This window comes from Carassius carassius, unplaced genomic scaffold, assembly GCF_963082965.1.
Source record: "Carassius carassius unplaced genomic scaffold, fCarCar2.1 SCAFFOLD_57, whole genome shotgun sequence".
Lineage (NCBI taxonomy): Eukaryota > Metazoa > Chordata > Actinopteri > Cypriniformes > Cyprinidae > Carassius > Carassius carassius.
The window spans coordinates 1,402,355-1,464,572 of NW_026775196.1; the positions used below are offsets into that span (position 1 = coordinate 1,402,355).

At 37.9% G+C, this 62,218-nt stretch overlaps 2 long non-coding RNA genes across 2 annotated transcripts; both read right to left on the reverse strand.

The window, feature by feature from the left end:
• Positions 1-410: 410 nt before the first annotated feature.
• On the reverse strand, positions 411-735 carry LOC132137556 (uncharacterized). Its single transcript, XR_009431884.1, has 2 exons — positions 605-735; positions 411-456 (listed from the first exon to the last, which is right to left on the reverse strand). It is a non-coding gene; the product is annotated as an uncharacterized LOC132137556 (long non-coding RNA).
• A 47,225-nt stretch (positions 736-47,960) lies between these two features.
• Positions 47,961-48,974, reverse strand: LOC132137555 (uncharacterized). Its single transcript, XR_009431883.1, has 3 exons — positions 48,799-48,974; positions 48,120-48,177; positions 47,961-48,034 (listed from the first exon to the last, which is right to left on the reverse strand). It is a non-coding gene; the product is annotated as an uncharacterized LOC132137555 (long non-coding RNA).
• Between the last annotated feature and the right edge of the window lie 13,244 nt (positions 48,975-62,218).

A 62,218-nucleotide genomic window follows, 5' to 3' on the forward strand; every position in this document is an offset into this window, starting at 1 on the left:
AATTTCTCAAACATAGGCTATGATCAACTCACAGTCTGCCGCTGGCTGCTTGGTCGTCAATTTAAAAACAAAAATGTACAAAAAATAAAATAAAAAATGCTCCAAACATTTTTCTAAATGAAATTGATAAAATAAAAAAAAACTAAACAAAATATAATCAGTTTACCATTACATAAAAAACTGAACTATTTTAATAGCTGAAACAATAGTTAGCTGCTTTGGAAGAAGGGTAAAGTCTCTGGTCAGACTAGGGTCAAGAATTATGAAGAATTCAGGGCCGGACTAGGGCCTATTGTTCAGGCCAGGGCAGGGCTTAACTCCTTGCACACCGGCCTAGTGCACTGGGAATGCCAGCTGCTGATTTGTGCCCTTGGCCAGGTGAGATCTTTGATAAAATATCTTTGGTAGTGTTTCTTTTCTTTTCTTTTTTTTTTGCTCTCTAATATGGTTTTGAAGCTGGAGCCTGTCCTCCAAGCACTCTTCATATGTGGCATGACAAGCTCTTTGACCAGCTGCTTGATGAATAGCCATCATGCATTGTTCACACCACCCATGTAATCAGGGTATTGTACAATGAAGTTGATGTAGGCTAGAGGTGGCCAACGTCTGTCCTGGAGAGCCACAGTCCTGCAAGGTTTTTGTTCGAGCAGGTGTGTGTCAGAACAGGCAAAAAGTGCTTGTTTTGGCCATGGTTTCCTGTTCTGTTAGCCACTTTTCATTATTTACATATCGGTCTTCTTCATGTTACCATCTACAGTCGTGGCCAAAAGTTTTGAGAATTACATAAATATTGGACATTGGAAAAGTTGCTGCTTAAGTTTTTATAATAGCAATTTGCATATACTCCAGAATGTTATGAAGAGTGATCAGATGAATTGCATAGTCCTTCTTTGCCATGAAAATTAACTTAGTCCCAAAAAAACATTTCCACTGCATTTCATTGCTGTCATTAAAGGACTTGCTGAGATCATTTCAGTAATCGTCTTGTTAACTCAGGTGAGGATGTTGACGAGCACAAGGCTGGAGATCATTATGTCAGGCTGATTGGGTTAGAATGGCAGACTTGACATGTTAAAAGGAGGGTGATGCTTGAAATCATTGTTCTTCCATTGTTAACCATGGTGACCTGCAAAGAAACGCGTGCAGCCATCATTGCATTGCATAAAAATGGCTTCACAGGCAAGGATATTGTGGCTACTAAGATTGCACCTAAATCAACAATTTATAGGATCATCAAGAACTTCAAGGAAAGAGGTCCAATTCTTGTAAAGAAGGCTTCAGGGCGTCCAAGAAAGTCCAGCAAGCGCCAGGATCGTCTCCTAAAGAGGATTCAGCTGCGGGATCGGCGTGCCACCAGTGCAGAGGTTGCTCAGGAATGGCAGCAGGCAGGTGTGAGCGCATCTGCACGCACAGTGAGGCCAAGACTTTTGGAAGATGGCCTGGTGTCAAGAAGGGCAGCAAAGAAGCCACTTTTCTCCCAAAAAAAAACATCAGGGACAGATTGATCTTCTGCAGAAAGTATAGTGAATGGACTGCTGAGGACTGGGGCAAAGTCATATTCTCCGATGAAGCCCCTTTCCGATTGTTTAGGGGCATCTGGAAAAAGGCTTGTCCGGAGAAGAAAAGGTGAGCGCTACCATCAGTCCTGTGTCATGCCAACAGTAAAGCAATCCTTACACCATTCATGTGTGGGGTTGCTTCTCATTCAAGGGAGTGGGCTCACTCACAATTCTGCCCAAAAACACAGCCATGAATAAAGAATGGTACCAAAACACCCTCCAACAGCAACTTCTTCCAACAATCCAACAACAGTTTGGGGAAGAACAATGCATTTTCCAGCACGATGGAGCACCGTGCCAAAAGGCAAAAGTGAGAACTAAGTGGCTCTGAAATGAAATTTTGGGTCCATGGCCTGGAAACTCCCCAGATCTTAATCCCATTGAGAACTTGTGGTCAATCCTCAAGAGGCGGGTGGACAAACAAAAACCCACTAATTCTGACAAACTCCAAGAAGTGATTATGAAAGAATGGGTTGCTATCAGTCAGGATTTGGCCCAGAAGTTGATTGAGAGCATGCCCAGTCGAATTGCAGAGGTCCTGAAAAAGAAGGGCCAACACTGCAAATACTGACTCTTTGCATAAATGTCATGTAATTGTCGATAAAAGCCTTTGAAACGTATGAAGTGCTTGTAATTATATTTCAGTACATCACAGAAACAACTGAAACAAAGATCTAAAAGCAGTTTTGCAGCAAACTTTTTGAAAACTAATATTTATGTAATTCTCAAAACTTTTGGCCACGACTGTATGGTCTTTGAAGTTCAGTTTGAGGTAGCCCAACCCAAGTTTATTTTTTGTAAACTAAGAAAAAAACATTTTCATAAACTGAAATAAATGAAAATTTCTAAATAAATGAAAAACTAAAACTAACCAACAACAGTAACTGAAAAACTTCATGGTTTAATAAGCTCTCGTTGGGCCTCTTTTGTGAAACACGAACAGAATTAATTTCTGTAAATTGTTCGTAAGGCTCTTATAACGTAAAGTTTTGAATTCATGAAAATGTTTTTATTTTCAAAATGTTACCTGGTACGAAGGAAATGTACTCCTGCTCCTTACCACGTGTAAATGGTGCGTAAAACTTTATGTTTCTTTTGGCAAACTGATTACACTGAATTTTGATGCACTGCCATAATAGTTACATGTTCATTTTGCCCTTGCCCTCCATTGGAATAAAAAAAAATTGGGTTGATAACTGTAAAACGTAGTGCTCATCACTGTCACTATTTAAATAATAGAAAATAAATAGATGTATAAGTAAAGGATGGATGGGACTAAACTAAACTAAACTAAAATGTCTCAGCTGGAAAAACGCTGTGCCACCAAAGCGTTCTCAAGCGCCGCTAGCTGGTCATTTTAAGAAGAGCACATGCCATTTTTTCAGCTTGCTAAAAACTCTTTGGTGGACACACGTTATTGAACATTTAATGTTAGGCATATGGCAACCAAAATGATAGTTAAACGCAGTTCATCATTGAATTCAGTGATGTCATCTCTGTTCAGTTTAAATAGTACCTTTGCAATCGTTTGCAATCAAATCGATATCGCTGTAGATGAAGTGTCCCCAACTAAGCAAGCCAGAGGCGACAGCGGCAAGGAACCAAAACTCTATCGGTGACAAAATGGAGAAAAAACCTTGGGAGAAACCAGGCTCAGTTGGGGGGCCAGTTCTCCTCTGACCAGACGAAACCAGTAGTTCAATTCCAGGCTGCAGCAAAGTCAGATTGTGCAGAAGAATCATCTGTTTCCTGTGGTCTTGTCCTGGTGCTCCTCTGAGACAAGGTCTTTACAGGGGATCTGTATCTGGGGCTCTAGTTGTCCTGGTTTCCGCTGTCTTTCAGGGATGTAGAGGTCCTTTCTAGGTGCTGATCCACCATCTGGTCTGGATATGTACTGGATCCGGGTGACTGCAGTGACCCTCTGATCTGGATACAGACTGGATCTGGTGGCTACGGTGACCTCGGAACAAGAGAGAAACAGACTAATATTAGCGTAGATGCCATTCTTCTAATGATGTAGCAAGTACATAGGGTGTTATGGGAAGTGTTCCCAGTTCCGGTTTACCTAATTAATGCAGCCTAAAAATCCTTTAACGGATTTGGATAATAAAAGCATATTAGTATGTTATGTGTATGCCAGGTTAAAGAGATGGGTCTTTAATCTAGATTTAAACTGCAAGAGTGTGTCTGCCTCCCGAACAATGTTAGGTAGGTTATTCCAGAGTTTGGGCGCCAAATAGGAAAAGGATCTGCCGCCCGCAGTTGATTGTGATATTCTAGGTATTATCAAATTTCCTGAGTTTTGAGAGCATAGCGGACGTAGAGGATTATAATGTAAAAGGAGCTCCATTAAATACTGAGGTGCTAAACCATTCAGGGCTTTATAAGTAATAAGCAATATTTTAAAATCTATACAATGTTTGATAGGTAGCCAGTGCAGTGTTGACAGGACCGAGCTAATATGGTCATACTTCCTGGTTCTAGCTGCTGCATTTTGGACTAACTGTAGTTTTTTCATTAAGCGTGCAGCCACCCAATGAACCACCCAATAAAGCATTACAATAATCTAACCTTGAGGTCATAAACGCATTATTTTTAACATTTCTATATTTGACATTTAGAGCATAGGTCATAGTTTTGATATATTTTTGAAATGGAAAAATGCAATTTTACAAATTCTAGAAACATGGCTTTCTAAGGAAAGATTTAATTTTGAGGAATGTTAGTATTTATATTTTCACTAAAAAGGTCTAAGACTCATTGATCTCGACTTCATTTTTCATTTCCACAACTCCTGGCATAAATTAAGAAATGACTGTCACTGTAAGATAAAAAAAAATAATAATAAGCTTGAGTCTTTTTGGTTTAAAATTCATAATATCTCTCATAAATTAATGCGTAAACAAACTCACAAGATCATATCAACCTAGGATTATCAGAAGTGTATTTATTAATATTTTATTTTGAATTGAGGAATTTTTATTACATTATTAAATAATTATATAACATTATTATAAAATTATAAAATTATTATATTAACACTAGAACCGCCACGGGGTAATTTTTAACCATAGCTGTTTTTCAAATATAGGCTACATAATTTATTTTCCATTAAAAAAATTCCAAGTCTCACAGTTATTGACTTTTACTAAAATTTTGTTATTTAGATTAAACCAGAGTAAAAGTGGTGGGTTTATACCTACAAGCGCCATCGGGTCAAATTTACGCACATACTTCCTTTAACCCTCTGGAGTCTAAGGGTATTTTTGGGGCCTGGGGAAGTTTTGTCATGCCCTGACATTTGTGCTTTTTTCAGTTTCTTATAAATATCTAAATGGCTAAAGTCTAATCTTACTGTAATCAGCACACACTGGGCTATAATAATATGTGAGCAGCATGTATGTACATGATTGTATTTTTGAGAGAAAAAAATGTTATGCGTGGTTAGTGAAAAACTAAAAATGTTAAATCACTTGAATAAGGACATAAAACACATAAAGAACAATGGTTCCCGGGATTTTTGAGAACTGGAGCTTGTAGCCTAGAATTTTTCTTTCTAAATTATGTGAAAATCATCTTGTTTACTCACTCACAGAAAACAATATATTGATTAAAATTTTCTAAGACACTTTTTGTTGGTAAAAGTCATATGCGAGTAGACGTCAACTATCATGAATATCATTGTGATTTACACCTGAGAAGACAAAGGCCTGCATAGTGAGCCTTTCAGCTGTCGAGCTGTAATTGAGCGACGTGTTAACTTACTGCAAACTAGGGCCGTGAAAATGGCTGATTAACTAAATTCAAATGTATTACTTAAATATGATCAAAATTATAATTTTATTTCTATTTAAAATAAATAATTTCAGTTAGGGTGAAGAAAAGCTTTTGGTTTCCTTCTCTAGGCCACAAGAGATAGCATCGAGCAAAATATTACTAATACACATTTATTCAAAGCATAAGAAAACATGAATATCTGTGGAAAAAAAATGTTTAATGCATAATGTTTAAAATAAAGTTTGTAAGCCAATTTAATTAAGTTGCTTGAACAACTATAAACAAACACCAGTCTCAAGTCCCATGGAGGAGATCGAAAGTATACAAAAGAGGAGCGACGACAGTGAAGGACAAGAGAAGACCAGGCCTGGATTTTATTTTGTGTTTGGTATTGCAGAACATTTATTTTAACCATTGCAAAAATAAATTTCTGCCTGAACTAAAAGGTTTTTTTTGTTTTGTTTATTTAAAACGAGACACATCTGCTCATTATTTTTTACCTATTTCACAATTATTTTTATCTCCAAACTGTTTTAGATAGCTCTGCTTTGCTTCTTATGCTTTTAAAAAAAAAAGCGTTGAATTGTGCTCCATTCTCGCCAACACACACGGAAGGATCATGAATGCATTTTCTGCAACAAAACACAGCAGCGCAGATTACAGTTCAGTGAAGTGAGCCTGTTTCACGTTTTTATGGACACTACATATTTTAACGTCTGTAAACAAAACATAAAATTAAAATATTAGTAGTGTAATTTTCAGTTGTACTCTAAAAAATTTTTTTTTCTTAATTTCTGTCATCAAACTTTTAAGTAAGATTAGGCTTCGTGTCAACTTTCTTTTTTTCTTTTTTTTCCTCAAATATTTTGATGGGTTGTGAAATAGATTACACTTGTCTAGGTGGGTCGTGGAATGGAAAAGTTTGCGAACCCCCCGGCTAACTGATCCGCGACTGTACCAGAATTATTAATTTGTTTTTCAAATCCAGAAGTTATCAGCAATTTTTATTTAAAAAAAGGTTTTGTCGATTTTTGTACACCTATACACTCTTTAATAGATGTTTTCATGTTTCAACCAAATTTAATCAACCTATTATTCAATGCATTACTTCTATATAAATAAAGAAAAAAATTAAGAAAATCTTGCAAGTAGTCTTATCATATCCTTAGTCTCAAATCTGAATGATTTATGACCCTGATTTATGGCCTGATTTATGTACGTACAGTCAGCGTAGACTGACAGGTAGTCTGAAGTGTACATGGTCAGTTTGGATTGATTTATGACTATATGGCCTGTCAGTCAAAGCGGTTGCCATGTCACCGGGTCCTGTCACCCTTGATTGACATGACAGAGGTGTGTGTAAATCAAAAGATCAAACAGATCTCAGATTTGACTTGTGTTGCGTTTATTACTGGATATATGATGGTTGTATCTGTAACCAGAGCTGTGGGGGTTTCTGTGGAGTTCCTTCCTGACCTGTTCCCCACTTCCAGTCACGAGGTGTTTGGGTTCTTCCTGGAAAATAAAAGTGAGTGTATTGACGCCTTGACAGGATCCATGTTTGTTTGATCTATATGGTATATGTTGTTACCTAGACACCCACAGACCACATGCTCCCCGTCTACATCCACATTTGAAAAGGAGGAGGATGTCTGGAGTCTTTCCAGGTGAGAATTTTATTTTTATTTTAGGAAATGCAATGTTGTCTTTTATGTAGGACACTAGGTTTTTAAGACTTCTATGACAAGTCAGAGAGAGAGAGAGAGAGAGAGAGAGAGAGAGAGAGAGAGAGAGAGAGTGAGACAATTATTTAAATCAGCAACTAACCAAGCCACTGAAGAGATAAATAATTTAATGTTATCTGAAATTAATAAAATCAAACAGGCATTCATTAATGTTAAGAAAATACTATCCATAATATGTGATGTAAAAGGAGTTGAAGTCTCACGTTCAATTTAAAACCAACTTTAAAACACACACACACACACACACACACACACATTGGGTTTCCATGTTCTATGGGATATCCCGTAGACGTAATGGTTTTTTATACTGTACAAATTGTATTTTGCATCACGTACACCAACCTTACACATAAACCTACCCCTTACAGAAAATTTCGTTCATTTTAAGATTTTCAAAAACACTTCATTCTGTATGATTTATAAACTTGTTTCCTCACGGGGACAAAAACAATCCCAAAGGATTTTGGATATTGCCATCATTCTTCCCCCACACACAGTAAAACTGAGCAAACTAAATTTTAATTATGAGCAAAATCGTATTTGTTGTTTTTACTTTGTGTTGTTTTTTAAGAAATGTTTTCATTTTAATATAGCCTGTAGATAGTATGTGTACTGTAAATGAACAAATATACATTTAGCTTAAACTCAGTAAAATAATTACCCCTACCATTTTAAACATGTTTAAAAGATTAAACACATTGTGTGTCACTAAAGCAAGGCACACTGTCTATTGTCTTATTTTTTAAATAACCTGATGACCAGCATTGTTTCTTTAGATCATTTATGCACACAAGTGCTTTTTTCACACGAGTAGAAAACTCTTTGGATGTGTTTGACAGAAACATCATTTCTACATCAGAAAACTTTTTTAAACGCATGACTGAACTTTTCTCATTCGACAGAAATACTATTTTCAAATTATTTACCCAGGCCTATAACACCTTGTGTAAATGATCTCACCTAGAACAGAAAACATACACTTTGACTATTTGACTATTTCATGTAATGAAAGGCATCATGTAATGTTAAATGGTTTACTAAAAAAATTAAAGCACCAGCAGCTGTGATTTTCAAAATGAAAGAAATGTACAAGCTAAGGATGTTTCAACTATCATCATTACCTTTTGACCCTGATAAACCGGTAATGAATTTTCTATGCAAGTGACACGACAGTTCTCATACTATTTGTGTAAATAGCTGTGCTAAAACATTTATGACTATTTTTGCATGCCAACAGATCATTCACAATTTGTTTGTTGGACTGTACGTTTTTAGGTGATCTTTGTGTGGTGTCATCATAATAGGAATAAATGAAAATTAAGAAATTAAGTTACAGTTTTTCTCTTTGAGATATTTCTTTTAGTGCAACTTTGTGTCCGTCCAAAAAGTGTGATCACATGAAGCATCAGCACAAAAATGAAGTCTAGCTGTTTTACACGTAAAACTATTACAACCTAAACAAATCAAACGGTTTCACTGAAAGCTGCACACTCGTTTATGTTTGGGCGTGTTAAAGTTTCCACACTCTTGTGTATATACATTTTACCCATAACCTTTTGAGTATTCGAGCGACCAAATCACTAAGAAAGAGATTATAGCAGGAAAACAAATGTTTACAATGCATATAAAATTCAGAATACAATTGTAAAAAAATTTAAATGTTGATTTGTAAATGATATTTTTGTTAATCCACTAGATTAAGTCATCTTGTTCAGATAGCAGATGACACAATTCACGTTTTGTTTGTTTGGCCGTTTTTATTTTAAGACTCCTGTAAGTTCATGCTAACTCCTGCATGGGAAAGAGAGCAAGGTGAGCACATCCGATTCATTTAAGAAAAATTATTAAACATTTACCCAAACTTTTTTATTATTTTGACAAAACACAACACAACAACATTAAAGAATGTTATCAGTTCCTATGGCCATCTTCTTTGATTCAAATAAAGCAACATCTCTGGTGTACGCAAGCATCTACAATGTGTGTATGTGCTAAACATCTTTGTTTCTCCACTTCTGCCAGATTTGTTAGATGGGCTACTCTTGTAATACAAACACATTTGAGAACTACGATGTTCTCGCTTTTTTAATGGTTATAGAAAAATTCAAACATAACTTTTGCATATGGATTATCTGTGAGCAAAACTGACTAAAAAATCACTGAATTATGAAATGCAAAAGTGTGTACGGCATTTGGCAAAAAATTGTCAATATATATAATTTTATTTTATTTATTTATTTAATTTTACCAGAGATAGTTGACTGATCTGTTTACATGTTGTTTTGCAGTTTTCTGATAAAGAGTTTTCTCTGACTGTGGTCAAACATGCAGTGCCTGTTCATAGGAATTTTTACAGCATAACTACAGCATAAAAATATCGCCCCTAAATCTAGAGCTCTTGTTCATATAGCTGATGACAATGTTCACGTTTTTATTTGTCGTACTCGTTTGTTTCGAAATTTCCGCTTGACATTTAAAGAGTAGGCCTATGTGTACACGGTCAGAAGCATTAGCATCTACCTTGTGCTGAGATTTTTCTGCTTTGTCCACTTTTGGTGAATTTGCTAGAGAGACTATGTCACCTTGTTGTAATGTGATTACGTTTAAGATCCATAAGATTGCACTAAACGCCCTTGAATAGGTTATAGACATACTCTTTTATACAGGAAATATGTTTCCACAACAGAAATATGTATCAGAATAACAAATACCTAATAGAGAAATCCTCACTTCTAAACTATAGTGAAAACTTTTAATGTTGATCTGGTCCACCAGCCGTGTATCTTTTTCATTGATTTTTAGATAAAGACTATTCTCAGAGTTTGGTCAAACAGGCAAAAACATGAACAAAATAGAGTACAAGATGATTAAATGATTGTCAAGAGAGTGTTTAAACTGAGATTGCGATGCACTTTAGAGCTTTTTCTGGTCTACCTGTGTCACAAAGACACATAATAGCCACTACCTCAACTTGAAAATGAGTCCTGCCCTTTTCTGTTCTGACTGTTACACTTAATATAAACCAGTCTATTACACTTAAAGTTAGACATTAAAAGTCAAGGATGCCACAGGAACTATTTCCTTTGTCTGTTTCTCTAAACATCACACTGGTAAATAAACCAGAGATGACATGTAGAAAGAATTCATTGAAAGGGGCATGTTTTAGTCCATTTTAGATGGTCTGCACCAACACATGTTTTAGATGTTTTAGGTATTCATCAGACCAAAAGGTTTGATTCGGGAAACACATACGACTGGAACTGCGTGTTGTCATGACTGTCTTTATTATTTGATCTACTTTTACTTTTAAAACAACACACTGTGAAATTACGGTCTTCGACAGCATGGGCCCCTGAAATGTTGTAGTATATCTTTATTGTTTTCACAAAATATCTAAACATTTATCTATCTTAAAATATTAGTTATTACGTGTTTACAAAGTTGTCATGTCCGACGTTTACATTTTAAGAACATTTGATATAGTTTATCGTTTTTACATTTTATAACATATATTTCACCAAACCTTGAGGCCTGAAAAAATAGGGTTAGCATCAGTCCACATTTCAGCTGTTAGTCAGAAAATGCAGGTGATTTCATTACTGAGATAATCTACATGATGTGAAACTAGCGCACAGTTACATTACAGTTTTGGGTTCTAGTCATTGTTGAATAGTGTTTGTTACTGTTCCACATGTTTAACACCGCACTACTCCATTGTGAAGACATGTACTGTATAAAACGTTTTTCACTATAGTAGTCCAACTCTGAAACCAGACCAAACAAAAATGAGCTTGAGCCTTAGTTGTAGCAGAATTAAAATGTTTTCTTTTTATCTTTCCATGATTTGTGCGTATTGTTCTGAACCACGGTTTCATTTTTAACATCACAATTCATATTGTTTTGTCCTGTGTGATTGTAAAAAGTTTTTTGTGTGAGTGTCTGTTTTTTTTTTGCAAACAGTACTGCTGTAAAGTTGGCGAGCTCTTTGTGTTCTCTGCTTTACCGTGTTTATATACGTCAGAATTCTTTACATTTGCTCGATTAAATTAAGTATTTTACACAGTTTTGGGTAATGCGTGTGTGAATATAGAATGCCCCTCAAGGATCTTTAAAAATATTTTTTCTTGAAATATCCATGTAACACTCTGAATCGAGACTGCTTCTTTTAAATATAACATTAACACATTAATAATAATAATAATAGTTCTCGGCCGATTTGTACATTATTAAATTATATTAGTGGTCGTCACAAACTTAAGGTGTAAACAAAACTACCTTGCAACAGTGTGCTTTAGATTTACTAGCAAGATCGTTTTAATGCTTTGTTCGTAAGGAAAACATACGTTGTTCAAGAGAAAATAATCTCACTGAAAGTGCTAAAGCATCCAATGTTTTATGACTACTGAAGGTGTCACATCCTTGTTTGTTTCACACCTGTGGGCTCCTAACTACATTCCAAGTGTGATATTTAAAAAAGGTTTAGGGACATATAGTTAACCACAGAAGACTTTCTGTATGCTCCTGTTACAATGGCTGCCGCTGCTCCAAACAGTCCTGAAACATCTAGAAGAATGATGTGTGTAACACCGCCAAGAAGTTCTGTTGAAATAAGAGAGGAGCTGACTTTTACACCATGGAGAAATCAAGGGAAGAGCATAAGAAAGGTTCTCAGAGAAGATGAAGATATTGTGAAACAAGATTTCACCGTGTCTTATGATCGTGTGGGGAGATTTGTGTTTGACAAAGAGTTGCAGATTGTGAAGCTCTACGTTTTGGAATCTTACGAAGAATATACATCCGAATGCACCTACCTGCTTTTGACCGCCGTAGACTGGGCATACTTCTACAATCAAATTTGGAGAAACTTTAATATGGATGAAAACATCTGGTACATTTTCCAGTGGGATGGTACAACGCCTGGTATGCGGTACCATGCGAGCAAGCCACCAGACGACATATCCATAGCATCCTGTTGGAACAAAACGCTTCATGACCAGAATTATCTCATGCAGATAAATAAACGTCGGGAGGACTTTGAAACAAACTTTGACTCTGATGAGTCTGATCGTGACTGGTCTCTTTCTGAGGTCAACCCTTATGAAGGTTTCAAAAAGAGACTATATTTTGAGCAATGTGACATACCAATGTTGAACACAATTTTTTCAATGATAAACAAGCTGTTTCAGTCCATTTAAATTTATTTTAAAACCGAATGATCAGTCAGATAATAGTGTATTCGGTATAACAAACCTGAACAATGATGTTGTAATGTTTCTTTTTCAGTGTTTACTCACCCTTCTATGTGTTCCTTGCTCTATGTTTAATAAATGGCTATTGGATTAAGTTTTCCCAAGCCACAATACATTACAGTTACTTGAAACAAATGTCTTAACAAAAATCCTAATAAACCTCGTAATCTTTAATCAAAATATCTTCCAGTGAAAATGACAGAATTCTCTTTGGTGACATAAGCTAGGTTTCGTCGGTCAAAACACATCCCTAATTAGGCCCCTTCACCCTGCTCCATTTTTGAGTGCAACACCCCCATCTCAACAACCAACCAAGCAACATTTGAAACGTAGAAACAAGACCACCCATTTTTATTTTTTGTTCGAATGTACACACCACTACTTCCTCGTGACTATGGCTAGTCTTCATCCCCTGTGAGCGGCTGACCTCATAAACTCTGCAGTTATCACAGGCTATTCTAGATCTGCGAACAAGGGTTTTACAGCACGGTCGACAGAGTTACTGCAACATCTTGTCGATCAAAAACATTATCTACGTGGACTGACAGAATCAGCTTCAACAATCAAATTTGTCTGAAACTGATGCACTCTCTAATTTTTCAAATAATAAGGCTTCGACGGATCTGAACCATAAACCAGAAATTGAAACTGAAATTGCACAAGGCCTGGATCGTCGTGGATTAATACAGACAGTCCAGATTCTGGGAAATGGTGACAACATTCTATATTGATTAGGGTACAAAGTTTATCTCTTTAATTAAATTCTGAAAAGGATGTCTGACACAGCGCAAAAGCAGATGGAGTGCAACTGGAGTTCTGGCGCCGCTACGGAGGATCAGCTGAAGTGCGACTGCACCCCGGGGGAAGCGTGTCATGAAACAGACTACATAGACACTATGTTTAAACAGCATTACCAAGAACAAATGATCAAACTGATGCATGCGGTCATAGAGAATCCAAATCATGATTGTACCGGGGATACCAAGTGTGTAAAAAATCTTAAGAATGAAATGAACGTTGTAAGAAGCCTGAAAAATAACCCATGGCCTGATTTGACTAGTATGTTTATTACCAGTAAAGAATCAGTCTGTGTAACGACTAGAAAAATTCTGGATGTGATGGATAAAATGTTGAATCACATTTTAATCTTTTGCAGTTTATGAAAAAATGGGTCTGGGCTCATGAAAAATGTGTTAATGTTATATTTAAAAGAAGCAGTCTCGATTCAGAGTGTTACATGGATATTTCAAGAAAAAATATTTTTAAAGATCCTTGAGGGGCATTCTATATTCACACACGCATTACCCAAAACTGTGTAAAATACTTAATTTAATCGAGCAAATGTAAAGAATTCTGACGTATATAAACACGGTAAAGCAGAGAACACAAAGAGCTCGCCAACTTTACAGCAGTACTGTTTGCAAAAAAAGACAGACACTCACACAAAAAACTTTTTACAATCACACAGGACAATACAATATGAATTGTGATGTTAAAAATGAAACCGTGGTTCAGAACAATACGCACAAATCATGGAAAGATAAAAAGAAAACATTTTAATTCTGCTACAACTAAGGCTCAAGCTCATTTTTGTTTGGTCTGGTTTCAGAGTTGGACTACTATAGTGAAAAACGTTTTATACAGTACATGTCTTCACAATGGAGTAGTGCGGTGTTAAACATGTGGAACAGTAACAAACACTATTCAACAATGACTAGAACCCAAAACTGTAATGTAACTGTGCGCTAGTTTCACATCATGTAGATTATCTCAGTAATGAAATCACCTGCATTTTCTGACTAACAGCTGAAATGTGGACTGATGCTAACCCTATTTTTTCAGGCCTCAAGGTTTGGTGAAATATATGTTATAAAATGTAAAAACGATAAACTATATCAAATGTTCTTAAAATGTAAACGTCGGACATGACAACTTTGTAAACACGTAATAACTAATATTTTAAGATAGATAAATGTTTAGATATTTTGTGAAAACAATAAAGATATACTACAACATTTCAGGGGCCCATGCTGTCGAAGACCGTAATTTCACACTGTGTTGTTTTAAAAGTAATAGTAGATCAAATAATAAAGACAGTCATGACAACACGCAGTTCCAGTCGTATGTGTTTCCCGAATCAAACCTTTTGGTCTGATGAATACCTAAAACATCTAAAACATGTGTTGGTGCAGACCATCTAAAATGGACTAAAACATGCCCCTTTCAATGAATTCTTTCTACATGTCATCTCTGGTTTATTTACCAGTGTGATGTTTAGAGAAACAGACAAAGGAAATAGTTCCTGTGGCATCCTTGACTTTTAATGTCTAACTTTAAGTGTAATAGACTGGTTTATATTAAGTGTAACAGTCAGAACAGAAAAGGGCAGGACTCATTTTCAAGTTGAGGTAGTGGCTATTATGTGTCTTTGTGACACAGGTAGACCAGAAAAAGCTCTAAAGTGCATCACAATCTCAGTTTAAACACTCTCTTGACAATCGTTTAATCATCTTGTACTCTATTTTGTTCATGATTTTGCCTGTTTGACCAAACTCTGAGAATAGTCTTTATCTAAAAATCAATGAAAAAGATACACGGCTGGTGGACCAGATCAACATTAAAAGTTTTCACTATAGTTTAGAAGTGAGGATTTCTCTATTAGGTATTTGTTATTCTGATACATATTTCTGTTGTGGAAACATATTTCCTGTATAAAAGAGTATGTCTATAACCTATTCAAGGGCGTTTAGTGCAATCTTATGGATCTTAAACGTAATCACATTACAACAAGGTGACATAGTCTCTTTAGCAAATTCACCAAAAGTGGACAAAGCAGAAAAATCTCAGCACAAGGTAGATGCTAATGCTTCTGACCGTGTACACATAGGCCTACTCTTTAAATGTCAAGCGGAAATGTCGAAACAAACGAGTACGACAAATCAAAACGTGAACATTGTCATCAGCTATATGAACAAGAGCTCTAGATTTAGGGGCGATATTTTTATGCTGTAGTTATGCTGTAAAAATTCCTATGAACAGGCACTGCATGTTTGACCACAGTCAGAGAAAACTCTTTATCAGAAAACTGCAAAACAACATGTAAACAGATCAGTCAACTATCTCTGCTAAAATTAAATAAATAAAATTATATATTGACAATTTTTGTCTTATGTGCTCATTACAGCTAAAATCCTGTTTTGCAAAATGCCGTACACACTTTTGCATTTCATAATTCAGTGATTTTTTAGTCAGTTTTGCTCACAGATAATCCATATGCAAAAGTTATGTTTGAATTTTTCTATAACCATTAAAAAAGTGAGAACATCGTAGTTCTCAAATGTGTTTGTATTACACGAGTAGCCCATCTAACAAATCTGGCAGAAGTGGAGAAACAAAGATGTTTAGCACATACACACATTGTAGATGCTTGCGTACACCAGAGATGTTGCTTTATTTGAATCAAAGAAGATGGCCATAGGAACTGATAACATTCTTTAATGTTGTTGTGTTGTGTTTTGTCAAAATAATAAAAAAGTTTGGGTAAATGTTTAATAATTTTTCTTAAATGAATCGGATGTGCTCACCTTGCTCTCTTTCCCATGCAGGAGTTAGCATGAACTTACAGGAGTCTTAAAATAAAAACGGCCAAACAAACAAAACGTGAATTGTGTCATCTGCTATCTGAACAAGATGACTTAATCTAGTGGATTAACAAAAATATCATTTACAAATCAACATTTAAATTTTTTTACAATTGTATTCTGAATTTTATATGCATTGTAAACATTTGTTTTCCTGCTATAATCTCTTTCTTAGTGATTTGGTCGCTCGAATACTCAAAAGGTTATGGGTAAAATTTATATACACAAGAGTGTGGAAACTTTAACACGCCCAAACATAAACGAGTGTGCAGCTTTCAGTGAAACCGTTTGATTTGTTTAGGTTGTAATAGTTTTACGTGTAAAACAGCTAGACTTCATTTTTGTGCTGATGCTTCATGTGATCACACTTTTTGGACGGACACAAAGTTGCACTAAAAGAAATATCTCAAAGAGAAAAACTGTAACTTAATTTCTTAATTTTCATTTATTCCTATTATGATGACACCACACAAAGATCACCTAAAAACGTACAGTCCAACAAACAAATTGTGAATGATCTGTTGGCATGCAAAAATAGTCATAAATGTTTTAGCACAGCTATTTACACAAATAGTATGAGAACTGTCGTGTCACTTGCATAGAAAATTCATTACCGGTTTATCAGGGTCAAAAGGTAATGATGATAGTTGAAACATCCTTAGCTTGTACAATTCTTTCATTTTGAAAATCACAGCTGCTGGTGCTTTAATTTTTTTAGTAAACCATTTAACATTACATGATGCCTTTCATTACATGAAATAGTCAAATAGTCAAAGTGTATGTTTTCTGTTCTAGGTGAGATCATTTACACAAGGTGTTATAGGCCTGGGTAAATAATTTGAAAATAGTATTTCTGTCGAATGAGAAAAGTTCAGTCATGCGTTTAAAAAAGTTTTCTGATGTAGAAATGATGTTTCTGTCAAACACATCCAAAGAGTTTTCTACTCGTGTGAAAAAAGCACTTGTGTGCATAAATGATCTAAAGCAGTGGTTCCCAAACTTTTCCATTCTACGACCCACCTAGACAAGTGTAATCTATTTCACGACCCACCAAAATATATATATATAAAAAAAATAAGAAAACGATTGACATTACTTTAAGCCTAATCTTAAAAGTTTGATGACAGAAATTAAGTATTTAATAAAAATAACAAATTTTCACTACTAATATTTCAGTTTTAATTTTTGTTTACAGACGTTAAAATATGTAGTGTCCATAAAAACGTGAAGCAGGCTCACTCTAGTGAACTGTAATCTGCGCTGCTGTGTTTTGTTGCAGAAAATACATTCATGATCTTCCGTTTGTGTCGGCGAGAACGGAGCACAATCCAACACTTATTTAGAAAAGCATGAGAAGCAAAGCAGAGCTATCTAACAGTTTTGAGATTAAAATAATTGTGAAATTGGTAAAAAATTATAATAAACAGATGTGTCTCATTTTAAATAATAATAAAAAAAATATATTTATTTTTGTGATGGTTAAATAAATGTTCAGCAATATCTTCAAAAGACTTCTGAACTTTGGCAAATTTTTCTCTAAACAGAGATGATACATCAAGGAAATATTGCAAACTTTTGTACATTTTGTTATGTGGAAATGTTTAAATCTTGTAGTGTTACAATTAATCCTGCATTTGTGCCCTGCTTATGGAATTACATTTGTTTCAATAATAATGAACGAAACTTTATAAAACTGAACGTAACTTTTTCAGAAACTATCAAAAATATGCCATTACAAAAGAAGAAAAACACTATGAAAATGAAAAAAAATTAACTCAGTCACACAAATTTAACAGGCTCTTCAAATATGCTTCATTCTTTGTTAATGTTTTTCAAAGATTCGTTTTCGCTAATCGTGGATTCTGAATTCATTGCTACAGATTTCGCTTACGTTTCGCAGTTTTTCGTTTGGTGTTTTGACACAAACATCTCATGGGGGTGGTGTTAACAGTGATCTACTCTGATTGGATAGTGAGCTTTTGATGGACAGGTGCTCTCTGACCGGGAAGTACAGACACCACCCAGTGGCCTCTCTCGTCCTTCACTGTCGTCGCTCCTCTTTTGTATACTTCCTATCTCCTCCGGGGTTCTCGAGACCGGTGAGTGTTGCAGGTGTCGCTCATTTCCCAATCACTCCACGGCTCTCGGCCCCGCCCCACTCGTCACATTCGTGCAGCCCTAGACTGAACTGTGTGAGTGTGTGTGTGTGTTTTTATTGAAACGCAAATTTAGCTGCAGCCAAGTGACTTTGTGTGACCCACCTTGTTCCATTCTGTGACCCACAAGTGGGTCGCGACCCACAGTTTGAAAACCCCTGATCTAAAGAAACAATGCTGGTCATCAGGTTATTTAAAAAATAAGACAATAGACAGTGTGCCTTGCTTTAGTGACACACAATGTGTTTAATCTTTTAAACATGTTTAAAATGGTAGGGGTAATTATTTTACTGAGTTTAAGCTAAATGTATATTTGTTCATTTACAGTACACATACTATCTACAGGCTATATTAAAATGAAAACATTTCTTAAAAAACAACACAAAGTAAAAACAACAAATACGATTTTGCTCATAATTAAAATTTAGTTTGCTCAGTTTTACTGTGTGTGGGGGAAGAATGATGGCAATATCCAAAATCCTTTGGGATTGTTTTTGTCCCCGTGAGGAAACAAGTTTATAAATCATACAGAATGAAGTGTTTTTGAAAATCTTAAAATGAACGAAATTTTCTGTAAGGGGTAGGTTTATGTGTAAGGTTGGTGTACGGTGATGCAAAATACAATTTGTACAGTATAAAAAACCATTACGTCTACGGGATATCCCATAGAACATGGAAACCCAATGTGTGTGTGTGTGTGTGTGTGTGTGTGTTTTAAAGTTGGTTTTAAATTGAACGTGAGACTTCAACTCCTTTTACATCACATATTATGGATAGTATTTTCTTAACATTAATGAATGCCTGTTTGATTTTATTAATTTCAGATAACATTAAATTATTTATCTCTTCAGTGGCTTGGTTAGTTGCTGATTTAAATAATTCTCTCTCTCTCTCTCTCTCTCTCTCTCTCTCTGACTTGTCATAGAAGTCATAAAAACCTAGTGTCCTACATAAAAGACAACATTGCATTTCCTAAAATAAAAATAAAATTCTCACCTGGAAAGACTCCAGACATCCTCCTCCTTTTCAAAGGTGGTTGTAGACGGGGAGCATGTGGTCTGTGGGTGTCTAGGTAACAACATATACCATATAGATCAAACAAACATGGATCCTGTCAAGGCGTCAATACACACTTTTATTTTCCAGGAAGAACCCAAACACCTCGTGACTGGAAGTGGGGAACAGGTCAGGAAGGAACTCCACAGAAACCCCCACAGCTCTGGTTACAGATACAACCATCATATATCCAGTAATAAACGCAACACAAGTCAAATCTGAGATCTGTTTGATCTTTTGATTTACACACACCTCTGTCATGTCAATCAAGGGTGACAGGACCCGGTGACATGGCAACCGCTTTGACTGACAGGCCATATAGTCATAAATCAATCCAAACTGACCATGTACACTTCAGACTACCTGTCAGTCTACGCTGACTGTACGTACATAAATCAGGCCATAAATCAGGGTCATAAATCATTCAGATTTGAGACTAAGGAAATGATGAGACTACTCTTGCATTTCACAAAGAACTTTTTTTCCGCCTCCACGAATGAGACTGGTCAGTGTCGGTCATTATGCGGCCTTGTTGAGGTAAATTGTAGTTTTGTTTGCACTTTTTTTTGTCATTTTAGCAGGCTATTAATTTGCTGGGTAAAATACCCTAGCTGCTTAGCTAGTTGCTAGCCACTTAAGTTGCTAGTCTCTAGTCACTGAAGTTGGCACTTAAGTCAATGAAGTAGGCTTTTGGATATAATAATTAGACCAGTTTTTATTAAACATAGAAAATGCATAAGTGGCTCATTAAAAAACAGGTACCTTGTCCTTCACCCTCCATGCAAGCTGACTCTGTTGAGCTCAGCGCACCTGCTAGCAACAGTGAACATGATTCCTCTGACAAGCCCGGGTACTCTGCTTCCAACACCAAGCAGAGCCTTGTTGCATCCACAATGGTTAATCCTCCAAACACATGTCCTCCACAAAATCCACATGCACCATCCTCCAGCTCTGCATCTGTGTCAGAGCCAGCAACATTCTGCCCTACTCAAAACAGACAATCCTCCTCCAACTCTGTGTCTGTTCCCCCTGACTTAGATTTGTATAGCCCATCCCAGCCCAAGCTAAGTAGCTATCCTAAGCACCCATTTGGACAGGCTATCAGGTGTTTCAATGCGATCTGGTATCAATCTCAACCATGGGTTTAGTGTCTCCAATTCAGAAAGAGATGACACGTTCACAGAAGTAGGCTACACCAATTGGAAAAAGCACTGATAAAAATCAGTGGTTTTCAGAAACATGCCTCTGGCACTGCACACGTCAGAGCCATGTCTGCATGGCAGGAATACCAGTGCCGGACAGAGACTGATAATACCATTGTTCACCAGCTTGGTCAAACTCAAAAAAACAGATATCATGTAAAAAGTATTGGGGAAGTTATTCAGTTTCTGGTGGTTAATGAACTTGCTCTACGTGGGCATCATCATGGGGGTGGGGATGAGGAAGGTCTTTTAATTCGGCTATTTGATTACACCCTCCAAAAAGACCTTAAACTAGCAGAGATTGCAAAAAGCATTGCAGAAAATGCGAAATACACGTCCAATTTGATTCAGAACGAGATAAGTCAAACTCTTGCCAAAATGGTACTAAAAGACATCCAGACCAAATATGAGGTGGCCGACTCTCCTGGCCTTTGTATTAAAAGTGATGGTACCAGGGATCAGTGTAACATTGAGAATTTGTCAGTCATCATTTGATTTGTCCGCAACTCGATTCCAGAGGAACACCTCATTGAATTAAATCAGCTTGATGCTGAGTATGTGTGTGACCAAATTCTGTCTAATCTGTCTGACCTGGGTTACAATGGTGACAATTTAGTGTCTCAGTGTTATGATGGTGCTTCTGTCGTGTCAGGAGTGCAGGCTTTGCTGCAAAACAAAGTGGGTAAAGATATCCCATATGTGCACTGCTACAACCACCAATCCATTTGGCAGTGGTACATGCAATGCATGCAGAACCGGTGGCAAAGAAGTTCTTTGACTGGTCCAGTTCATTGAACACATTTTGCACTGAGAGCATTTCTCTCAGTGTGGAAGTAGGCCTACAAACCCACCTAAAAGGAGACAGATAGTTAATTCACAACTTGTCAATTGAGTTATCTTGTCTACAATAGGGCAAGGTGGTGACTCTGATGACCAAACTGCCCCTAATCAGACTTTTAAAATGGCTATGTTCAACATTTTTGATAGGGCTATTGTGGAGATAGAGACAAGATTATCTCAAATAAATGTTGATTTAATGAGGGCAACATCATTTCTCCTACCAAAATCAGTGTCTTTCCTTGACCCTTCTCTCCTGAACCCACTTCAAGTGCTTGCAGGCACAGAGCAAAATATGAACTTGCAAAATGAAATTGCTGTGGCAAAAGCAATGTTGCTCAGTAAACTGTCCACTGATGCTAACCTCTCTGAAGTATGCAAGTGCATTCAGTAGTACAAAGAGCCTGTCCCCATTTTGCATAAGCTGTATGTCACAGCACTCAACATTGGTGTGTCCTCAGCTGCATGTGAAAGTTATTTTTCTACCTTGAGCCACATTCACACCTCTCTCCGAAGATCAATGCTGCATTCAAGGAACAGAGATTTGGTCATTTTGGCACATGAAAAAAAAAATCACAAAAAGTCTGGACATGAATCAATATGTTTCTGAATTTGCCAAGACTAGCCGCAGACTGGTCCTGTAGATAGGATACACTGGATGTATCAGGGACCTGATGAAATCCATGAATAAGTACAATAGTTCACAAAAAGGGTAAAATAATAATAATATTTGCCTATGGCAAACACTACTAATAATAAAAAAACTATATTGAAAAAAAGTTATGTTGCCTCTGCTAATCATATCATAATTTAAATTCTTATAGTTTCACAAAAATAACTTTTATTTCAACTCTCTAGGTCTCCTGACCCCCTGTGGCCTAATATGTTTCCTTTTATCTTGGCCTACATGTTTACATTTACATTTATTCATTTAGCAGACACTTTTATCCAAAGCCACTTACAACCAGAGAATAACATTCAAATACTGTTCTCATACTGTTCAAATGAGCATATCTTTTTTTTTTACCTGGGGGCACATTCACAAATAACCTTTTAAGACGCTACAATTAGCTCCTAACTGACGAATTTAAGAGAGACTCCTAAAAATAAGGGGCTTGTCACTCATAACTTTAGACTAATGTGTAATTCACGAAGCATTTTAGCCCTAGAAGTACCACCTACGGCTTAGAAGAAGAAACAAATGTCCAGTAATTATTCAAGGTTACATTATTGAACAAGCGGATAACATTCAAGTACCTTGACTTGGAAAGTGCACATTGATTATCTCTGCTTCAGATTCCAGCAAAGACTATATTTTTAAGTAAGACTTAGGTTGGCTGGAGTAAGTCAGAAAATCATGTGGTTTTACCAAGCAGTTTTGACAATCGCACTTCAAGGCATCCTTTTCTAGTGTGAGTACATCATTATTATTATTTATTTTTTTCAAGAGTATAATGTAAGAAAAGGTAAAACGATTTCACAGGTTATAATGACTTTCTATAGGCAATGTATATCATCATATTGCTAAGACTTACTAATGTTATTGAATTTAAATTGGAATTAAAGGTTATAATGAGCAATGAACCTTCCTTTGTTTTTGTTTTTTCTCAACATGTTAGTTGAAGTTTGATGTCATGCCAGACACTACAGCAATTGTTGTTTTGCAAAATGACTTAGTTCTTCTTTTTGCTGGATGTCTCGCAAACAAATACATTGTGATTTTCAACAAAAAAATGGTTGCTAACAAGTTGCTAAAAGGGACTACATCCTTTGGCGGGGACTTTAGACGTCATCAAGACAAACCTGCCCACATGGAAAGAAAGAACCAATATGTGGATAAATGCGCATATATGAAACCTATATGCAGTGTATATGCACATATATGATAAAATATATACTGCATATATGCTGCATATATGCCGTATATATACTGCATATATGCTGCATATATACTGCATATATGCTGCATATATGCCGAATATATGCTGCATATATGCGTATATATGCCACATATAGGCAAAATTGAGGTGCATTTTTGTGCATATACAGGAAATATAGGTCTCCTGTATTGCTTCTTCATATCCACATATACGCCCTATACATACAAGATATGTCTTCTATATAGCTAATGGCAGGATCTGGTCATTTTGTAGCTCATATCTCATTTTTGACTGTCATACATCCGAACAAACATGAGACGTCTATACGATGTGCAGATCAAGTCTAAATTGCGTCGGTCGGTCTGGACCATATCTGGACGTCTACTCGACGTGCAAATCCGGTTCATATCTGGACGTCGAACTACAAAAAAATATGGATTTGCTGATAAACCTTGCGTGTGGTACACAAACGAACATGGAACAATACATTTATTAATCCGTGTTAATGTTAGTTAATAAAAAATACTATCGTTCAGTGTTTGTTTATGTTTTTGTTGCTGTTACGTGATGTAGTGGTGTTTGACTAGGGGCGAGACGTGGGCTGATTATTTTCAGAAAATGTATGGATTCGCCGTCCAGACGAAACGCAAAGGCGGCGTTTTCAAATATATCCACTTTGGGACCCGGTTTCAAAACATCGGTTTCACTCTTCCAAAACGCCAGATCCGCGTGGACGAAAATGCCTATCCGCTAAAAAATTTGTGCGGCGAAAAAAAAAAGAGGAAAAAATAAAAATCTCGGACACCCTATCGAACGTCATTGGATAGTGCAATTAGACAATTCTCTTTAAATTCAACATATGTAATTATATACAACTATTATATTAAATGTTTGGAATTTAACTGGGTTATGCTTGTTCAGAGATTGTTTGTATAGTTATCTTAAATACATAGAACACTATTAAAACTCCTCTAACGTTATCCCTCCCTAGTTTTACTTACCGAGACTCGATAAACCTTGTCCCTCATGCTGGCCCTTACAATACCAGTAAGTAAACCAGCATCTAATGGAAATTGATACGGCCATAGCTAACGTTAGTGCTTCTGAGATGGTAAAAGCGCATTTTTTTTTCTGGTGAATTAGCAAATGGTATGCAAACATACAATCAAACATAATACAGTGACAGATAATCTTTAAAGTTTATTTGGGGCACAATGATAAGGCATAATAACAGGCCCGGCTCCACGAGCTATTAGCCGTGTTTCCAGTATCGAGCTTAAACCGGGCATGCTAGTGCGTGCCAGGGCCAGTCGCGTTTCCACTGTCACTTCCGGGGCTTGATCGTGCCTCTCCGGGGCTTGATCGTGCCCCGCCGGGGCTTCCTCGGGGCCAACGGCCAGGTTTTTTTGGCCCGACGAAAACCTTGGGCCAAAGCGGGCCAGCTGGGGCTAGAGGAGGGGTTATGAACAAAGGCCGAGTTTCTCCGCGTCTAGAGAGCTCAGCACTGCAGATCATTTCAGAGAGATAACAGCTTTAACACCGGTATTAAAGACTTTTTAAAATAAGTTGAGCTCAAAACTCACTCTTAGTTAGCAGCAAGTGTTTGAAATAACTTGATCCGATGTGGATTATAATCACTAAACAAGGTAGAAATATTTATAAGCGATGTAAAAGACTATGCACGCTAAACATGTTACCATAGTAAACATGGTAAATATGACCACTTGAAGAAATCAGACAATCAGCTTCTTATTCTCTATCACAATCGTGTATTTATTTAGTAACTCATATTATCTGTCACAAGCCTCGTCTCGAGAGTTTAGCTCACGTTGCCTATCATAAAAAAAATATAATAATGTTTATGTTCAGGAGCTTTTATAAAAATAGAGATATTATCATTCATTTTAAATGTATAGGCTACGGTGGCTACAAATAAACAGAGACAGACTCGACTGAATAAGCAGGCTATTTTCATAAGCGTTAAAAATAAATAAATAAAATAGAAATAAGTGTATTTATGTATGATTAATTTTGAGTCCTGATAAATGAAATCAATATGATCAATGTATCACTTATTCTATAGTTAAAACATCGATGCTTTTGAATTTGAATATATAACAAAGCATGCAAACAAACGGCCACTTTTATCATGTTCGTTTTGTGATCGCGCATGTTCCAGTGACTTCTTAGTTTTCAGATAACTTCTCTTTGATGAAATGATGAGGTTGCATGACGTTGTTCTGAGAGGCGTGTAAAGGGCGTGTTTTAGTGACGCGCAGCGGAGTTTCAGGCCCTGACTGTGGAAACCCTGCGCTATTCTGGCCTCGTGGCTACTGGCCCGAGGCTATTACCCCCCCCCGGCCAGCTTTAACCCTTGTGGGTTGTTGGGGACGTTTTCGTCCACTAGGGGGTAAAGTTGAGTCTTATTTTGGCCACAACTTTCTCTGTGTTTGAGCTAATGGAATGATTTTTGGTGACAAATCTTATTTTGACCCATATTTTGGGAAAATGCTTTGAAATTTTTCAAAAACTCAACGGTACACTGTGGGCAAATTCACTACCCTTTCGGGATGTTCGTGGATGAAAACATCCACTAAATTAAACTGCTGTAAAAATGTATCAGGTAAATATTTTTTTCAATTTTTTTTGCATAAATCTATTAATGAACCTCAGTCCTGATCAAAACTACCAAATTTAAAAAAAAATTCTAAGATTTTAACTTTTTAATTACCAAGTTCATAAACAATGTCACTGATTTGGGAAAAAAAACACACAAAATTACATATTTTCAATATAAAAAGTGATTGTGGACTGAATTTTTTTTATCTTTTATCACAGTCTTGGGCATGTCAAAGATTAGTAAAAAGATTGGCTTTGATGCATTGTTAGTGTTTGTGTAGCATTAGATTTAAATTTTTTCTCCCTAATTTTTTGTTGGTGGCTGTTTTTGCCCCATTGACTTCAATTATAACGACATTTTTTGATTGCAAAGCCATGACACCATATAATCATGCATTCTTGATTGTTTGTGGTTTTCACTTTTGGGAAGAGGTAAAAAAATGTATCTAGGTGGGACCATTAACCCTTTAAATAGGCCTGTGCAAAAAAGACTTGGTTTCTGGCTTGTATATGGAGTTATATGGCGTTATATGGAGTTATATGGCGTATAACAGCAAATTAACGTGTTTGTGTGTGTGTGTGAGATTCTTGATTGTTGGTGGTTTTCCCTGTTGGGAAGAGGTAACATTTGTTATTTTTTACAGTTGATCACTAGGTGGGACCATTAACCCTTTAGATAGGCCTGTGCAAAAAAAGGCTTAGTTTCTGGCTTGTATGGAGTTATATGGAGTATAATAGCAAATTATAGTGTGTGTGTGTGTGTGTGTGTGTGTGTGTGTGTGTGTGATAGAGAGAGAGAGAGAGAAAGAGAGGGTGTGAGAGAGACCTTTGTTCACTTACCTTGATGTACAGTATCTGAAAAAATCAAAATATGCACCTCATGCTCTCAGAACTACATGGACTAAACAATAAAAAAAGAAGTGTGTTTATGCACCTGCTTCCTTTTGATGGTGAAAAGTATGTGAAAAGTTTAAAACCTTAAAATCCTGTAAAAAAATCTACTTCGCATCAAATTTATGAACATAATGTATTATGAACCAAAATGCAATACCAACTTCAAATAAGCTGCAGCTCGCTGGAGGGGTCACGCTACATAATCATTTCTAAAACTTTGGTACAAGTCAAGCCCTTTCTCGTGTTGCTTGCTGCTCTTCTCACCATTAAATATCCAGCACGATGGCATGCAAGTGTTTAAATCCACGTACTTTGCTTTTGTTTAGTCTATTCGCTTGTTAAGTCTGACGTCACGTAGCAGCGCTACCGTGTCCAAACGCTCTATCAGTTACCACGAGAAAACAACAAAAGGTGCTAATATAAACTCACAATGTGATAGAATACTAGCGAAAAAGTTATAATATTAACCTTTAACTCCATACCGAAATACCAGATAGCCAGACAATGAAAATATAAATATTAAAAAAATATATAAAAATTATTTGTGTTTGGGACGCTGTGAGCACGGAGACTGTAGTGTACATCGTAAGTTTGAAAGCGTTCAACTTAAATTATCAATATGAATAAACAGTGCTCATAAACGGCTGCTGAGGTCATATTCTCAAGTGAAGCGAGTTGAGGCCTGGACCTGGAAACAGCGCTTCTTACGTCATCACTTAACAACCGAATACTTTCACCACCATTTAAAAGGCAGCAGGTGCATAAATACACTTTTGTTTATTCCATGTAGTTCTAAGAGCTGAGGTGTACATTGTGATTTTCTGAAATACATTAAGGTAAGTGCGCAAAGGTCTCTCTCACACACACTCTCTATCTCTTTCTCACACACACTCAATATAATATGCTGTTATACTCCATATAGCTTCATATACAAGTCAGAAACTAAGCTTTTTTTGCACAGGCCTATCTAAAGGGTTAATGGTCCCACCTAGTGATCAGCTGTAAAATTAACAAATTTACCTCTTCCCAAAAGGGAAAACCACAAACAATCAAGAATGCATGATTACATGGTGCCATGGCTTTGCAATCAAAAAATGTCGTTATAATGGAAGTCAATGGGGCAAAAACAGCCACCAACAACAAATTAGGGAGAAAAAAATTAAATGTAATTTTGCACAAAAACTAAAAATGCATCAAAGCCAATGTTGCTACTAATCTTTGACATGCTCAAGACTGTTATAAAAAGTAAAAAAAGAATCCAGCCACAATTACTTTTATATTGAAAATAAGTCATTTTGTGTGTTTTTCCCCCAAATCAGTGACATCATTTATGAACTTGGCAATTAAAGAGTTAAAATCTTGGATTTTTAAAAAACATTTGGTAGTTTTGATCAGGATTGAGGTTGATTAACAGATTTATGCAAAAAAAAATGAAAAAAAATATGAATCTGATACATTTTTACAGCAGTTTAATTGAGTGGATGTTTTCATCCCGAACAACTCGAAAGGGTAGTAAATTTGAACAATCCAAAAGGGTTAAGGACTGGCCCGACAGTGGATCAGAGGCTTGGCCCACCCTGGCCCCACACCACATAACCAGGGGGGCAGGGTTTCATATTTTTTTGAAGCAGCCCTGGGCGCCGCCATTGGCTAGCGGACCCCCACCTGCTGTTAGCATTCCATTGACTCCTATTCATTTTGGCGTCACTTTGACAGCGAATAACTTTACATCTGATGCGTTTAAAGACTCCATTTGTCCATTAATTATTTCTAAAGAAACACAAAAATGTATAAACGGCTCCGTTACCTTGTATCTTACGTTCTATGGTCCCATAGAAGCAGTTTTTGTAAAAAATAGGCTAACGATTGCGTCATAACCAGCGACTCTCTGTCGCACAGTAGATAAATTACCATATGGACAGGAGGAGAAGCTCGCAGGCAATATTTTACTGTCTTTGAGGCTATCGGGGGGACGTGAAGGCATAAAGTCGAGGGATATAATTAATCTGAATACTTGAAAAATTTGCTCCTGTTCACGCTCGCCTTCTCTGGAAGATTCGGTGGGTGATTCAGATTTCTCTTGGCACAGCTATTAGAAGACTTACAATTGTCAGACAGGTTGCTCACGTGACATCTACGTCATCAAGCTCAGTTTGAGTCTGCGCAGTACGCTCGACCCCAGGATTTGCGTGCTTCTAATTGACTTCACTTGTCTCCGTTGAATCCAATGGGGTCGTTGTGTCCATTTCTTTTACTGTCTATGCACATAACAGCCAATCACAAAATTAGGGCAATATTCAATTCAGCTCAAGATACGTTATTTTCTAATTTCTGCCCAACCCCATCATTTTTTCACTCCGAGACAGACAGACTTAGCTCATTCACTTCGCAACCTTTGAGGTAAACGGACGTGTTTAATTATAAAGCAATAAACGACAGTAACAGCCAATTAATTTTATTAGAACTGTTAGTGATCTCAATTAGCATATTATAGTAGCCCAATAAGATACAACATGTACAGATTTCTTGTTCCAAAAGGACAAAAGAAAACCATTTTAGCTCACCAGGATACAGCTACCACCTCCTCATCCATTTGAAGGAAAGGGATGAGACGAGTTCATCAGCAGCTTCCGATGGTGTCAAAAGCACAAATACACCCACTCAAAAATGCAGCAATTCTCTCCCAAATTATTTAAACAGGGCAAATCCTTACCAGCCGGTTCTGAAATCATACCCCCGAACTCTTTTTGGAGGGAGAGAGAGATGTTTTTCGGTCGCTTGGTATCAGTCACGGCCGTGGCTTGAATATTCTGCAGATCGCGATGCATGTTTTTGTTTTCCGTGTCGAGTGTTCGGTTTTGCTTTCTCTGAAAATGACACGTGCGTTTCGACAGGTTTTCGAATCTGGAAAGCAGCATTAGAACGTGACCGTGGTCTTCAAAAACATGTGTGCAGCCAAGCTCATTTACAAGCCTCGACCTCAGAGTTTTGCCGCCGATCGGTGTTGGGAGACCATAGCATGTTTGCTCGGCCCCCAACAGATAGAAAAGAATCGCTATTACATAAAAAGCATGTCAGGTGTTGTGAAGTTTTTAGCAGTCAATGAGCTTCCACTACGTGGGGATTGTGTAGCTGCGGGGCTTTTTGCCAAGTTGTTTAAATACACGTTGGAAAAAGATAAATACCTGGCTGAAATTACATCAGGTATCCCACAAAATGCAAAGTACACTTCCAAAACCATCCAGAATGAAGTGATTGAAATATTGGCATCCATGGTTCTGAAAAAAAAAAAACAGAAATATGACACTGCTGATTCAGCTGCATTATGTTTGAAAAGTGATGACACAAGGGATCGGTGCAACACTGAAAATTTGTCTGTTATAATTAGTTTTGTGTGCAATGGTGTGCCAGAAGAACATCTGATTGGCTTGTTAGAACTCCAGCAGCTTGATGCAGATTACATCACTACTGAAATATTACGACACTTGTCTGAATCAGGATACATTGCTGATAATATAATGAGCCAGTGTTATGATGGAGCATCAGTGATGAGTGGGGTGCGAGGTGGTGATCAGGCTTTATTACAACAAAGGTTGGGCAGGCATATCCCCTACATCCACTGCTATAACCACCAGCTTCACGTCACTGTCATACATGCGATTCAAAGTGAACCTTGTGCTAAAAGATTCTTTGACTTTTCAGGCTCCCTGCACTCCTTTTTCAGGCATCATTTTGTCTCTCAGAGATACAATTGCCCATATCTCAAAAGACTGTTGGAAATCCGCTGGACTAGTCATTATGAAGTCACAAAATGTGTGGTGGATAATGAGGAAGTCATTCTTGACATTCTTTTTAAGGTTTCCAATGATGATAATGCATCAGTTGACCTTGCAAAAGAATCATCCGGGCTTCTCTCTCAGCTGAAACGATGCCATTTTTTAAAACTTGGCAAATTTCTGATACATCTTCTTGCCATTTTAAAACCAGCTAATGCCATCCTACAGTCTCAGCATGCTGATTTGTGCAGTGCAGCTGAAGTTGTGCAGGGATGTCTTGGTGCACTGAAAAATCTCAGGGAAAATGACATTGATTTTCAGCAGTACTGCGCTGACATATCTACTGTTGAGCCCCCACCAAAACGTCTAAGGACTGTGAATCCCTCCTATGGTGACTCTGTAATTTTTTCACCTTTAGGGCAAGAAGGGCAGTCAGGTTCTGAATGTACCACTGCAGCTCTAAGACAACAGATGTTGAACATACTAGATACAGCTGTATCTGAGATAGAAAACCGGTTTTCCACAAAGAATTTACAGCTGATGCAAGCCCTCTCAGGTTTAATGCCAAAATCCAACAAATTTCTTGACATCCAGTTGCTTGAACCTCTCTGTAGTCTTGCATGGGTTGCAAAAACTGAACTCCAGAATGAAATTCTTGTTGCCAGACCAATGCTGTCCAAAAAACTTCCATCTGATGCTGAATGTTCTGCTGTTTGCAAACTCTTGCAGGAATACAAAGATGCATTTGCAGGTCTTCATAAATTGTATGTATCTGCTATGGTCATGGGAGTCTCTACTGCTTCATGTGAGAGCTCATTCTCTACTCTGGCAAGAATTTTGACACCATTCCTCATGAGAGGAAAAAAAAAAACCTTGTCTTTTAGCTCATGAAAAAGCAATAACACATGAACTGGACATGGATGAGTCTTTAACAGAATTCTCTAAAATGAGTAGAAAGCTAATGCTGTAAATATTATAGTGACAGAAGTAAATCTTTTTTAAGACCTGCCCTGTTTTCCTCAAATCTAAAGTCACAAAGTATACAAGATCTATTGTGTGATTTAAAAAATAAATAAATAAATAAAAATGTACAAAATAACAATGGCCAAAAATCTGTAATTTTATACTATATTAACAGACGTGAGAATAATTCTTAAGAAAAACAGCATTTCAGATCAAATTTACATTTTTAGTTTGTAACCAGTTTGTTTTAGTTGATCTAATTATTTTAAAAGAACTGCCCCTTTTAATAAAATCTAAAGTTACTTAATTGATACAAGATCTGTACAAAAAATGTAAAAAGAGAATGTAAAGATAAACGTGTTAACCATTGTTATCTATACATACATATATACATATATATATATGTTACTAAATAGTTCCAAAATATGTACAAAACATTAAAAATGAAGAAAACACAAACACAACAATTGAGATTAAAGCATTAAATCTCAATCTCATCTCATATCTAGAGCCGGGCCTGCATAATAATCTTAATCACAAATAATATAATATTAAGGTTTATATAAAATAACAAAATAATAAACGAATAAATAAAACATTAACAAAAGTTAAGTGTTCATATGTGTTCATACACAGCGCAGATCTTAATGAGCGAGCGTGTTTTTTAAATAAAGTTTGAGGAAGCTTGATGATGACGTTGATCCGCGACCATGGTGTTCTGTAGTCCGTTTATAGCCTACAGTTAGCATTTTATATCTGACGGCTTTATTTAGGCTTCAAAATGCATAAATTTTGGAGTAATTCATAAAGATTATCTTGATAGACAAAACGTTTAAGGGTCATAACTCTTTGTTGAACACAGATCTTATTTGTTTCGATTTTCCAAAAGTCTATGGGGAAAATGCATGGCTTTTCGATCGAGGGAACCCATGTGCCGCTAACTTCCGGGTTGTCCTACAAAGTGACGTCAGAACTTCGGCACTCTATTGAGTCTTAGTTAACTTTTTCCTACGGAGGTCAAGCACCCACTGGCAAACACATAAACCAACACCTGTGCCCACACTGTAATGTTGTCATATGCATTTGGTGACAAATTAAATTCTTATGAGTTTTCCGTTTGAATTTGTATCTTATGTATTTTTATCTTTCTGTCATTTTTGTTTGTATAAAATGTCATTCAAGTTTGCTTAACTTTTACAGGTTGGACAGTAAAGGCAAGAACACAATACATGGACACTAGAAAATATGTGCTTGCCAAAGAGCCATGCTTTTTGGAGTTTGTCACTGAAGGTAAGTCTGTAAATGAAGCTATATTATACAGTAAATGCACAAGGTACTTTGATGTCTTAATGATAAATATTTTTTGGGGGGGTAGTAATGAAGTTATTGTTTTACAGCAAAAAAAGCATTTGCCATTCGAGAACAGACACCTGTTAAGGTAACGGATGACACCTCTACAGAAGTGGATGTGGATGTATTTCCTGAACTTGTTGCTGAAAGGGGCATGTGCTTTAGTTTGCATACTAATGATGGTAATTATGTTTATACTTTTCTGGTCTTATTTTAAAATTGTGTTGATGTTTACATTTTTGCTAGTAATATTTGTATATAATGTATACAGATTCCACTTCTGCACATGAGTTGTCCCCTCTTCTGACTGATGGGAACTCTGTCAGCAAGTCTTCAACCTTTACTGAATGCAATGAAGGCAACAAAACGTCTGCATTCCCTTCCTAAAAGACCCAGGTTGGATGATTCCAAGCTTGCAAAAGAGGTTGGTAAGACAAGGGATCTAACCCAGCTTTTTCTATAAAAAAAAACAAACAAACAAAAAAAAAATGTTTTCTAAAGTGATCCAATCCATTTGGGCTGAGAAACAGACATAAATTTTGTAATATTTGTAACATTAATATTGCTTTTACGCCAAGTGTACCAAGAACAGTTTTTATAGATGCTATTGTTTTTACCCCAAGTAAACAGAGCAGAATAGACTAGGTTTTGGCTTCATGGTATATTGTTTATTATTGCAGAAGGATACCACTTAAGGCCACAAGAGAAATGTATGCCCTTGGGATTATTACCTTCTTTCCAAACCTAAAAGATCCTGAAGGGAAGACAGGCTATGTAAGTATCTCTGCTTGTTGTTCAAGATGTTTAAAACTTAAAATCTTAGCTTATTTTAATGTGTTTGTTTTACCCAAATTTGTCTCTTTAACAGGAACTAATACTACTATGATGCACAAAGAGGCACAGGTTTTATTATGAATCGCCTAAAGACGGTTCAGAGAAACAGTAGTTGTAAAATGCCCTCTCGATCAAATGAGAAAACTTGTGGCCCTAGAATGGAGGAAAATATCTGCCTTACAGATCAGCTAACAGATGATGATTGCCAAGAAGCAATCTTACTGCTTAAACACAGTACTGATCGTGATATCATCTTCTGGAAGACAAAAGAAACTTTTCAGTACCGTCAGGAGATTGTAAAGGACCCAAAGAAGTCCACATCCATCTTTCAAATTTTTCCTTGATTCTGGGACACCAAGGGTCTGGTGAGTATTCATGCTAGCTTACTTAACAATCCAAAGTATTAGATTTTAGCTTCTCTGCTGCAACCTTCACCTGTTATGGACTGCTTATAATTATGGATGTTAACGATCAATCGATGATCGATTAATTGTCAATTAATACATTTGCAAGTGACCTTGAGTTTAACAAAAACAACAAAGCATGCGCCAATGAGCAGTTATAAACTGCCGCTCACTTATAATACAACACCTTTGGCGAGACTCCATAATCCCCCAGCACCTGTATATTTGCATCCACCTAAATCATTTACTAACCACAACTTTAAGGGTTAAAATCACTGCAAACCTGTGCAATATGCACATTTATGAAAATGTCAATGTATTGTACAACTCTAATCTTCAGTATAGCCTGAATACAAGCCCATGTTGATGATTGGCTTACCTTTATCAGGACTTAATCTGTTGACTTCTTCACTGCAACTTTAAACTACCATATTTAACACCACTACAGTGAGCATTGACTCAGTGTTCAGTTATGAATGGGGCGTATCTTTAAGTGCCATATCAGTGTAGATCAGTACATGATTTATGAACATCTGATTTGTTTTTTTTTGTTTTTCTGACTCTACACATTTTTGTGCTAAAATGTTACCAGCGCTAATTTCTGATGTCATTATTTGGTACTGTAAGCACACTGTTTTTTCTTCAGATCCATCAAGACGTTGCTTTGATGTTTGGCCTGGAAACAGCAACCAGATTTTTAGAGAAGTGGAATACCTCCTTCAAGGAAAATGTGATTAAGGAGGCAAATACTCTAAATCCATCTGCATTCCTGCTACAGCTACTGAAATCTGCTGAAAAAAACAATGGAGACAACAGTAATGAAGGTAAAAGTACTTGACCGTTCTCTAGAAAATGCTACAATGTGTATTGTAATTGTATTTGTATTGTATTGTAATTTGTATGAAAGCTAACGAAATGTGCTCTCTGTGTCCTGTAAATATAGAATGGGATAGTGACATAGCCTCCCTGCTTTTGCTGTTACACCTCTTTTGACCCCAACCCTCTGGAAGGAAGAGAGCAGCCAAGATCAGTGTGAGAGATGCTGTTGGTCGCCTCCTGAAATTTGAAAAGGTTAGCTTATGTTCTGGATTTTTTCTTAAACATAGCAAATATCATAACTGTAAACCAAACCATAAGAATAGTGAACTGTTATAACTAAAGCATGTAGGGATGTCATTTTCTTTTAAGAGTCTAAATTTGTGGTAAGTATACTATGTTCTGATTTAAAATGTATGCTAGAATGTATGGCATATAAGTAATTTTTATATTGTTATTAATCAGTCCTGCAGAAGTTTGGAGGACCATCTCTAAGAGGAGGAGGACAGACAGCCCTATCTTCTGGCCACTGGACAAACCAAAGCAGATTTGCTTAAGTTCTACATTGTGGTTGACAAGAATCTCATACCCTGTCAAGCAAGTACTTCACTTGGAGCTTTTGATGAGCTTTTTAAAGCTCGTTTTGTCTTTGGTGCACAATATGACCCATCTCTCAGCAACATGTTCACCTTTATCCAGACAACAATCTATAAAATCCATCCTAGCATGTTCAGCCAATCATCACGCACTCGAGAGTTGAGAGCAAAACTGTTGAACAGTTTAATGGAAAGTACATGATGAGAAGATGTTTCATTTGCAAATCTTTGCTGGGTACAAGCATTAAATAGTTTCGACACCTGAAGTTAGCTCATGGCATGTACCCAGGAAAGAAGCTGAGACTGATTTGTGCACAAGAGGGATGCAACTTACAGTTTACCACCTATTCTGTTTTTCGGAAGCATTTACATTATATCCATTGTTAAGATGAGGATAATGCAGAAACAAATGCAGCTCCCAGCCATCAAACACAGGCTCCAGAGTTACTTTCTATTGAAGAGACAAATGTTGACCATATATATGACACACCTGATAGCCCACAGCAACCTCGTTTCAAAGCCTGGATATGTGTGCATCAATTATTTCAAAATTGATGGCAAGTAATGTACCAAATACTGTTGCTTCTTCAACAATAGAAAGCCTAGAAGACTTCATAGATGATTTAAAGTGTAACCTCAAGGAAAAGGTCCTAAACATCGTTCCATAAAATAATCCAAGTAGAGAATGTTTAGAGAATGTTTTTGAAAGTTTTGATAATCCATTCAGTGCTCTAAAAACAGACAACAAATTGAAAAGGTATTTCTATAGAAAGTGGGGTATAGTGCAGTCAGTTGAGGTGCCTTTAGGCATTAGGTATGACACCAAGAGAAATAGACAAACAGGAGCATATGAGCAACTCCCGGTTAACGATAAATTTATTTATATACCAATACTAAAAACATTAGAATTTATTTTTAAGAACTCTGATGTGTGTGATTTCATGCAGGACTGCACTCAAAGTGACATTTTTGAAGATTTCTGTGATGGAACTTACTTAAAAAATCACCCCTTCCCATAGCAAAGCAAAATTGAAGATGAGATCTCCTTTATGTCACATTTACATCTCCTAGATATAAATGAGCACTAATTGAAACCAAAGTGGTTTTCTCATTCTTCTCAAATGTCTCTCCTGAGAATTAAGTCTCACATTGAGCACAATGCAAGTTCTCTAAATTCTCTCACAGCTGTCTCTTTGCCTGATCTCAACTAAGAGAAAAATGAGACATACTGTGCCGCTTTCAAATATGTCTCAATTTGATCTCAGTTATATCTCAGTGAGAAATATGTCTCGTACTGCTCACTATTTGAGTTCTCATATTCTCTTACAGTTGTCTCTTTCTAGTGTTTCAGCAAAAAGAAGTAGTGCAAGCTCTCAAATTAGTCTCAACATGAGACATTATTTAATATTATAGCTCAATCATATCTCAATTTATCTCAGCGCAAAATTTAAGAAAAGTAATCAATTCAGGCAAATAATTTGAGATGGTTTACATAATGTTCAACTTACAAAATGTGTTGATTTCTGACACAAGCCATACAATTCATTATTTACAATTTTGAGTTCCAAAATGTAACCCATCAAAACATAAGCCATGATGTGCTCAAAAGACACCTTTGTGAACTTTCTAAATGTTGACATTGTGCTGTTTTGACAGAATTCACAGCAAAGCTCTATTGTATAGAGCAGTAAAAGAGTGTAACACATAATAGAGCACATGCTGTTTTAATTCAATTCATTCAAGCACCCTGATAATACAATAGAGGCTATTCATCTTGCCACCACACACCCCGACCATGACCCACTGTTGCATCCAGTATAAACCCAATATTAAGGGGTTAAAACTTTTCAAGTGTGTTTGGGAAATTAGCTGCAAAAACAATGCCAGGCATAGATGTCAAGTCAAAGAAAACAACTTTACCCAATATATGATCCAAGGAAACTACTGTATTAACAGAGGTTTCCAATAGGGGAACAACATGACTGCATGTACCATTTGTTACACTATCATGCAGCAAAGAAAAACCAGCAACTTTGAATTCATGAACAAGGGCCCATTTGGCATATGAATGTTCTGAGGTAAAGAAGTACTCAATCTGTCCATACTTTCTTTGTCCATCACTAGAAAAAACGACTGTAAAATTGTTTCTTCTATTGCCTTTCCCATAGTGTTTTGATGTGAGATAATTTCTCTTAACTTGTGCCCTGTGAAAGATCCTTACTGTTTTAGAACTGATGCAATGACCAGTATGTCTTTCCAATGTAGAGAGTTGAACTGTGTCCAGTTGAAGTTCACTAGATGCTCCATATAGTTTGGTCCTAGAAAAATCATTGTTTTCCTGACAGAAACTATCATCTTTAGTCATCCGTGTGTAAAATTCAGCTATGGCATTCCCTGGTTTTATGGTTTGTGAAATAACAGGAATAGACTGCACAAGTTTGACTGCATGGACCATCTGCATAGGTATATTTTGAGTGCCATGTATGAGCCTTAACAAATAACCATTCTTGTCCTCAAAATGGAAACGCGAATGAGTCCATAATGGACCAAGGGCCTTCACACTGTCTGCTAGGTGCACAAGAAGGTGTACATTTGCAGTTTCGTACCGCTCACCATATAGATTAGCCATTTGGGAACAAAAGTTCCACAGTAGTTTCTCTCCATGATCAATCTGTTCAACTGATATGGATTCCATCAACAAGATGAAAATGGTTTCACTTAGTAGAAGGAAGTGCTTGTAGTACAGTGTTGCAAGAATTCCACGGAAAACAACAAGTCCATAGAAGATCAAAATATCCCGATATTCTGATGCTTTAAAAAACATTCTGTGAGATGTCACTAATCGAGGATATCGAGTGGAGGATGGAGGAGAGATATCCTGAAATCACCTGTCAATTTCCTTTGCATTTTTTGCCATGCTGAAGGGCTGACGAGAAAACTCTGGAGAAAACCACAGAACCATCAGAAGGCGCATTACTCCAAGAAGGACTGAGTGCATGTAATCTATGGCAGTGCCTTTGATAAGGTTATAACATTTAAGTTTGCTAAGCCAACAGGGACCCTTCACCCCTTTAACGGGGGTTTTGGTCTCATTTGAGATTTTCATATCCAGAGCAAACTTTTCATTTGTGCGCAGTGGGCCTTTTGGATCTCTATGTTGGTATGGAAATGCATGAACATGTCCCCTTTCCCCTGTCTTTACAGTCTCTCCTGGCTGCTCACATTTATGACATCCAAATTTCCCATTGTATTGCACTGAATTAAGGACTAATGCTTTAGCAGGTAAGTCACATGTTCCAGCAATGGTGAGCATTTTACACATAAAAGGTTCAGATGTCAACTCTGCAGGTTGCACAAGAATTCCATCATCTGCAAGTTTACTCAGTGTGTCACCTAGTGGTCTAAGGAATGTAACCATGGATGGTTTTGAGTCCCCATACCAAAGTCCAGCAAATATCATATTCTCTCTTTTTGTGCGTTCCATGAAACTCAGTTCATTGATGATACAATAAAAAGGCCACACTGAAAACTTGGATGATTTGAAAATAGGTACCCCATCTGTGTTCCAAGTAAGTGAGATGTTTTTAGGGTCACTAAGAGGACCACCCCCATCTACAAGCTGTTTGTAAATTTCTGCATCATATATATCTTCAATGTTGTTAGGATCTGTCTTCTTCCTGCTAAATCTAAAGTTAAGTTTCTCCTGAAACCTGGCTTGAGAAACAATGACCTTATTTGAGCATCAATTGGAACCTCTATGAAGGATGAGGATCTTTCTTCTGACACACTGGTCCCACAAGATAGACATTGTAATTGTTCACCTTCTAATGACCCAAAACAAGTACTGCAATATTTATGCAATACAATAGGAGATGATGCAGCATGTGAGAAAAAAAAGTCTTTTAACTTCTGTACACTGTTTAAGCAGTCTGTATTCAGACTATCAGGACAAACCAACTTAAACATTTTAAGCAAATCACTAAGGGCCTTATCAGTTACTTTATGACAGTTTACGTAAGCCATGATGATCAGAAGGCTCTCTGCAACAGTTATTGATGCATTGTCATATAATGGTTTGTGTGCTGTGTCCTTGAAATTTGACTCTTCTGCACAGTCCTCACTCAAACCCTCTTCAAATCCCTCATTGAACAAATGTCCATCATCATATGTCCAATTCCCCACATCTGGGCGAGCTTCCTCAAATAATTGAGATGGATCATACTCAGCATTGCCATGTAGTTCAGTTGTTAGGTCATCAGGAGGATCTCTGAAGGCTGATCTGGAAGATGGTTCTTCATTGTCTTCGATAGAGTTAACAGTTGAAATACTCTCTTGTGCCACGCTACCTTGTGCTTGTAATAAAATAGAATAAAAATCATTAAGGGTCAAAAAACATCTTGTCACAACACAAAACCTATATCGTCTCAACCTGTATAACACTTTCTTACACTCAGATTATTGTGTCATATTTTAGCAGGATCTGGGGTCTCATTTATAAAACTGTGCGTAGGATCCTAACCAAAAGTGTACGTGCGCCTGAAAGCCAAAAATGGCATGTGCAAAAAAATATTCAGACTTATAAAACAGTGCGTACGCCAGAACCTGCGCAACATTCACTTTATAAATCCCAGTCAGCCAGAGTCAGCGGAAGATTGTGCTCACATGCTTCTCCTCCCCGAAATAACCATATAAGGAGCTTACAATGCCTAGATTTACTATGCATATCCTCATCTGCATATCATTTGCATATGATTATTCATCCACGTGATCATCTAACATGTTTACCGGTAGGTAGCCTACAAGACATTAGTCAATATGAAATATGGATGTGCGTCACGTCACATTGATAAAAACAATTTAGTTTGCCTTTTTTTTAAATAAATAAATGATATAGTGTAAAATACATTTATTTTTCTCAATCTTTTCCACGGGCTAAATCATATTTTTAATTGAAACCGTTTTAGACCATGTTGTGCATTATTTGCACGAAGCTATTCTCTCAGACAATTATTCATCTATTCATTTAATATTCAGCTATCATGATAAGCAATTATAGTTAAAACATTAAAGCACAGCATGCCAGAAGAAAAGTGTTCAAAAGCATTGCATCCACAACAAATATTTCTATTTATTGAATATTTAAATTTTTGGCAAGTCAAGTCATCTTCATTTATATAGCGCTTTTAACAGTGTAGGCTGTTTCAGAGCAGCTTTACAGAGACAAATGGATAATACTTGGTATTATCTAGCTATTTGTCTAGCTTTTTCTAGCTAAAGTTAGTTGTGATTAATTCACTTCCGTCGCAACATTCATTTGTTATTAAATTAGGGGCCACTAAGACGACACCGTTCTCTCTACACAGACTTTAATGCGAACCTGTGATAAACTCTGATGGCGTTCACATGTGCATTAATAATTTATTCTAAGATTATGTGCATTTCAATCTGTTCGCAGAATATTTCTCTCTCTATAGACCAAGATCAAATGAACTTGTCTGGCGATGTAATGATTTCATGTAGGCCTATTTTAAGTGTTTAACTCCAATGAGAATGGTTCAATCTAAATGCTTAATATTAGAAGTAAAACATATAGTTTAGTAAATTATTAATTAATTTATTTAAACTGTTATTGTGAACATGCACTGTAGCCTATTTATGATTACTACTCATAATGAAGATTTACGGTTTTACGTCAGGCTATATTATGCGTCAGTTTCACTAAACGGCCCAACGCGCTCGCTGACACGGACATTTAAGAATGGATGGATATTTGCTTCAAGTGATATGCTTGGTGAGTGAAATTATATTTGTATTATCTTTCTGTAGCTGTATAATTTTCTTTGATTTTCTGCCTAAAAGTGACCAAAAAGACATTTAACTCCAGCTCACCATCGGTGTCGCCAAACTGCGCCGTCTCCAAAACGTTGGTACGCATGGGTCAGAGTTTGCGTGCAGGTGCGCAAATTATCCCGTCAAGTTGATTTTTATAAATCACAACTTATGCGTCGAAAGTGGCGTATGCCTGTTTCAAGGCCTTTTTTGTGCATACGCACGCTTTATTAATGAGACCCCTGCTCAGTGACAAAATATACTGTACATCATTACAGACAGACAGACAGGGTTTGTGTACCTGGCAGGTGGTGAGAGACTTGATGTCCGAGAGTGAGTGTGGTACATCCTGCATGGACACCTGGATGTTGGGCGTGTTCCCCTTGAAGTGCAGCGTTTTGGGTTCCTCCAGGAGGCACCCCCCCCTGCTGTGTTCCGCTGCTGCTACCTCCTGACACAGACAAGAGGACACATCAGTGGTTCACACCTTTATTCTAGATCAATATTAGAGTCTCATTTTGCTTAAATTACATTTTTCAGATTTCTCACCCGAGAAAACTTCTTGTAAGAAACTCAAAAGATAAAAAAAAGAGAAGAATAAGAGAAATCTATTTTGCCATGCTTGGTTTGACCAACTGTAGACTGCATTCTATCTATTAATCTATCTATTTACAGGGCCTATGATTCTTAATCAGAACTAATTCTGTTCAGGATCTCTCTCTCCTCTGCACATGGGACTGGGTGTGGCTTTTGAACATTAAACACACACCAACACATTTCATAAGTTACCTAAATATTGCTGATCAGTCTCCACATGAACACTGGCGGCTGCAGGTAGGGATGACTGCAGGGAGGAAAATAAGGCATTAAATATCCTATCTGCTGCAAATTTACTGCAACACAACTATGCCAGGCTACTCACCAATTGTGCAGCCCGTCTTGGTCGTTTATTTGGGTCTTCTTCATTACCAGTCCTTCTCCATCGTTTTTCAGGTTTTCGTCTGGTCATTTTGACACTCCAATACTATATAAATACAGACCCAAGTTGATGGAATATACAGTGGAACTTTTTGTAAAAGTAAAACTCTATATTCTGATGAAGCGTTTATTCAGTAACAGAGGTTTACATCTAATCAGCTCTTTAGTAAACAGAAATACATTTCTTAGAAAGTGTCAATTTTCCTCTTCCAATTTTCTGTTAATTTCTTTGTACCATTTTGATTTCCCCCTACGATAGATAAAGTTTCTCTTATTTTATCACTTCTACTTTCACTTGTTTATTCTTCATCCTGCATGAATTCTCTCTCCTAATTGGATAAAATGAATATCCCGAAAATGCATTTTCTGTTTACTGAACAGCAGGGGGAAACAGGGAGACTACGGTCATTTTAACAATAATAGCATGGTATCAGAAATAATATAGAGCTGTTTTATTAATACTCGGCTATTGCACTTTTATGTACCACAATTTCAAAATCTTAAGTCAAACTACAAAATAATTATTAACATCATATTCTTTAAGTACCAAAAGTATTGATCATTGATGATCAATTGATCACCAAAATGTAAATTTAATGCAAGTTATTTGTATTACTAACTCATGTAAATTATACCTCCTGATATTTTTATAAATAATCTATTAATTATGTAGTAGCATGAAATATAAATGATCAAGAACAAATACAGCTCGGCTTATGATCACCATTGAATGAATACCAGAGTTTCAATGTCACTAAGACATGTTTTGTGCCAAATAATTCAAAAAATACACACGTGTATTTCTCGTATGTTTTGACATTTCTGAAAAGTCTGAAGTCTAGGAGATTTGTAACCATAGATATATATATATAGCGAGTTGTAATTATTTTAATAAAGAATAGAGTTCTGCTAGTCTGGGTAAACCCTGCCCTCTCAGTCGGCGATTGATTCTTGAACTTGGTCTGGTGATAGCCAGACTAGAGTTCTGTGGACAAACATTTACAGTAGGCCTATTAGCTAGGTGTAGCTAAGTAACGTTAGCATAGCTAGTGGTAGCCCCTTGAATTTGGCATTCGCAATGCGGTAGTGATGTGTCGTTCGTGAACGAATCGTTCTTTTTGAACGAATCTTTTAGGTGAACGAATCGTTCTCGTTCACGTAATCCACTGACTCGTACTTCTCGTTCAGTGAAGTTCCTCCCTTCACAGCAGCACGGCGCTATAAGCAGCGCATGCGCAGCTCAGTGAACCGGATAACAACCATTTCATCCTGTCAAAGAATTACTCAACCTCGAGCCAATAGCCTTCGAGTATGAGATGTGACAGAGTATGTGATTTGTTGAATGTAGTGAACGAATACGCCCTTAATGAACGAGATTCATATGAGTCTGAACTAGATCTGGAGATCTTATCGTTTGTGAACGAAATGACTGAACTGGTACACATGTCGTTCGTGAATGAGTTGAATGAGCTGATACATGTCGTTCATGAATGAAATGACTGAACTGGTACACATGTCGTTCGTGAATGAGTTGAATGAGCTGATACATGTCGTTCGTGAACGAAATGACTGAACTGATACACATGTCGTTCGTAAATGAGTTGAATGAGCTGATACATGTCGTTCGTGAACGAAATGACTGAACTGATACACATGTCGTTCGTAAATGAGTTGAATGAGCTGATACATGTCGTTCGTGAACGAAATGACTGAACTGATGCACATGTCGTTCGTAAATGAGTTGAATGAGCTGATACATGTCGTTCGTGAATGAAATGACATAGCTTATCTCGTTCTTGAACGAAATGAATGAGAGTAAACCGGGTTAGTCTGCCATTTAGCATGTCAATCTCGCAAAAATGCAAAGCGCAGTTAAGTACTGTACTGTGCACATACGCTTGTTTTAATATTTAGCAACTCCACGTTTAATCCCCGATTTATGAATGTGAATATATAATATACAAACTGTCTGACCAAACAATTAAAATGCTAATTAGGCAAGAAAACCTTGTGCTTTGTTCATCTGAAAAACTTAATTAGACTTTATATATTGAATGTGATTATACACACATTTTAATAAAGCCAGATCAGTTTTTGTAACAAGTGAATACGTTCGTTGACTTAAGACAACACATAATACACTCTTTTTTTGCCATCTGCTGGCTTATTTTGTGTAATACGAAGAAATGGTCACTGAACGAATCAGTGAACGATTCTGAACGAATCATTTTGGTGAACGAACTGAAAATGAACGAATCTCTAAAAAGAATCATAATTTCCACCACTACAATGCGGTGACGTTACTCCAAGAATCCTACCTCATGTGTGATAAAAGTGTCCGTTATTACTATTACCACTACTATTACTTACCGTTAGTCGTTATCCTTTACAGAGATCTTTGCTGTTTCTTCCAAACTCGAGCCATTTCTGCCCCACACTCCACAGCGGGCAGTGCAGTAACCGCCAAAAAAAGAAGAAGCTGAACGTTGCATGCGCGGGAGACGTGACCAGTAGCGCCAAGACCCGCCCTACGAAGCAGCTCATTGCATGGCTCACGATTGATTAGACTTCACCTCGAGTGGTTAAGGTTAGGATAGCGGATTGGTCAGGGGATAGGACCTGAACAAATAAAATTTTTGTTATCTTTTTTAAAGAATACAGGGCTTTTAAAAAGAATTTAATAGTATAAAGAAAATATAATCTGTGGGTATACTCCAGTCCAGCGGTGGCGGTAATACAACAACAAGTTGTCAACCGCTAGATAAAAATAGAAGAAGAAGAAGAAGATTGGAGGGCGGGTCTTGGCGCCAATTCGTAATTTCGCTTGGGTGAGAGAAGTGCGTTGGTCACTGCTGCACCACCTGTTGGATTTCCCCCCTGCGATGCCCCAAAGGTAAGAATGAATTTCTTTTGACATTATCATGATAATGGAAGGTGGGGATTAGGTAATTAGGTGTCTGTCCAACAAGTAATTGACAAAGAAACTCTGAACTGTATTCAGCCCGTCGAAAATGGGATGGTTGGCTAAGTTAGCTAATGTTAACGTTAGCTAACGGCTAATGTTAGGTTCTACGTTGCATATCAAACTGGAGGTCCTTGAAATGAAAACAGTTTGAGAACTGGCGATCGGTGGATCTTAATTGGGAAAGCTGAGCTCATATTAATGACCGGACTGGGAGAAACAGGATGGTGTCGCACGCTGAGTTGGTGGCAGCTGCTGCCGGTAGATCTTAATTTGCTAGGGCGGGTTCATGTTACTCTCGGGACTGGAGCTTATGGAACGGGCTGCAACGCACAAAACCCAGTATGTAGGGCTGGGACAACGCGTCGAGGTCATCGATGACGTCGACGCAAGATATGCGAATCGATTCGTCGACCTGTTTTTATTTCTCTAAAAAACGTTTGCAAAACGTTTACCTTATGTGCGCTGAATATACGAGATGGCCGGATCAACATTCTGTCTAACGTTATATAACCAATCCAGGGGTTTTTCTGCATTGATCTTTTTTTTTTGGCGGCGGTCAAATTTGATCGGTGAGTGATGTAGAATAGAATGATTGTGCTGCGCCTGACAGGGCACGTACGAGAGAGAGCCCCGCTGCGTGCGTGCACTCACGGTCTTCAAACAACACGAGCGCTTCTTGCTCTCTCTCTCCCTCGTGCATATTAATCAAAATCATTAAACACAATAGAAAAAGGGCAAAACACCAAAGTTTCACACGCGCTGGCGCACTCACGGTCTTCAAACTACGAGTGCTGTCTTGCGCTCTCTCTCTCTCTCTCTCTCGTGCATATTAACCAAAATCATTAGACACGATAGAAAAAGGGCGGAATGCCAAACTTTCACGTGGAGCATTCGGAGATTTTTTTTTTTCTACATGACAGGCTGCTGGCTCCCACTGTTAATTTTTTTTTTTTTTTTTTTTGGAAAAGCACTCTCTGTATTAGCTTAAAGCCCTCAAGTTTACATTGGTTACTGTATTCTTTCAATTGCTCTAAACAAGTATTTTGGGTGACCTTTTTATTCTTAGTCAGTCTTTTATTTTGTAATTTTAAGAGCAATAAACATATATTGCAATGTTAAGGAATTCATGTTTTTCACATGTTTAAATTGTTAGTAGTCAATTAATGATGAGATAATCAAAATCTAATCGGCCTGAAAAAATTAATCGTTAGATTAATCGATGCATTGAAAAAAATAATCGCTAGATTAATCATTTGAAAAATAATCGTTTATCCCAGCCCAGAGCCATAGAGAGAGAGAGTTGCGACAACGGAAGTTCGAAATGTTTGTTTGTCACGTGATTCATGTAGACTTCAGATAGTTCCAGGAAGTGCGTTGGCGGCCATTCAAACTGATAGAGTAGAGTGACAAAACTGCGATTTCTGGTAATAAGGAGTCAATAAATGCATTTATTTTATATATTTATACAACACACCGACATATGTATGTAGCATGAATATGTAGTTATAGCGATGTTGTTTTTAAAATATCAAATCAGGTAATTTTTGAGGATTAGTGTTCAATTAACTTACCGTTATTTTAAAAACTTATTTCAGGCTAACGTTAAGTTGTATAAACACGGGTTGCGGTTGCCTTTTTACGTTTCATATTGTTATTTTTTTCACTGATCTCATGTTAACTAATGTCATATTGATGACTTTCAGATAGTACAGACAGGCTGGTGACAGTTGATTTTCAGCTTGCACTGCACTATTCTGTTAGCAGCAGTAATAAGCATTTTAAGTAAATGTAAAATGAAGCTTATTGTTTACAATTCTTACAATTACATATATTAATATAATTATGTACTTATTCATATACACAATATATTCAGGCATACTCGTATACAAACATGTACACTGCCATTCAAAAAGTAATGAAAATTCAGCTTGGCATCACATGAGTATATTACATTTTAAAATAGAAAACAGTTATTTTAAATTGTAATTATATATTACGAGATGACTTTTTTTTTGTATTTTTATTGAAATAAAAGCTTTTATCTATTTACAGCAATTCATGAAGACATTTTTAATAAATTTAATAGCATTCCAAGCATTTTGTATGTGTCCTTTCTTTCATGCTGTCCTTGCATAGTCTCCACCATGGTTTGCTGTGCTGCATGGGGATGCTCCACTCGGTCAGAGGAAGGTGTGCAGATGTATGGCTTCCCTGCTGGCATGGAGAGGAGAAAATAATGGTTGGATCAAGTCAACAGGAGCAATTTAAATATAAATAAAAATTACAACAACAACAAATTGTTAGGTAATTATACTTAAATTTATTTAAACCCAGGGAGCTGAGAAATTGCAGGGAGTCATCAGTATTACCAATAACTGCATTTAATATGTGGGTAGACAAAAAAAAAAAAAGTTGTGTGTGGAAACTAAACTCAAGTCACTCTGCAGGCACATTTTGAGGAAAACCAATTTGTCATGACCAAAAAATTAAAGAGTAGGCTGAGACCAGGTGCTATTCCGACAACCTTTGTGGTCAAAAAGAGGAGTGCCCCTGCCCTGCTCCACGATGCACCCCTAGACCTGTAAACATACAGCAAATCGCTGCTGATTACAGCTATATTATTTCAGGTGATACATATATAATAAGTACAAACTCGTACTAGTTGAAGTAATATTTCTAATTTTGAAGTGATGTGATATTTTCAATATTTAAAATTAGCAATACCATGTATTCTGCCTCTATCAGTTTCAAAGGTTGTGTAAAAAATGAATGAGGACACTTAGAGAAGGGAAAGTGACAGTGAAGAAATAGAGGACATGGCTAGAGAGAGAGATAGGAACAGGTGACACTGCCCAGTCAACCAGCAGCCAGTCAGCATTCCAGTGAACCATCAGCCAGTTACCTGGGTCTATTAAAAAAATTAAAGAGACAAGAAAAAAAAAAAAATCAAACAATGCAGCTCTCAAAAAAAAGGTCCCCTCAGCACTCCTGACCTGCATCCTCACTGATGCTCCATCACAGAACAGTCCAGTGGCACCACTAATCCTCCACCTACCTGCACACACAGAATGTTACAGTATGTTACTTTTATACACTAACAAGTTTAAGTATATAATACAGTAGTATTATAATATAGACAGGTTATATAATATAGACAGGTAATAGTCAATGAATCACAATGACTAAAAACACTACACCCATGTTTTTGCAAACTCAATTCACTCTAAATTTACATCAATAGGGTGCATTTTATTATTAAGGAACTTAATTATTTAATACGTGTAATAAGGAACAAACTTTATAACCTCATTTTATCACTTCCAAATACCGCTGTCACACGCGGTCAAACGTTAATATTGAACTAATAGGCTATGTAACGTTAGCTAACATTTCCCCACCCAGCAAAAAAAAAAATGTTTAGACTCCTTTTTTCTAATTCCAAACACGATGGATGAAACTGAATTAAGAGAACCGATTTAAAAATTAATAGGGTGTTCGTTACTAACTTTATTCAGCTAACGTTACAATCCTAGCCAAATCTGTTAGTTATCTGATAACATCCCTTAAATCTACTCATTTAATGAGTTATAATCTACTAAAAGGTTTTAACTTACAGTATATTGTTATTAAGATGTACTAATATTTTACAATCGTATTATTTAAACATCTTACCTTTTAAAAGTGCGTCGCAAACGGTTTGTTCTGCTGCATCTCTACCCGCCGCGCATCAGTTTGCTGCTACTTCCGGGAACTATTGAGAGGCTCCACGAGCCGCCATTGCTGTAAAAAAAGCGTTCCATTGGAGTCAATGGAGTTGTCGCAACTCTTTCTCTATATGGCTCTGTCCCAGCCCTACCAGTATGCAATACCATTCTGTTTCGTTCCATTCGCTCCAGTCCCGAGCGTAACATGAACTCGCCCTAGCTAATTAAGATCCACCTGTGGTGGCTGCCAACAACTCAGTGTGGAATACCATTCCGTTTCGGCCAGTCCGCTCAGTAATATGTGCTCAGCTTCCCCAATAGACTCTATGCACAGCTTCACTACTTCCTGATCTTGAGTCAGCTCCTTGGTTTCCTGTCTGCTATTATTGGACAGACTGATTAATCCAGGTGTGCCTGACCTATGTAGTCACAGAAACACTAATCCGACACACCTGAATTTATCAGTTTGTCCAATAATAGAAGACAGGAAACCAAGAAGCTGACTGAAGTTCAGGAAGTAGTGAAGCTGTGCATAGAGCCTATTAAGATCCACGAGCAGAACACTTGTGAAATATCTAATTGAAATATTGATTACATGTTACCAGATGTTCATTTATTTTATTCATTTTCTTTGACTGTGAAATTCTATGGTGTGGCAATTCTTGAAAAAAATGATTTGATTTGACTTTTGATTTAAAAAAAATAAAGGTCACGATTTAATTAAATTTAAATTTGACTTAGTTGACTGGACTCGCCCTCCTATTTTTGCTCTACACTAGCTAAAAATATCTCTGAAATTTCAGATCTGCAAGTTCATAAATATAGTGTCACGAGTCCGTATGTTGTGAGCAGATTTTCTGCAAAAGCTCACCCAAGAATAGAGATGCTATCATGGTTCATGATCTTTAAATTATTTAAATCTTGGTGGTTTTATAGGTTATAAAACTAACAATCAATTAGGAAAATAATTTGATTTGATTTTTGCTCATTTTGATACCATTCTTGCCAAAGATATGAAGTGAATTAGGTTAAAATAGTGTCTATTTATATTATACTTAGCGTTAATGATCTAAAATGTATTTTTTTTCATTAAAGGGATGGAGAAAAACAAAGTGCTGGCAAAAAAGAGGCTACGGGTTCCCACTCAGAAAATGAAGGACCTGAGCTCCCCTCCCCCAAATGAGCAATCTGGTAAGTATTAACGTAATAGTTTCTGTTATATACGGGGGTAATAATCATAACATTATTGTCCAAATAATGTCTAAAAATACCAGTCTAAATTGTTGTGGCCAAATAGAAATAGAAATTAAACATTCTCATTCTCTCTCTCTCTCTCTCTCTCTCTCTCTCTCAGGGTGTGTTGCATTTGTCAGACGGGAGGATGGTTATACCGGCAAAATCTTTAAAGGATCTGACATTTTGGCAAGAGATGAGGCTCCTGTGCAGCTGCAAGATCTTAGATCAGGAGACCCTTTTTTAGCAAAGTGGTCAGATGGTAAATGTTATAAGGCCACTGTTGAATATATTTCAGGGGAAGATCAGGCTAAGCTGCCAAAAGGCCACCCAACTCCACAGGAGTCCTTTTTAAATATGTTAAAAGGCGATGAGCCATCAGACATAACGTCAGGGTCTGACAACATTATAATAGATAGGAGCCCACTGTCTGAGCATGGCGAGAAAATCCCATCGCTGAATCCATCACCTGACGGGGGACATGCAACAGGCCGCAACACAGCTGGACCACCACCCTATGGGTAGGTTTGTCATAATTATTACATAATCGCCTAGGCGATTATCCGATCAGATTTGGCAAAGTTCAAAACCAAAAAAAAAACAGCATTAGGATAACTTTATCCAATCTATGATAATAGATTAGGCTATATGCACAGCTCAACTACTTCCTGAACTTAAGGCTGCCCTTTTATTTCCTGCCTTACATTATTGGACAAACTGATTAATCCATGTGTGTATGAGTCACAATGGTCAGACACAAGTGGATTAATCAGTTTGTCCAATAATGTAAGACAGGAAACAAAGGAGCCTTAAATTCAGGAAGTAGTGGAGCTGTGCGAAGAGCCCATTACTGTATTTCAGTAAATAGTATGTGAATGACTCGTGGGCCCTGATGAAAATTATTTGCTATTATTTTTGCTTAATGATCAGAATCGTTTACGTTCATCTTTTTACGAGGTCACATGTCACAACATATTGTGATCTTGTTGATCAGCTATTTCCAGTATTGAAATGTTTTGTTCTTAAATTATAAAATGATTATAAATATGGCAGATTTTGGTCATAGTACATTTATTTTCATTATTGTTACTGGCCATCATATACATAAAAAAAAAAGAGTAGACAGCCCCAGTTGTCAAGGCAGCATCTACCCTTCATTTATGTCTATGCTGGTCAGTTCTTTGTAGTTATTGGTCAAATCTCTTCTGGGCAATTTTTGTTTACAGAAATGTCATCTCTGGTTCCATGTAATTTTATTATAGCTCTGCCAAAGGGGGGACCATTGGTCCATCACCCTACAGAGGCCATACACCCAGCCCATCAATGTACAGCCTCAACACCTCTGGTCCATCACCTGGTGGAGGCCATGCAGCCAGCCCATCAGCGTACAGCCTCAACACCATTGGTCCATCACCCTACAGAGGTCATACACCCAGCCCATCACCGTACAGCCTCAACACCTCTGGTCCATCACCTGGTGGAGGCCATACACCCAGCCCATCACCGTACAGCCTCAACACCTCTGGTCCATCACCTGGTGGAGGCCATACACCCAGCCCATCACCGTACAGCCTCAACACCTCTGGTCCATCACCTGGTGGAGGCCATACACCCAGCCCATCACCGTACAGCCTCAACACCTCTGGTCCATCACCTGGTGGAGGCCATACACCCAGCCCATCACCGTACAGCCTCAACACCTCTGGTCCATCACCTGGTGGAGGCCATACACCCAGTCCATCACTGTATGACCTCAACACCTCTGGTCCATCACCCTACAGAGGCCATACACCCAGTCCATCACTGTATGACCTCAACATCTCTGGTCCATCACCTGGTGGAGGCCATACACCCAGCCCATCACCGTACAGCCTCAACACCTCTGGTCCATCACCTGGTGGAGGCCATACACCCAGCCCATCACCGTACAGCCTCAACACCTCTGGTCCATCACCTGGTGGAGGCCATACACCCAGCCCATCACCGTACAGCCTCAACACCTCTGGTCCATCACCTGGTGGAGGCCATACACCCAGCCCATCACCGTACAGCCTCAACACATCTGGTCCATCACCCGGTGGAGGCCATACACCCAGCCCATCACCGTACAGCCTCAACACCTCTGGTCCATCACCTGGTGGAGGCCATACACCCAGCCCATCACCGTACAGCCTCAACACCTCTGGTCCATCACCTGGTGGAGGCCATGCAGCCAGCCCGCAAGAAAATGCATGGACACCATGTCAGGATTGTAAGGGGGAGTTTGAAAGAATTCTACAGGAAAAGAGAAGGATCGATGAAGTCATTTCGAGAATAGGCAAGTAATTTCTAATTGCTAATTCATTCGTGATGTAATTTTTCTGTACCTATATTAGTGATTGGGCCTTGAACACATAACACTGTTTGAACTATCGTAGAAAAAAGGCAGAAAAGTGGGTTGTGGCGTTAAAAAGTATAAATGGTATGGGAAGGTTTATAAACTAAGCTTATTTATTGCACATAATCCTTGATATTGTTAGCAAATTAGAAATAACACTTAACAATTAAATTATAGCAATAATATATTATAGTATGAACATAATTTAACAGCACAACAATTCATTATATTAATTATTATTGTGATAGTTTAATGAAAGTGCGTAAATGGGCTAAAGGTGATCAAATTAATCTGAACTGGTACAATTAAGTAAAATCCATTTTCACTCCTTTTTCCTCAATATTAATATAAATTAAGTGCAGCAGTATTAGTTTTGAGTTCTTGTTTCATCTTTTTGGGCGGGCCACCCAAGTAAAGGCTTTGTAGGGGACACACTTGTTAATGGTGGGCTACTTAAGTCTTGGGACATATTAAAACATGCCTATGTGTTTGGCCTTACATAGGCATTCTTCAGGCCATGTAGAAAGACATGACACCACACGAACAAGCTACTGTATATGCATCTATTGGTCCCATAAGTGCAATAACCATCAGCTGTGGAAAAGGGGAATACTCAGGTATACATCATTGGAAGATAGATGTTTAGAATTAACACAGGACATCAGCTGTAATCAATATAATCAAGGCTTGACAAAAAATGACAAGGAAAAAAATGAAATGTTTTCTTGTGACAAAAATTAAGATTTTTTTTTTATTATGGTTTGTTTGTCAAGCCTTGGTTTTATTAATGATCTCTCAAATGTTCATTCTATATACCTCCCACAGACATATTCCAAAGTGTCTCTCTTTTAATATTTTTTTTTCTTGTGGTGTTGTAGCCTATGCAAGGTTATCTAGGCATGTTTTAATTATGTTCAAAAATAAACTTGCCTGCCATTAAAGCTCTTTAACCATTTTAAAGAGTAGCTTGGTATTTTCTCACTCCTGTATTGTTTGTTCTATTTTTTCCTTTCAGATCCAGGCCAGGTCAGAGAGCTTCAGACTCTCTGCGACTTAATTGGAGAGAGATTTTGTGGCAGCCCAGCTTCATCATTAGGCCAGCAGGAGCTGTTTCCTGGGAGCGGCATATTCATCTCATCATTCCGCCTGGCTGCCATGAATCATGCATCAAAACCAAATTGCATGCGTCTGTTTCATGCACTTTTTGATCATTTCTTCACTGTTGAGGAGTGTCAAAATGCAGTGCCCTTTGGTCGCCCTGGCAAAAACCCTTCAGGAAAGGAAGGAAAGCAGGTCCTTGACCGTAAAAAGGTTGACGGAATCCTAAGTAAGTTTTTTCAAAATTAGGCTCTGTGTGTTTTTAGGCCAGGGTAGTGGGAATGATTATATCCATTCGTGACAGTGTAGCAATGATTGATGCAAAGTCTGCGAAACTATTTCTGGCAGACAAATCAAGCTGCGCCCATGCTGATCAGCTGATCAGTTACATGCCCTCCTCATCCAAATAGGACGGGCTATTTAAACCCCCCCCCTAGGGCTGTGCAAAAAATCGAATGCGATTTTCATGCACATCTCATCAGTAAAGACGCTCCTGTAATTAGAAGTATATCTCCAGCATGTGCATTCGGATCAGGATTGCCAGGTTTTTACAACAAATCCTGCCCAGTTGCTTCTCAAAACTAGTCCAAAACTAGCCCAATCGCGCTTCGAGGTGGTTCCCCGATAAAAATTGCTTCCCGGGGTTAAAATATACATTTTTTGGAACGGTTGCCTTGGTAAAATTCGCATTTTAGGGGTTAAATATCACGTTATATTTAGCCCCTAAAATGCAAATTTTACCAAGGCAACTCTTCCAAAAAATGTATATTTTAACCCCGTAAGCAATTTGTATCGGGGAACCTCCTGGAAGCGCGATTTTATTGATTTCTTATTTGATTTCTGTTTATGTTTGACAACTATATTGCAAGTCTTTCAAAACAGTTTACTCCCGCTTTCGTAAAGAACACCTGGGGGGTATTGCACAAAATTAGGATAAGGGATTAAGTTGGGATTTTCCAGTTATCCTGGATGAATTTAGTCTTGACTTGTTTGCACAAAAGCAGAGGCACCTTAGTTACCATGGAGATTTATTCTGTGCAGCTAGCCTGCTCCAGACCAGGCTAACAGCCAGGATTTATTAATCCTGGGGCCTTTTCTGTTCACTCAGCAGTAGTTTTATCTTATTGTTATCAGCCTCTATTAAAATACAATAGGTGCATAATTGATGTTCCGTTAAGCACTATTACTATTTAAAGTTGTGACCAAGCCAAGATGCACATACTAGACTTGGTCAAGCCTCGCTTTTTCAGTTATCCTGGATTGTTAAATTCTACTTTTGTGCAATAGCCCCCTGGATACTGTTTTTCACCGCCTTTTGCTGTTATTTTTGTAGGCAAATGTGAGACATTGGTAGCACACATACATGTCTGCGGCGTCTTCTGAACAAAACAAGGAAGTGAGTTTGTTGACGTATGACAACGCCCTTTGCAGGAGACCGCAATGATTGGTCAAAGTTGCAGAAACGTTGCGGTGATTGGTCCAAATTGAAAATTGCACTGAATTCACAGGGATTTGTTGAATTTGCGTTAATAGTTGCGATCGCAACACCGCGAAATCCTGGAGGGACTGATTAGGTTTTGCAAACCCACCTCCTCCCCAGCATCCACCTTTGAGCTCTGTCTTCATGATCCCCTGCAGGGGGTCTGCTTCATTCCCTATAATGTCTTGCAAAGCAGATCATTCAGGGAACAAATTACTGAGTCAGAGCCTGGTGCCAAACCTGCTGCATCCATGCTCAAGGATGCTGTGCTTCAGCTTGCAATGCTTATAAATTATTTGTTCTAATTTCAGAGTTGTCTAGGCTTGGGTATCGAGAATCGAGTATCGATTGGAACCGGGACTAGCTTTGCGATTTTCCCGGAATCGTTCAAAAGTTTACATTTCGATTCCTAGTCCGCCGACCAGAAGAAGAAGAAACCGCTGAACATCAACAAAGAAGCGTACACCAGAAGTGTTGGCATAATCGAGCGAGTTTAAGTGTGGTTTCACTTAAACAGAACGAAATCTTGGCAAAATGCAACATTTGCATTAAGATTGTTTCGTGCATAGGAGGGTGCACATCGAACATGATAATGCACCTCCGAGTTCATGCAGTAGAAATAAATATGTGCCCCGTCTTCCGTCCTCCGCTGCCTCTTTTTCAGAATCAGAATCAGAATCAGAAAGAGCTTTATTGCCAAGTATGCTTGCGCATACAAGGAATTTGTTTTAGTGACATAAGCTTCCAGTAAACAGAGACAACAACACACAGACAAAAAAAAAAAAAAAAAAAAAAAAAAAAAAAAAAAAATTTACAGGAGATTTACAAATTGGCAAATAAATAAGTGTATAAACAATTGTGCTATAAATGATAATGGAATAGGATTGAGTGAGATGCAGGAATGTTCTAGGATGGAGGGGTAACAAATAAATATAAGGATATTGCACATTTTTGCATAAGTTTAAGTGGGAAACATTTAACTGTTCATGAGGTAGATTGCCTGGGGGAAGAAACTATTCTTGTGCCTTGCTGTTCTTGTATTTGCGGCTCTGAGGCGCCGGCCAGATGGCAAAAGTTCAAAGATGGGGTGACTTGGATGTGAGGGATCCAGAGTGATTTTCTGAGTCCTTTTCCTCACTCTGGATGTGTACAGTTCTTGGAGGGTGGGCAGGGGAGCACCAATAATCCTTTCAGCAGTCCGAACAGTTCTCTGTAGTCTTCTGATATCTGATTTTGTAGCTGAACCAAACCAGACAGTAATTGAAGTACACAGGACTGACTCAATGACGGCTGAGTAGAACTGTTTCAGCAGCTCCTGTGGCAGGTTAAACTTCCTCAGCTGGCGAAGGAAGTACAACCTTTGTTGGGCTTTTTTCACAATGGAGCCAATGTGATTGTCCCACTTCAGGTCCTGAGAGATGGTGGTTCCCAGGAATCTGAATGACTCCACTGCAGTCACAGTGCTGTTCATGATGGTGAGTGGGGAAAGTGCAGGGGGGTTTCTCCTAAAGTCCACAGTCATCTCCACTGTTTTGAGCGTGTTCAGCTCCAGGTTGTTAAGACTGCACCAGACAGCCAGCTGCTCAACCTCCTGTCTGTAAGCAGACTCGTCACCGTCCTGGATGAGGCCGATGACTGTAGTGTCGTCTGCAAACTTCAGGAGCTTGACAGAGGGGTCTTTAGAGGTGCAGTCGTTGGTGTACAGGGAGAAGAGCAGAGGGGAGAGAACACATCCCTGAGGGGCACCAGTGTTGGTGGAGCAGCTGTTTGACATGAATTTCCCCAGTCTCACTAACTGTTGCCTATCTGTCAGAAAGCTGGTGATCCACTGACAGATAGAGCTAGGAACAGAGAGCTGGGTCAGTTTGGTCTGGAGGGTTGTTGGGATGATGGTGTTGAAAGCCGAACTAAAGTCCACAAACAGGATCCTCACATAAGTCCCTGTTTTGTCCAGATGTTGCAGGATGAAGTGCAATGCCATGTTGATTGCATCATCCACGGACCTGTTTGCTCGGTACGCAAACTGCAGGGGGTCTAGTAAGGGTCCAGTGATGTCCTTCAGATAAGCCAGAACCAGTTTTTCAAACGACTTCATGACGACAGACGTTAGAGCCACAGGTCTGTAGTCGTTAAGTCCTGTTATCTTGGGTTTCTTTGGAATGGGGATTATGGTTGAGCGTTTGAAGCAGGAAGGCACTTCACACAACTCCAGAGATCTGTTGAAGATCTGTGAAAAGATGGGGGCCAGCTGGTCAGCACAGGTTTTCAGACAGGCTGGTGTAACGCCATCTGGGCCTGGTGCTTTTCTTCTTTTGTTTTTCTTGAAGACCTGGCGCACATCATCTTCACAGATTTGAATTGCAGGAGGTATGGAGAGGGGGATTGCAGGAGGTGTTAATGGTTGTGCAGGGAGATGGTCAGAGTGGGTGTTGGGGGTTTCAAATCTACTATAAAACTCATTCAGGTCGTTAGCAAGTCGTTGATTAGCCTCAGTGCAAGGGGATGGTGTCTTGTAGTTTGTGATGGCTCTCAGTCCTCTCCAAACTGAAGTAGAGTCGTTGGAAGTAAACTGGTCTTCCAACTTTTTAGCGTAGGTCTTTTTAGCCGCTCTAATCTCTTTGTTCAGTGTGTTCCTGGCCTGATTGTACAAGACCCTGTCCCCATTTCTGTAGGCATCCTCTTTGGCCTGACGAAGGTGTCTGAGTTTTACTGTAAACCATGGCTTATCATTGTTGAATGTTAAATAAGTCCTGGTAGGAATGCATATATCCTCACAGAAACTAATATAGGATGTTACGGTCTCTGTGAGTTCGTCCAGATCGGTGGTAGCAGCTTCAAAAACGCTCCAGTCTGTGATGTCAAAACAAGATTGTAAATCCTGCTCTGTTTCGCTGGTCCATCTCTTCACAGTCTTTACTACAGGTTTAGCAGATTTAAGTTTCTGCTTGTAGGTCGGTATAAGATGAACCAGACAGTGATCAGAACGTCCCAAAGCTGCTCGTGGAACAGAGTGATATGCATCCTTTATTGTGGTGTAACAGTGATCCAGTATATTACTGTCTCTGGTGGGACAGGTAACATGCTGTCTGTATTTTGGCAGTTCATGGGAGAGATTGGCTTTATTAAAGTCCCCAAGAATGATTAAAACAGAGTCCGGGTGTTGTTGTTCTGTGTCTGTGATCTGATCAGCGAGTTTCTGTAAAGCCAGACTTACTTGCGCTTGAGGAGGGATGTAAACACTAACCAGAATGAACGAGTGAAACTCCCGCGGCGAATAGAACGGCTTGCAGTTGATAAACTGCGTTTCTAGATCAGGACAGCACATCTTCTTTAATACAGTTACATCTGTACACCACCGTTCATTGATGTAAAAGCATGTCCCGCCGCCGCGCGATTTCCCCGTTGATTCTGCGTCGCGATCCGCTCTAAACAGCTGAAAGCCCGGCAGATGGAGTGCGCTGTCCGGTATGGCGTCATTCAGCCAGGTTTCCGTGAAACACAGAGCAGCAGAGTGAGAGAAATCCTTATTTGTCCGAGAGAGCAGAAGGAGTTCGTCCGTTTTGTTGGGTAGAGAGCGGAGATTTGCGAGATGGATGCTAGGCAACGGCGTTCGAAATCCGCGCTTCCTGAGTCTGACGAGCGCTCCCGCTCGCTTTCCCCGCCTGCGCGTCTTGAAGCGCTTGATCAGCGCCGCTGCTCCTCCGATAACAATGTTCAGTAAAACGTCTGTATAATAGAAATCCGGAAAAATATCATGTGGTGTGTTCTGCCGAATGTTCAGCAGTTCATCCCTGGTGAAACTGATCGTGTTTGTTAAACAAAAAACAGGAAAAACGAACAAAAACAGTACAAACACTGGAGAGCCAAGCACTGAAGCAGCCATGTGCGGCGCCATCTTGGATCTTTTTCCTATTTATGCGTTCAAGCTTCTTCTACACCACAGCAGGAGATAATAAAGTTATCTGTCCAGAACGCTCACACATCCTGCCTGAGAAGGCAGATATGATAATTTTCTTAAACAAGAACTGTTTCTGATTTTATACTGTACCTGCTGCTAATCTATACTGGGTTTTACAATTTGTTTCTTATCGTAAGACCCTATGATTTCCGCGATGCAGAAAATGCGGACGGAATCGCGGAATCCAGTCATAAAAATGGAATTTACAGTTTAACACGGAATGTCAGATAATTTGCCAAATTTTGAATGAATTAATCAGAAGTTGGTAATTGCACTTACATCAAATAGCGATATGGATTAGTATCTGTAAATATTAAGCCGGAACAGTCTATTTTAACATGAATCCTGCATGTTCTGCATGTCTGTGTTAATGAATGGCACAGAAGCGCGTCGTCATTCATCTCACACACGGAAGCGCGCGTGACGCTCGTGGTGATTTCAGTCTTTCAGTTTTTTTTGACCCTGCCTCTTAAAAGAATCGGAATCGAGAATCGTTAGGAACTGGAATCGAAACAAGGAATTGAAATCAGAATCGGAATCATTCAAATTCAAACGATACCCAACCCTAGAGTTGTCTGACTAAACTGTCAGAATAGAAGTTTAAAACCAGAAATGAAGTTTTATCCAGTATCACTTTATAGCACCTTTAAGGATAACACTGTTGTTTTATTTATATTCATGATTGGCCAAAAAAATCTTACTTGCTGATTTGCAATTCTCTGAACTGAAATGGACGTCTCACGGTGTTATTTCCTTTTAACCTGAAGTGCAGTTGTATATGGTCTATGTGGTAATTTTTTTTTGTCAAATTACTCATGACAGATTTTAATGCTCTTGTCTTACAGCTTATGTCATGAGATGTGCAACTCTACCGGACTGGGAACCAATTGAGGAGGCCAAGCTCAAGAAAGCCTTTGTGAACAAATGTAGGGCCAGAGCAGGCTCCAAGGAGTAGGCCACAGATATAGCCTGTCCTATGTGGACCGCTATCTCTCTCTCTCTACCCCTTCTTTTATATTTCTTATTCATTTTCATGGTAATATGTTAATATAGTTAGTAGTAGTAGGCAACGGGACCGCCAGACCGGTAATGACCATGGCAAATTCACATACGGTAGTCTACTGCCGGCAACGGCACCGATCGGGTCAGAATGAATACCATCAACAACAACAACTCCTATTGGCTGCTACCATTCACCTCCGGTTCAACCTCGGAGTTGGTACATTCCCTTTCCGGTTGTTGATATTTGTAAATTTGTCTTGGTGTTTGTAAAAGTGTGTTCTTGGTAATTTGTTTTCTGAAATTTAAATTGGTTTCAGGACTTGTAAATGTGTTATGGTAATGTAATTTGTTTTATGATATTTAAAAATGTTTTCTAAAATTTAAATAGGTCTCAAGCTCTGTAAAAGTGTTTCAGATTTTGTAATGTTAGTTAGCACCTCCAGGCCACCGTACTTTTCATGTGTGTGTGAGCCAAACATTATTGTTCCATGTGCTAGTCAGTGTTTTATTTTTACAATCTGGAAGTGATGTACTGTACTAGTGATGTCCCCACACTCTAGCACCTACATCTGAGGAGTGAGCTGAGTTGGTACAAGTGTGCCTTACTATAGTTAGCATTCTAACCAAACCCTGTAATCTTTTCATGTTGGTTTGCACTTCCAGGCCACCATACTTTTCATGTGTGAGCCTAACATTGTTGTTCCACGTATCCCACGTTCCACTTGCTGGTCAGTGTTTTTTGTCTTGAAGTGGTGTTACACAAATACAGTTTTCAACTTTTCAATATTGAGTATTGTTTTTACAGTTATTTCTAATTGATAAAGATAATTCATCTTTAAATTGCATTCTCAATTTGTTCTTGTATTTCTCAAATATACCTCAGATATCATTCTCATATATATCTTCAGTAAGACATTAAAGAGAAATAATCAAGAGATGGAAGAGACGTTGGACACACAATAATAAGATCTCTTTTAAGGCTCATAATTCTCAGATTTGTCTCATAAAAGTCTCGGATTCATCTCATCTTATTCTCTTTAATTCTCTTTCAAATAACCAAGACATAATTGAGATCAAGGGTATACAGTTATGAGATCTCCGCTGTTTATCCCACTTCTCAAGTATTGCTCAAATGGTTTTCTCAATTTAACCTCCTTTGTCTTACTGGTGTCTTGTCTCTTTTTAGCTCATGTCTTGCTCCTAAGGGACCTTTAGGAGAAGTAACTCAGAAACAAATGATCACAGAATGATATGAATATGAGAAGCTCAAATTGATCTCAAGAGATGAGATTGAACAACAGATGAGCAACACATTTTTCCTATGGGCCTTGTTTTCAAGTCACAGATATGCTCTACAAATTCAACTCTATTACGACGATTTTGAGGCCGCTAACCCCTTAGGATCAAAAAAAGGCATTCATAAACTTGGTTGTCTGTACTTCATTCTCCGTAACCTTCCAAAAGTAAATTCAACTCTAATGAACATTCATCTGGTGTCATTGTTACATTCACAAGAAGCCAAAAAGTATGGAATAGATTCAATATTGAAGCCTTTTGTGGACGATATGAAAGTTTTAGAGACGGAAGGGATAAAGGTCCCTTTCTGCGAGATGCCTATAAGGGGTACGCTAGCACAAATCACTGGTGATAACTTGGGCATTCACTCAATTCTCAGTTTTATGGAGTCGTTCAGTGCAAACTATTTCTGCCGCTTATGCTTGATTGACAAAGTTTTGTCTCAAGAAATTTTTTCAGAGGATGATCCATGGCTGATATTGAGAATAAAGATTCTTAATGAGGAACACTATGCTGATCTTTCAAAGGAACCAACTCTTACATCTTCACATATAATTAAGCGCAACAGCATACTCAACACACTCTCATACTTCAGTGTATCTGAAAACTTTGCTTTTGATATAATGCACGATATTTTAGAGGGTGTGGGTCAGTATGAGATGAGACTTCTCTTTGATTATATGGATATAATTTGAATTCTCTTTGAATTCATTTCAAAAGAAAGCCTGCTGATCAGAGTCTATGCCACATGGAAAGAGCAAATCGGCCAACTAAAATAAACTTGGACTGTGAAGGTAATGGCATTGGATTAAATGCTGCACAGACTCTTTGTTTATAACAAACATACCGTTGATTTTTGGTGATGTTATTCCTCAGGGAAACCTACATGGGTATTTGTTACTATTGCTTTTGCAGGTCATCAATATTGTGTTCTCCCCCTCAGT